Below are 70,092 nucleotides of genomic sequence, written 5' to 3'. Positions count from 1 at the left end.
CTCGGGATTCCTCTCCCATCGATACTTGGGCCAAAAACCTTGTGTGGAGTCAGGGCCGGAACCGAGGATTCCTCTCAGGGGCTGACATGGATCTTTGGGTACTTCTGGAGTCTCCCCAGGGGAGTCAGGCCTCGTCTCGAGTGGGGGCATGCACGTGCGCTTTCCGTCCAGGTTGTAGCAGCAATGCCACGCTTCCCGTCGCGTGGATCAAAGGATCTGTGGTTTTCCCTCGAGGCTTTCCCTCGAGGCTTTCCCACAGGGCTGTCCCACGTTCCACCGTGGTGTGAGTTGATCCTCGGCGTGAAAGACGAGCCAGTGCAGGGAAAAGAGGTTCCTCTGGAATGGACTGAGACATCTGGGGGACTCTTGGAATGGTGGTACGACCATGGAGTTCCTCTCGCCTTTCCTGTTGAGAGTGCCTCCTCTTGAGATGCGACGGGAACGCCGGGAATTCTTTCCCGTTGAAAGCAAGGAAAGGATCCCTCATCTCGAGCTACGAGGGGGAAACGGGGCTCCTCTGGATGTTGGCGGGACCATCGTGCTTCCTCTCGAGTGGAGACGGGTATGGCGGTGAACTTCTTGAGTTGCAGCAAGGGTGTGAAAGATCCTTTCGAAGTTCCAGAGGTTAGGTGTCATTAGTCTCCAGACGCCTCATCGGAAATAGGCCTCATCTCGCCTGGAAGGGAGAACTTCCTGGATTTTCTCGAGTTGCGGCAGGTGTTCTCGAGTTACGACGGGGACCTCAGGGACCCGCCCTGGTGGCCTCAGGAGAGGCCAGTCCCCATGCGAGTTCCTAGGGGGCCTCTCGGGATTCCTCTCCCGTCGATACCGGGGCCAAAAACCTTGTGTGGAGTCAGGGCCGGAACAGAGAATTCCTCTCAGGGGCTGACATGGATCTTTGGGTACTTCTGGAGTCTCCCCAGGGGAGTCAGGCCTCGTCTCGAGTGGGGGCATGCACGTGCGCTTTCCTTCCAGGCTGTAGCAGCAATGTCACGCTTCCCGGCGCGTGGATCAAAGGATCTGTGGTTATCCCTAGAGGCTTTCCCTCGAGGCTTTCCCACAGGGCTGTCCCACGTGCCACCGTGGTGTGAGTCGATCCTCGGCGTGAATGATGAGCCAGTGCAGGCAAAGAGGTTCCTCTGGAATGGACTGAGACATCTGGGGGACTCTTGGCATGGTGGTACGACCATGGAGTTCCTCTCGCCTTTCCTGTTGAGAGTGCCTCCTCTTGAGATGCGACGGGAACGCCGGGAATACTTTCCCGTTGAAAGCAGGGAAACGATCCCTCATCTCGAGCTACCAGGGGGAAACGGGGCTCCCCTGGATGTGGGCGGGACCATCGTGCTTCCTCTCGAGTGGAGACGGGTATGGCGGTGAACTTCTTGAGTTGCTGCAAGGGTGTGAAAGACCCTTTCGAAGTTCCAGAGGTTAGGTGTCATTAGTCTCCAGACGCCTCATCGGAAATAGGCCTCATCTCGCCTGGAAGGGAGAACTTCCTGGATTTTCTCGAGTTGCGGCAGGTGTTCTCGAGTTACGACGGGGACCTCAGGGACCCGCCCTGGTGGCCTCAGGAGAGGCCAGTCCCCATGCGAGTTGCTAGGGGGCCTCTCGGGATTCCTCTCCCGTCGATACCGGGGCCAAAAACCTTGTGTGGAGTCAGGGCCGGAACCGAGGATTCCTCTCAGGGGCTGACATGGATCTTTGGGTACTTCTGGAGTCTCCCCAGGGGAGTCAGGCCTCGTCTCGAGTGGGGGAATGCACGTGCGCTTTCCTTCCAGGCTGTAGCAGCAATGTTACGCTTCCCGTCACGTGGATCAAAGGATCTGTGGTTATCCCTCGAGGCTTTCCCTCGAGGCTTTCCCACAGGGCTGTCCCACGTGCCACCGTGGTGTGAGTTGATCCTCGATGTGAAAGATGAGCCAGTGCAGGGCAAAGAGGTTCCTCTGGAATGGACTGAGACATCTGGGGGACTCTTGGAATGGTGGTACGACCATAGAGGTCCTCTCGCCTTTCCTGTTGAGAGTGCCTCTTCTTGAGTTGCGACGGGAAAGCCGGGAATTCTTTCCCGTTGAAAGCAGGGAAAGGATCCCTCATCTCGAGCTAACAGGGGGAAACGGGGCTCCTCTGGATGTGGGCGGGACCATCGTGCTTCCTCTCGAGTGGAGACGGGTATGGCGGTGAACTTCTTGAGTTGCAGCAAGGGTGTGAAAGACCCTTTCGAAGTTCCAGAGGTTAGGTGTCATTAGTCTCCAGACGCCTCATCGGAAATAGGCCTCATCTCGCCTGGAAGGGAGAACTTCCTGGATTTTCTCGAGTTGCGGCAGGTGTTCTCGAGTTACGACGGGGACCTCAGGGACCCGCCCTGGTGGCCTCAGGAGAGGCCAGTCCCCAAGCGAGTTGCTAGGGGGCCTCTCGGGATTCCTCTCCCGTCGATACCGGGGCCAAAAACCTTGTGTGCAGTCAGGGCCGGAACCGAGGATTCCTCTCAAGTGCTGACATGGAACTTTGGGTACTTCTGGAGTCTCCCCAGGGGAGTCAGGCCTCCTCTCGAGTGGGGGCATGCACGTGCGCTTTCCTTCCAGGCTGTAGCAGCAATGTCACGCTACCCTTGGCGTTGATCAAAGGAACTGTGGTTTTCCCTTGAGGCTTTCCCTCGAGGCTTTCCCACAGGGCTGTCCCACGTGCCACCGTGGAGTGAGTCGATCCTCGGCGTGAATGATGAGCCAGTGCAGGCAAAGAGGTTCCTCTGGAATGGACTGAGACATCTGGGGGACTCTTGGCATGGTGGTACGACCATGGAGTTCCTCTCGCCTTTCCTGTTGAGAGTGCCTCCTCTTGAAATGCGACGGGAACGCCGGGAATACTTTCCCGTTGAAAGCAGGGAAACGATCCCTCATCTCGAGCTACCAGGGGGAAACGGGGCTCCCCTGGATGTGGGCGGGACCATCGTGCTTCCTCTCGAGTGGAGACGGGTATGGCGGTGAACTTCTTGAGTTGCTGCAAGGGTGTGAAAGACCCTTTCGAAGTTCCAGAGGTTAGGTGTCATTAGTCTCCAGACGCCTCATCGGAAATAGGCCTCATCTCGCCTGGAAGGGAGAACTTCCTGGATTTTCTCGAGTTGCGGCAGGTGTTCTCGAGTTACGACGGGGACCTCAGGGACCCGCCCTGGTGGCCTCAGGAGAGGCCAGTCCCCATGCGAGTTGCTAGGGGGCCTCTCGGGATTCCTCTCCCGACGATAACGGGGCCAAAAACCTTGTGTGGAGTCAGGGCCGGAACCGAGGATTCCTCTCAGGGGCTGACATGGATCTTTGGGTACTTCTGGAGTCTCCCCAGGGGAGTCAGGCCTCGTCTCGAGTGGGGGCATGCACGTGCGCTTTCCGTCCAGGTTGTAGCAGCAATGCCATGCTTCCCGTGGCGTGGATCAAAGGATCTGTGGTTTTCCCTCGAGGCTTTCCCTTGAGGCTTTCCCACAGGGCTGTCCCACGTGCCACCGTGGTGTGATTCGATCCTCGGCGTGAAAGATGAGCCAGTGCAGGGCAAAGAGGTTCCTCTGGAATGGAATGAGACATCTGGGGGACTCTTGGAATGGTGGTACGACCATGGAGTTCCTCTCGCCTTTCCTGTTGAGAGTGCCTCCTCTTGAGATGCGACGGGAACGCCGGGAATTCTTTCCCGTTGAAAGCAGGGAAAGGATCCCTCATCTCGAGCTCCAGGGGGGAAACGGGGCTCCTCTGGATGTGGGCGGGACCATCGTGCTTCCTCACGAGTGGAGACGGGTATGGCGGTGAACTTCTTGAGTTGCAGCAAGGGTGTGAAAGACCCTTTCGAAGTTCCAGAGGTTAGGTGTCATTAGTCTCCAGACGCCTCATCGGAAATAGGCCTCATCTCGCCTGGAAGGGAGAACTTCCTGGATTTTCTCGAGTTGCTGCAGGTGTTCTCGAGATACAACGGGGACCTCAGGGACCCGCCCTGGTGGCCTCAGGAGAGGCCAGTCCCCATGCGAGGTGCTAGGGGGCCTCTCGGGATTCCTCTCCCGTCGATACCGGGGCCAAAATCCTTGTGTGGAGTCAGGGCCGGAACCGAGGATTCCTCTCAGGGGCTGACATGGATCTTTGGGTACTTGTGGAGTCTCCCCAGGGGAGTCAGGCCTCGTCTCGAGTGGGGGCATGCACGTGCGCTTTCCTTCCAGGCTGTAGCAGCAATGTCACGCTTCCCGTCGCGTGGATCAAAGGATCTGTGGTTTTCCCTCGAGGCTTTCCCTCGAGGCTTTCCCACAGGGCTGTCCCACGTGCCACCGTGGTGTGAGTCGATCCTCGGCGCGAAAGATGAGCCAGTGCAGGGCAAAGAGGTTCCTCTGGAATGGACTGAGACATCTGGGGGACTCTTGGAATGGTGGTACGACCATGGAGTTCCTCTCGCCTTTCCTGTTGAGAGTGCCTCCTCTTGAGATGCGACGGGAACGCCGGGAATTCTTTCCCGTTGAAAGCAGGGAAAGGATCCCTCATCTCGAGCTCCGAGGGGGAAACGGGGCTCCTCTGGATGTGGGCGGGACCATCGTGCTTCCTCTCGAGTGGAGACGGGTATGGCGGTGAACTTCTTGAGTTGCAGCAAGGGTGTGAAAGACCCTTTCGAAGTTCCAGAGGTTAGGTGTCATTAGTCTCCAGACGCCTCATCGGAAATATGCCTCATCTCGCCTGGAAGGGAGAACTTCCTGGATTTTCTCGAGTTGTGGCAGGTGTTCTCGAGTTATGACGGGTCCTCAGGGACCCGCCCTGGTGGCCTCAGGAGAGACCAGTCCCCATGAGAGTTGCTAGGGGGCCTCTCGGGATTCCTCTCTCGTCGATACCGGGGCCAAAAACCTTGTGTGGAGTCAGGGCCGGAACCGAGGATTCCTCTCAGGGGCTGACATGGATCTTTGGGTACTTCTGGAGTCTCCCCTGGGGAGTCAGGCCTCGTCTCGAGTGGGGGCATGCACGTGCGCTTTCCTTCCAGGCTGTAGCAGCAATGTCACGCTTCCCGTGGCGTGGATCAAAGGATCTGTGGTTATCCCTCAAGGCTTTCCCTCGAGGCTTTCCCACAGGACTGTCCCACGTGCCACTGTGGTGTGAGTCGATCCTCGGCGTGAAAAATGAGCCAGTGCAGGGCAAAGAGGTTCCTCTGGAATGGACTGAGACATCTGGGGGACTCTTGGAATGGTGGTACGACCATGGAGTTCCTCTCGCCTTTCCTGTTGAGAGTGCCTCCTCTTGAGATGCGACGGGAACGCCGGGAATTCTTTCCCGTTGAAAGCAGGGAAAGGATCCCTCATCTCGAGTTCCGAGGGGGAAACGGGGCTCCTCTGGATGTTGGCGGGACCATCGTGCTTCCTCTCGAGTGGAGACGGGTATGGCGGTGAACTTCTTGAGTTGCAGCAAGGGTGTGAAAGATCCTTTCGAAGTTCCAGAGGTTAGGTGTCATTAGTCTCCAGACGCCTCATCGGAAATAGGCCTCATCTCGCCTGGAAGGGAGAACTTCCTGGATTTTCTCGAGTTGCAGCAGGTGTTCTCGAGTTACGACGGGGACCTCAGGGACCCGCCCTGGTGGCCTCAGGAGAGGCCAGTCCCCATGCGAGTTGCTAGGGGGCCTCTCGGGATTCCTCTCCCGTCGATACCGGGGCCAAAAACCTTGTGTGGAGTCAGGGCCGGAACCGAGAATTCCTCTCAGGGGCTGACATGGATCTTTGGGTACTTCTGGAGTCTCCCCAGGGGAGTCAGGCCTCGTCTCGAGTGGGGGCATGCACGTGCGCTTTCCTTCCAGGCTGTAGCAGCAATGTCACGCTTCCCGTCGCGTGGATCAAAGGATCTGTGGTTATCCCTCGAGGCTTTCCCTCGAGGCTTTCCCACAGGGCTGTCCCACGTGCCACCGTGGTGTGAGTCGATCCTCGGCGTGAATGATGAGCCAGTGCAGGCAAAGAGGTTCCTCTGGAATGGACTGAGAAATCTGGGGGACTCTTGGCATGGTGGTACGACCATGGAGTTCCTCTCGCCTTTCCTGTTGAGAGTGCCTCCTCTTGAGTTGCGACGGGAACGCCGGGAATACTTTCCCGTTGAAAGCAGGGAAACGATCCCTCATCTCGAGCTACCAGGGGGAAACGGGGCTCCTCTGGATGTGGGCGGGACCATCGTGCTTCCTCTCGAGTGGAGACGGGTATGGCGGTGAACTTCTTGAGTTGCAGCAAGGGTGTGAAAGACCCTTTCGAAGTTCCAGAGGTTAGGTGTCATTAGTCTCCAGACGCCTCATCGGAAATAGGCCTCATCTCGCCTGGAAGGGAGAACTTCCTGGATATTCTCGAGTTGCGGCAGGTGTTCTCGAGTTACGACGGGGACCTCAGGGACCCGCCCTGGTGGCCTCAGGAGAGGCCAGTCCCCATGCGAGTTGCTAGGGGGCCTATCGGGATTCCTCTCCCGTCGATACCGGGGCCAAAAACCTTGTGTGGAATCAGGGCCGGAACCGAGGATTCCTCTCAGGGGCTGACATGGATCTTTGGGTACTTCTGGAGTCTCCCCAGGGGAGTCAGGCCTCGTCTCGAGTGGGGGCATGCACGTGCGCTTTCCTTCCAGGCTGTAGCAGCATTGTCACGCTTCCCGTCGCGTGGATCAAAGGATCTGTGGTTATCCCTCGAGGCTTTCCCTCGAGGCTTTCCCACAGGGCTGTCCCACGTGCCACCGTGGTGTGAGTCGATCCTCGGCGTGAATGATGAGCCAGTGCAGGGCAAAGAGGTTCCTCTGGAATGGACTGAGACATCTGGGTGACTCTTGGAATGGTGGTACGACCATGGAGTTCCTCTCGCCTTTCCTGTTGAGAGTGCCTCCTCTTGAGATGCGACGGGAACGCCGGGAATTCTTTCCCGTTGAAAGCAGGGAAACGATCCCTCATCTTGAGCTACCAGGGGGAAACGGGGCTCCTCTGGATGTGGGCGGGACCATCGTGCTTCCTCTCGAGTGGAGACGGGTATGGCGGTGAACATCTTGAGTTGCAGAAAGGGTGTGAAAGACCCTTTCGAAGTTCCAGAGGTTAGGTGTCATTAGTCTCCAGACGCCTCATCGGAAATAGGCCTCATCTCGCCTGGAAGGGAGAACTTCCTGGATTTTCTCGAGTTGCAGCAGGTGTTCTCGAGTTACGACGGGGACCTCAGGGACCCGCCCTGGTGGCCTCAGGAGAGGCCAGTCCCCATGCGAGTTGCTAGGGGGCCTCTCGGGATTCCTCTCCCGTCGATACCGGGGCCAAAAACCTTGTGTGGAGTCAGGGCCGGAACCGAGGATTCCTCTCAGGGGCTGACATGGATCTTTGGGTACTTCTGGAGTCTCCCCAGGGGAGTCAGGCCTCGTCTCGAGTGGGGGAATGCACGTGCGCTTTCCTTCCAGGCTGTAGCAGCAATGTTACGCTTCCCGTCGCGTGGATCAAAGGATCTGTGGTTATCCCTCGAGGCTTTCCCTCGAGGCTTTCCCACAGGGCTGTCCCACGTGCCACCGTGGTGTGAGTTGATCCTCGATGTGAAAGATGAGCCAGTGCAGGGCAAAGAGGTTCCTCTGGAATGGACTGAGACATCTGGAGGACTCTTGGAATGGTGGTACGACCATAGAGGTCCTCTCGCCTTTCCTGTTGAGAGTGCCTCTTCTTGAGTTGCGACGGGAAAGCCGGAAATTCTTTCCCGTTGAAAGCAGGGAAAGGATCCCTCATCTCGAGCTAACAGGGGGAAACGGGGCTCCTCTGGATGTGGGCGGGACCATCGTGCTTCCTCTCGAGTGGAGACGGGTATGGCGGTGAACTTCTTGAGTTGCAGCAAGGGTGTGAAAGACCCTTTCGAAGTTCCAGAGGTTAGGTGTCATTAGTCTCCAGACGCCTCATCGGAAATAGGCCTCATCTCGCCTGGAAGGGAGAACTTCCTGGATTTTCTCGAGTTGCGGCAGGTGTTCTCGAGTTACTACGGGGACCTCAGGGACCCGCCCTGGTGGGCTCAGGAGAGGCCAGTCCCCATGCGTGTTGCTAGGGGCCTCTCGGGATTCCTCTCCCGTCGATACCGGGGCCAAAAACCTTGTGTGGAGTCAGGGCCGGAACCGAGGATTCCTCTCAGGGGCTGACATGGATCTTTGGGTACTTCTGGATTCTCCCCAGGGGAGTCAGGCCTCGTCTCGAGTGGGGGCATGCACGTGCGCTTTCCTTCCAGGCTGTAGCAGCAATGTCACGCTTCCCGTCGCGTGGATCAAAGGATCTGTGGTTTTCCCTCGAGGCTTTCCCTCGAGGCTTTCCCACAGGGCTGTCCCACGTGCCACCGTGGTGTGTGTCGATCCTCAGCGTGAAAGATGTGCCAGTGCAGGGCAAAGAGGTTCCTCTGGAATGGACTGAGACATCTGGGGACTCTTGGAATGGTGGTACGACCATGGAGTTCCTCTCGCCTTTCCTGTTGAGAGTGCCTCCTCTTGAGATGCGACGGGAACGCCGCGAATTCTTTCCCGTTGAAAGCAGGGAAAGGATCCCTCATCTCGAGCTCCGAGGGGGAAACGGGGCTCCTCTGGATATGGGCGGGTCCATCGTGCTTCCTCTCGAGTGGAGACGGGTATGGCGGTGAACTTCTTGAGTTGCAGCAAGTGTGTGAAAGACCCTTTCGAAGTTCCAGAGGTTAGGTGTCATTAGTCTCCAGACGCCTGATCGGAAATAGGCCTCATCTCGCCTGGAAGGGAGAACTTCCTGGATTTTCTCGAGTTGCGGCAGGTGTTCTCGAGTTACGACGGGGACCTCAGGGACCCGCCCTGGTGGCCTCAGGAGAGACCAGTCCCCATGCGAGTTGCTAGGGGGCCTCTCGGGATTCCTCTCCCGTCGATACCGGGGCCAAAAACCTTGTGTGGTGTCAGGGCCGGAACCGAGGATTCCTCTCAGGGGCTGACATGGATCTTTGGGTACTTCTGGAGTCTCCCCAGGGGAGTCAGGCCTCGTCTCGAGTGGGGGCATGCACGTGCACTTTCCTTCCACTCTGAGGCAGCAATGTCACGCTTCCCGTCGCGTGGATCAAAGGATCTGTGGTTTTCCCTCGAGGCTTTCCCTCGAGGCTTTCCCACAGGGCTGTCCCACGTGCCACCGTGGTGTGAGTCGATCCTCGGCCTGAAAGATGAGCCAGTGCAGGGCAAAGAGGTTCCTCTGGAATGGACTGAGACATCTGGGGGACTCTTGGCATGGTGGTACGACCATGGAGTCCCTCTCGCCTTTCCTGTTGAGAGTGCCTCCTCTTGAGATGAGAGGGGAACTCCGGGAATTCTTTCCCGTTGAAAGTAGGGAAAGGATCCCTCATCTCGAGCTCCCAGGGGGAAACGGGGCTCCTCTGGATGTGGGCGGGCCCATCTTGCTTCCTCTCGAGTGGAGACGGGTATGTCGGTGAACTTCTTGAGTTGCAGCAAAGGTGTGAAAGACCCTTTCGAAGTTCCAGAGGTTAGGTGTCATTAGTCTCCAGACGCCTCATCGGAAATAGGCCTCATCTCGCCTGGAAGGGAGAACTTCCTGGATTTTCTCGAGATGCGGCAGGTGTTCTCGAGTTACGACGGGGACCTCAGGGTCCCGTCCTGGTGGCCTCAGGAGAGGCCAGTCCCCATGCGAGTTGCTAGGGGGCCTGTCGCGATTCCTCTCCCGTCGATACCGGGGCCAAAAACCTTGTGTGGAGTCAGGGCCGGAACCGAGGATTCCTCTCAGGGGCTGACATGGATCTTTGGGTACTTGTGGAGTCTCCCCAGGGGAGTCAGGCCTCGTCTCGAGTGGGGGCATGCACGTGCGCTTTCCTTCCAGGCTGTAGCAGCAATGTCACCCTTCCCGTCGCGTGGATCAAAGGATCTGTGGTTTTCCCTCGAGGCTTTCCCTCGATGCTTTCCCACAGGGCTGTCCCACGTGCCACCGTGGTGTGAGTCGATCCTCGGCCTGAAAGATGAGCCAGTGCAGGGCAAAGAGGTTCCTCTGGAATGGACTGAGACATCTGGGGGACTCTTGGCATGGTGGTACGACCATGGAGTTCCTCTCGCCTTTCCTGTTGAGTGTGCCTCCACTTGAGATGCGACGGGAACGCCGGGAATTCTTTCCCGTTGAAAGCATGGAAAGGATCCCTCATCTGGAGCTACGAGGGGGAAACGGGGCTCCTCTGGATGTGGGCAGGACCATCGTGCTTCCTCTCGAGTGGAGACGGGTATGGCGGTGAACTTCTTGAGTTGCAGCAAAGGTGTGAAAGACCCTTTCGAAGTTCCAGAGGTTAGGTGTCATTAGTCTCCAGACGCCTCATCGGAAATAGGCCTCATCTCGCCTGGAAGGGAGAACTTCCTGGATTTTCTCGAGTTGCGGCAGGTGTTCTCGAGTTACGACGGGGATCTCAGGGACCCGCCCTGGTGGCCTCAGGAAAGGCAGTCCCCATGCGAGTTGCTAGGGGGCCTCTCGGGATTCCTCTCCCGTCGATACCGGGGCCAAAAACCTTGTGTGGAGTCAGGACCGGAACCGAGGATTCCTCTCAGGGGCTGACATGGATCTTTGGGTACTTCTGGAGTCTCCCCAGGGGAGTCAGGCCTCGTCTCGAGTGGGGGCATGCACGTGCGCTTTCCTTCCAGGCTGTAGCAGCAATGTCACGCTTCCCGTCGCGTGGATCAAAGGATCTGTGGTTTTCCCTCGAGGCTTTCCCTCGAGGCTTTCCCACAGGGCTGTCCCACGTGCCACCGTGGTGTGAGTCGATCCTCGGCGTGAATGATGAGCCAGTGCAGGCAAAGAGGTTCCTCTGGAATGGACTGAGACATCTGGGGGACTCTTGGAATGGTGGTACGACCATGGAGTTCCTCTCGCCTTTCCTGTTGAGAGTGCCTCCTCTTGAGATGCGACGGGAACGCCGGGAATTCTTTTCCGTTGAAAGCAGGGAAAGGATCCCTCATCTCGAGCTACCAGGGGGAAACGAGGCTCCTCTGGATGTGGGCGGGACCATCGTGCTTCCTCTCGAGTGGAGACGGGTATGGCGGTGAACTTCTTGAGTTGCAGCAAGGGTGTGAAAGACCCTTTCGAAGTTCCAGAGGTTAGGTGTTATTAGTCTCCAGACGCCTCATCGGAAATAGGCCTCATCTCGCCTGGAAGGGAGAACTTCCTGGATTTTCTCGAGTTGCGGCAGGTGTTCTCGAGTTACGACGGGGACCTCAGGGACCCGCCCTGGTGGCCTCAGGAGAGGCCAGTCCCCATGCGAGTTGCTAGGGGGCCTCTCGGGATTCCTCTCCCGTCGATACCGGGGCCAAAAACCTTGTGTGGAGTCAGGGCCGGAACCGAAGATTCCTCTCAGGGGCTGACATGGAACTTTGGGTACTTCTGGAGTCTCCCCAGGGGAGTCAGGCCTCGTCTCGAGTGGGGGTATGCACGTGCACTTTCCTTCCCGGCTGTAGCAGCAATGTCACGCTTCCCGTCGCGTGGATCAAAGGATCTGTGGTTTTCCCTCGAGGCTTTCCCTCTCGGCTTTCCCACAGGGCTATCCCACGTGCCACCGTGGTGTGAGTCGATCCTCGGCGTGAAAGATGAGCCAGTGCAGGGCAAAGGGTTAACTCTGGAATGGACTGAGACATCTGGGGGACTCTTGGAATGGTGGTACGAACATGGAGTTCCTCTGGCCTTTCCTGTTGAGAGTGCCTCCTCTTGAGATGCGACGGGAACGCCGGGAATTCTTTCCCGTTGAAAGCAGGAAAAGGATCCCTCATCTCGAGCTACGAGGGGGAAACGGGGCTCCTCTGGATGTGGGCTTCCTCTCGAATGGAGACTTGTATGGCGGTGAACTTCTTGAGTTGCAGCCAGGGTGTGAAAGACCCTTTCGAAGTTCCAGAGGTTAGGTGTCATTAGTCTCCAGACGCCTCATCGGAAATAGGCCTCATCTCGCCTGGAAGGGAGAACTTCCTGCATTTTCTCAAGTTGCGGCAGGTGTTCTCGAGTTACGACGGGGACCTCAGGGACCCGCCCTGGTGGCCTCAGGAGAGGCCAGTCCCCATGCGAGTTGCTAGGGGGCCTCTCGGGATTCCTCTCCCGTCGATACCGGGGCCAAAAACCTTGTGTGGAGTCAGGGCCGGAACCGAGGATTCCTCTCAGGGGCTGACATGGATCTTTGGGTACTTCTGCAGTCTCCCCAGGGGAGTCAGGCCTTGTCTCGAGTCGGGGCATGCACGTGCGCTATCCTTCCAGGCTGCAGCAGCAATGTCACCCTTCCCGTCGCGTGGATCAAAGGATCTGTGGTTTTCCCTCGAGGCTTTCCCTCGAGGCTTTCCCACAGGGCTGTCCCACGTGCCACCGTGGTGTGAGTCGATCCTCGGCGTGAAAGATGAGCCAGTGCAGGGCAAATAGGTTCCTCTGGAATGGACTGAGACATCTGGGGGACTCTTGGAATGGTGGTACGAACATGGAGTTCCTCTCGCCTTTCCTGTTGAGAGTGCCTCCTTTTGAGATGCGACGGGAACGCCGGGAATTCTTTCCCGTTGAAAGCAGGGAAAGGATCCCTCATCTCGAGCTCCGAGGGGGAAACGGGGCTCCTCTGGATGTTGGCGGGACCATCGTGCTTCCTCTCGAGTGGAGACGGGTATGGCGGTGAACTTCTTGAGTTGCAGCAAGGGTGTGAAAGACCCTTTCGAAGTTCCAGAGGTTAGGTGTCATTATTCTCCAGACGCCTCATCGGAAATAGGCCTCATCTCGCCTGGAAGGGAGAACTTCCTGGATTTTCTCGAGTTGCGGCAGGTGTTCTCGAGTTACGACGGGGACCTCAGGGACCCACCTTGGTGGGCTCAGGAGAGGCCAGTCCCCATGCGTGTTGCTAGGGGCCTCTCGGGATTCCTCTCCCGTCGATACCGGGGCCAAAAACCTTGTGTGGAGTCAGGGCCGGATCCGAGGATTCCTCTCAGGGGCTGACATGGATTTTTGGGTACTTCTGGATTCTCCCCAGGGGAGTCAGGCCTCGTCTCGAGTGGGGGCATGCACGTGCGCTTTCCTTCCAGGCTGTAGCAGCAATGTCACGCTTCCCGTCGCGTGGATCAAAGGATCTGTGGTTTTCCCTCGAGGCTTTCCCTCGAGGCTTTCCCACAGGGCTGTCCCACGTGCCACCGTGGTGTGTGTCGATCCTCAGCGTGAAAGATGTGCCAGTGCAGGGCAAAGAGGTTCCTCTGGAATGGACTGAGACATCTGGGGACTCTTGGAATGGTGGTACGACCATGGAGTTCCTCTCGCCTTTCCTGTTGAGAGTGCCTCCTCTTGAGATGCGACGGGAACGCCGCGAATTCTTTCCCGTTGAAAGCAGGGAAAGGATCCCTTATCTCGAGCTCCGAGGGGGAAACGGGGCTCCTCTGGATATGGGCGGGTCCATCGTGCTTCCTCTCGAGTGGAGACGGGAATGGCGGTGAACTTCTTGAGTTGCAGCAAGTGTGTGAAAGACCCTTTCGAAGTTCCAGAGGTTAGGTGTCATTAGTCTCCAGACGCCTGATCGGAAATAGGCCTCATCTCGCCTGGAAGGGAGAACTTCCTGGATTTTCTCGAGTTGCGGCAGGTGTTCTCGAGTTACGACGGGGACCTCAGGGACCCGCCCTGGTGGCCTCAGGAGAGACCAGTCCCCATGCGAGTTGCTAGGGGGCCTCTCGGGATTCCTCTCCCGTCGATACCGGGGCCAAAAACCTTGTGTGGTGTCAGGGCCGGAACCGAGGATTCCTCTCAGGGGCTGACATGGATCTTTGGGTACTTCTGGAGTCTCCCCAGGGGAGTCAGGCCTCGTCTCGAGTGGGGGCATGCACGTGCGCTTTCCTTCCACTCTGAGGCAGCAATGTCACGCTTCCCGTCGCGTGGATCAAAGGATCTGTGGTTTTCCCTCGAGGCTTTCCCTCGAGGCTTTCCCACAGGGCTGTCCCACGTGCCACCGTGGTGTGAGTCGATCCTCGGCCTGAAAGATGAGCCAGTGCAGGGCAAAGAGGTTCCTCTGGAATGGACTGAGACATCTGGGGGACTCTTGGCATGGTGGTACGACCATGGAGTCCCTCTCGCCTTTCCTGTTGAGAGTGCCTCCTCTTGAGATGAGAGGGGAACCCCGGGAATTCTTTCCCGTTGAAAGCAGGGAAAGGATCCCTCATCTCGAGCTCCCAGGGGGAAACGGGGCTCCTCTGGATGTGGGCGGGCCCATCGTGCTTCCTCTCGAGTGGAGACGGGTATGTCGGTGAACTTCTTGAGTTGCAGCAAAGGTGTGAAAGACCCTTTCGAAGTTCCAGAGGTTAGGTGTCATTAGTCTCCAGACGCCTCATCGGAAATAGGCCTCATCTCGCCTGGAAGGGAGAACTTCCTGGATTTTCTCGAGATGCGGCAGGTGTTCTCGAGTTACGACGGGGACCTCAGGGTCCCGTCCTGGTGGCCTCAGGAGAGGCCAGTCCCCATGCGAGTTGCTAGGGGGCCTGTCGCGATTCCTCTCCCGTCGATACCGGGGCCAAAAACCTTGTGTGGAGTCAGGGCCGGAACCGAGGATTCCTCTCAGGGGCTGACATGGATCTTTGGGTACTTGTGGAGTCTCCCCAGGGGAGTCAGGCTCGTCTCGAGTGGGGGCATGCACGTGCGCTTTCCTTCCAGGCTGTAGCAGCAATGTCACCCTTCCCGTCGCGTGGATCAAAGGATCTGTGGTTTTCCCTCGAGGCTTTCCCTCGATGCTTTCCCACAGGGCTGTCCCACGTGCCACCGTGGTGTGAGTCGATCCTCGGCCTGAAAGATGAGCCAGTGCAGGGCAAAGAGGTTCCTCTGGAATGGACTGAGACATCTGGGGGACTCTTGGCATGGTGGTACGACCATGGAGTTCCTCTCGCCTTTCCTGTTGAGTGTGCCTCCACTTGAGATGCGACGGGAACGCCGGGAATTCTTTCCCGTTGAAAGCATGGAAAGGTTCCCTCATCTGGAGCTACGAGGGGGAAACGGGGCTCCTCTGGATGTGGGCAGGACCATCGTGCTTCCTCTCGAGTGGAGACGGGTATGGCGGTGAACTTCTTGAGTTGCAGCAAAGGTGTGAAAGACCCTTTCGAAGTTCCAGAGGTTAGGTGTCATTAGTCTCCAGACGCCTCATCGGAAATAGGCCTCATCTCGCCTGGAAGGGAGAACTTCCTGGATTTTCTCGAGTTGCGGCAGGTGTTCTCGAGTTACGACGGGGACCTCAGGGACCCGCCCTGGTGGCCTCAGGAGAGGCCAGTCCCCATGCGAGTTGCTAGGGGGCCTCTCGGGATTCCTCTCCCGTCGATACCGGGGCCAAAAACCTTGTGTGGAGTCAGGGCCGGAACCGAGGATTCCTCTCAGGGGCTGACATGGATCTTTGGGTACTTCTGGAGTCTCCCCAGGGGAGTCAGGCCTCGTCTTGAGCGGGGGCATGCACGTGCGTTTTCCTTCGAGGCTGAGGCAGTAATGTCACGCTTCACGTCGCGTGGATCAAAGGATCTGTGGTTTTCCCTCGAGGCTTTCCCTCGAGGCTTTCCCACAGGGCTGTCCCACGTGCCACCGTGGTGTGAGTCGATCCTCGGCGTGAAAGATGAGCCAGTGCAGGGCAAAGAGGTTCCTCTGGAATGGACTGAGACATCTGGGGGACTCTTGGCATGGTGGTACGACCATGGAGTTCCTCTCGCCTTTCCTGTTGAGAGTGCCTCCTCTTGAGATGCGACGGGAACGCCGGGAATTCTTTCCCGTTGAAAGCAGGGAAAGGATCCCTCATCTCGAGCTACGAGGGGGAAACGGGGCTCCTCTGGATGTGGGCGGGACCATCGTGCTTCCTCTCGAGTGGAGACGGGTATGGCGGGGAACTTCTTCAGTTGAGGCGAGGGTGTGAAAGACCCTTTCGAAGTTCCAGAGGTTAGGTGTCATTAGTCTCCAGACGCCTCATCGGAAATAGGCCTCATCTCGCCTGGAAGGGAGAACTTCCTGGATTTTCTCGAGTTGCGGCAGGTGTTCTCGAGTTACGACGGGGACCTCAGGGACCCGCCCTGGTGGCCTCAGAAGAGGCCAGTCCCCATGCGAGTTGCTAGGGGGCCTCTCGGGATTCCTCTCCCGTCGATACCGGGGCCAAAAACCTTGTGTGGAGTCAGGGCCGGAACCGAGGATTCCTCTCAGGGGCTGACATGGATCTTTGGGTACTTCTGGAGTCTCCCCAGGGGAGTCAGGCCTCGTCTCGAGTGGGGGCATGCACGTGTGCTTTCCTTCCAGGCTGAGGCAGCAATGTGACGCTTCCTGTCACGTGGATCAAAGGATCTGTGGTTTTCCCTCGAGGCTTTCCCTCGAGGTTTTTCCACAGGGCTGTCCCATGTGCCACCGTGGTGTGAGTCGATCCTCGGCGTGAAAGATGAGCCAGTGCAGGGCAAAGAGGTTCCTCTGGAATGGACTGAGACATCTGGGGGACTCCTGGCATGGTGGTAGGACCATGGAGTTCCTCTCGCCTTTCCTTTTGAGAGTGCCTCCACTTGAGATGCGACGGGAACGCCGGGAATTCTTTCCCGTTGAAAGCAGGGAAAGGATCCCTCATCTCGATCTACGAGGGAGAAACGGGGCTCATCTGGATGTGGGCAGGACCATCGTGCTTCCTCTCGAGTGAGACGGGTATGACGGTGAACTTCTTGAGTTGCAGCAAGGGTGTGAAAAACCCTTTCGAAGTTCCAGAGGTTAGGTGTCATTAGTCTCCAGACGCCTCATGGGAAACAGGCCTCATCTCGCCTGGAAGGGAAAACTTCCTGGATTTTCTGCAGTTGCAGCAGGTGTTCTCGAGTTACGACAGGGACCTCAGGGACCCGCCCTGGTGGCCTCAGGAAAGGCCATTCCCCATGCGTGTTGCTAGGGGGCCTCTCAGGATTCCTCTCCCGTCGATACCGGGGCCAAAAACCTTGTGTGGAGTCAGGGCTGGAACCGAGGATTCCTCTCAGGGGCTGACATGGATCTTTGGGTACTTCTGGAGTCTCCCCAGGGGAGTCAGGCCTCGTCTCGAGTGGGGGCATGCACGTGTGCTTTCCTTCCAGGCTGTAGCAGCAATGTCACGCTTCCCGTCGCGTGGATCAAAGGATCTGTGTTTTTCCCTCGAGGCTTTCCCTCGAGTCTTTCTCACAGGGCTATCCCACGTGCCAACGTGGTGTGAGTCGATCCTAGGCGTGAAAGATGAGCCAGTGCAGGGCAAAGAGGTTCCTCTGGAATGGACTGAGACATCTGGGGGACTCTTGGAATGGTGGTTCGACCATGGAGTTCCTCTCGCCTTTCCTGTTGAGAGTGCCTCCTCTTGAGATGCGATGGGAATGCCGGGAATTCTTTTCCGTTGAAAGCAGGGAAAGGATCCCTCATCTCGAGCTCCGAGGGGGAAACGGGGCTCCTCTGGATGTGGGCGGGACCATCGTGCTTCCTCTCGAGTGGAGACGGGTATGGCGGCGAACTTCTTGAGTTGCAGCAAGGGTGTGAACGACCCTTTCGAAGTTCCAGAGATTAGGTGCCATTCGTCTCCAGATGCCTCATCGGAAATAGGCCTCATCTCGCCTGGAAGGGAGAACTTCCTGGATTCTCTCGAGTTGCAGCAGGTGTTCTCGACTTACGACGGGGACTTCAGGGACCCGCCCTGGTGGCCTCAGGAAAGGCCAGTCCCTATGCGACTTGCTAGGGGGCCTCTCGTGATTCCTCTCCCGTCGATAACGGGGCCAAAAACCTTGTGTGGTGTCAGGGCCGAAACCAAGGATTCCTCACAGGGGCTGACATGGACCCTTGGGTATTTCTGGAGTCTCCCCAGGGGAGTCAGGCCTCGTCTCGAGTGGGGGCATGCACTTGTGCTTTCCTTCCAGGCTGTTGCAGCAATGTCACGCTTCCCGTGACGTGGATCAAAGGATCTGTGGTTTTCCCTCGAGGCTTTCCCACAGGGCTGTCCCATGTGCCACCGTGGTGTGAGTCGATACTCGGCGTGAATGATGAGCCAGGGCAGGGCAAAGAGGTTCCTCTGGAATGGACTGAGATATCTGGGGGACTCTTGGAATGGTGGTAGGACCATGGTGTTCCTCTCGCCTTTCCTGTTGAGAGTGCCTCCTCTTGAGATGCGCCGGGAACGCCGGGAATTCTTTCCCTTGAAAGCAGGGAATGGATCCCTCATCTCGAGCTACGAGGGAGAAACGGGGCTCCTCTGGATGTGGGCGGGACCATCGTGCTTCCTCTCGAGTGGAGACGGTTATGGCGGTGAACTTCTTGAGTTGCTGCAAGGGTGTGAAAGACCCTTTTGAATTTCCAGAGGTTACGTGTCATTAGTCTCCAGATGCCTCATCGGAAATAGGCCTCATCTCGCCTGGAAGGAAGAACTTCCTGGATTTTCTCGAGTTGTGGCAGGTATTCTCGAGTTACGACGTGGACCACACGGACCCGCCTTGGTGGCCTCAGCAAAGGCCAGTCCCCATGCAAGTTGCTAGGGGGCCTCTCGTGATTCCTCTCCCGTCGATACCGGGGCCAAAAACCTTGTGTGGAGTCAGGGCCGGAACTGAGGATTCCTCTCAGGGGCTGACATGGATCTTTGGGTACTTCTGGAGTCTCCACAGGGGAGTTAGGCCTCGTTTCGAGTGGTGGCATGCACGTGCGCTTTCCTTCCAGGCTGTGGCAGCAATGTCACGCTTCTCGTTGCCTGGATCAAAGGATCTGTGGTTTTCCCTCGAGGCTTTCCCTCGAGGCTTTCCCACAGGGCTGTCCCACGTGCCACTGTGGTGTGAGTCAACTTCGCGGTGAAAGATGAGCCAGTGCAGGGCAAAGAGGTTCCTCTGGAATGGAATGAGACATCTGGGGGACTCTTGGAATGGTGGTACGGCCATGGAGTTCCTCTCGCCTTTCCTGTTGAGAGTGCCTCCTCTTGAGATGCGACGGGAACGCCGGGAATTCTTTCCCGTTGAAAGCAGGGAAAGGATCCCTCATTTCGAGCTACGAGGGGGAATCGGGGCTCCTCTGGATGTGGGCGGGACCATCGTGCTTCCTCTCGAGTGGAGACGGGTATGGCGGTGAACTTCTTGAGTTGCAGCAAGGGTGTGAAAGACCCTTTCGAAGTTCCAGAGGTTAGGTGTCATTCGTCTCCAGACACCTCATCGGAAAAAGGCCTCATCTCGCCTGGAAGGGAGAACTTCCTGGATTTTCTCGAGTTGTGGCAGGTGTTCTCGAGTTACGACGGGGACCTCAGGGACCCGCCCGGGTGGCCTCAGGAGAGGCCAGTCCCCATGCGAGTTGCTAGGGGGCCTCTCTGGATTCCTCTCCCGTCGATACCTTGGCCAAAAACCTTGTGTGGAGTCATGGCCGGAACCGAGGATTCCTCTCAGGGGCTGACATGTATCTTTGGGTACTTCTGGAGTCTCCCCAGGGGAGTCAGGCCTCGTCTCGAGTGGGGGCATGCACGTGCGCTTTCCTTCCAGGCTTTAGCAGCAATGTCACGCTTCTCCTCGCGTGGATCAAAGGATCTGTGGTTTTCCCTCGAGGCTTTCCCTCGAGGCTTTCCCACAGGGCTGTCCCACGTGCCACCGTGGTGTGAGTCGATCCTCGGCGTGAAAGATGAGCCAGTGCAGGGCAAAGAGGTTCCTCTGGAATGGACTGAGACATCTGGGGGACTCTTGGAATGGTGGTACGACCATGGAGTTCCTCTCGCCTTTCCTGTTGAGAGTGCCTCCTCTTGAGATGCGACGGGAACGCTAGGAATTCATTCCCGTTGAAAGCAGGGAACGAATCCCTCATCTCGAGCTACGAGGGGGAAACGGGGATCCTCTGGATGTGGGTGGGACCATCGTGCTTCCTCTCGAGTGGAGACGGGTATGGCGGCGAACTTCTTGAGTTGAAGCAAGGGTGTGAAAGACCCTTTCGAAGTTCCAGAGGTTAGGTGTCATTCGTCTCCAGACGCCTCATCGGAAATTGGCCTCATCTCGCCTAAAAGGGAGAACTTGCTGGATTTTCTCGAGTTGCGGCAGGTGTTCTCGAGTTACGACGGGGACCTCAGGGACCCGCCCTGGTGGCCTCAGGAGAGGCCAGTCCCCATGCGAGTTGCTAGGGGGCCTCTCGTGATTCCTCTCCCGTCGATACCGGGGCCAAAATCCTTGTGTGGAGTGAGGGCCGGAAACGAGGATTCCTCTCAGGGGCTGACATGGATCTTTGGGTACTTCAGGAGTCTCCCCAGGGGAGTCAGGCCTCGTCTCGAGTGGGGGCATGCACGTGCGCTTTCCGTCCAAGCTGTAGCAGCAATGTCACGCTTCCCGTCGCATGGATCAAAGGATCTGTGGTTTTCCCTCGAGGCTTTCCCTCGAGGCTTTCCCACAGGGCTGTCCCACGTGCCACCGTGGTGTGAGTCGATCCTCGGCGTGAAAGATGAGCCAGTGCAGGGCAAAGAGGTTCCTCTGGAATGGACAGAGACATCTGGGCGACTCTTGGAATGGTGGTACGACCATGGAGTTCCTCTCGCCTTTCCTGTTGAGAGTGCCTCCTCTTGAGATGCGACGGGATCGCCAGGAATTCTTTCCAGTTGAAAGCAGGGAAAGGATCCCTCATCTCGAGCTCCAAGGGGGAAACGGGGCTCCTCTGGATGTGGGCGGGACGATCGTGCTTCCTCTCGAGTGGAGACGGGTATGGCGGTGAACTTCTTGAGTTGCAGCAAGGGTGTGAAAGACCCTTTCGAAGTTCCAGAGTTTAGGTGTCATTAGTCTCCAGACGCCTCATCGGAAATAGGCCTCATCTCGCCTGGAAGGGAGAACTTCCTGGATTTTCTCGAGTTGCGGCAGGTGTTCTCGAGTTGCCACGGGGACCTCAGGGACCCGCCCTGGTGGCCTCAGGAGAGGCCAGTCCCCATGCGAGTTGCTAGGGGGCCTCTCGGGATTCCTCTCCCGTCGATACCGGGGCCAAAAACTTTGTGTGGAGTCAGGGCCGGAACAGAGAATTCCTCTCAGGGGCTGACATGGATCTTTGGGTACTTCTGGAGTCTCCCCAGGGGAGTCAGGCCTCGTCTCGAGTTGGGGCATGCACGTGCGCTTTCCTTCCAGGCTTTAGCAGCAATGTCTAGCTTCCCGTGGCGTGGATCAAAGGATCTGTGGTTTTCCCTCGAGGCTTTCCCACAGGGCTGTCCCACGTGCCACCGTGGTGTGAGTCGATCCTCGGCGTGAAAGATGAGCCAGTGCAGGGCAAAGAGGTTAATCTGGAATGGACTGAAACATCTGGGGGACTCTTGGAATGGTGGTACGACCATGGAGTTCCTCTCGCATTTCCTGTTGAGAGTGCCTCCTCTTGAGATGCGACGGGAACGCCGGGAATTCTTTCCCGTTGAAAGCAGTGAAAGGATCCCTCATCTCGAGCTACGAGGGGGAAACGGGGCTCCTCTGGATGTGGGCGGGACCATCGTGCTTCCTCTCGAGTGGAGACGGGTATGGCGGTGAACTTCTTGAGTTGCAGCAAGGGTGTGAAAGACCCTTTCGAAGTTCCAGAGGTTAGGTGTCATTAGTCTCCAGACACCTCATCGGAAATAGGCCTCATCTCGCCTGGAAGGGAGAACTTCCTGGATTTTCTCGAGTTGCGGCAGGTGTTCTCGAGTTACGACGGGGACCTCAGGGACCCGCCCTGGTGGCCTCAGGAGAGGCCAGTCCCCATGCGAGTTGCTAGGGGCCTCTCCGGATTACTCTCCCGTCGATACTGGGGCCAAAATCCTTGTGTGGAGTCAGGGCCGGAACCGAGGATTCCTCTCAGGGGCTGACATGGATCTTTGGGTACTTCTGGAGTCTCCCCAGGGGAGTCAGGCCTCGTCTCGAGTGGGGGCATGCACGTGCGCTTTCCTTCCAGGCTGTAGCAGCAATGTCACGCTTCCCGTGACGTGGATCAAAGGATCTGTGGTTTTCCCTCGAGGCTTTCCCACAGGGCTGTCCCATGTGCCACCGTGGTGTGAGTCGATACTCGGCGTGAATGATGAGCCAGGGCAGGGCAAAGAGGTTCCTCTGGAATGGACTGAGATATCTGGGGGACTCTTGGAATGGTGGTACGACCATGGACTTCCTCTCGCCTTTCCTGTTGAGAGTGCCTCCTCTTGAGATGCGACGGGAACGCTAGGAATTCATTCCCGTTGAAAGCAGGGAACGAATCCCTCATCTCGAGCTACGAGGGGGAAACGGGGATCCTCTGGATGTGGGTGGGACCATCGTGCTTCCTCTCGAGTGGAGACGGGTATGGCGGCGAACTTCTTGAGTTGAAGCAAGGGTGTGAAAGACCCTTTCGAAGTTCCAGAGGTTAGGTGTCATTCGTCTCCAGACGCCTCATCGGAAATTGGCCTCATCTCGCCTAAAAGGGAGAACTTGCTGGATTTTCTCGAGTTGCGGCAGGTGTTCTCGAGTTACGACGGGGACCTCAGGGAACCGCCCTGGTGGCCTCAGGAGAGGCCAGTCCCCATGCGAGTTGCTAGGGGGCCTCTCGTGATTCCTCTCCCGTCGATACCGGGGCCAAAATCCTTGTGTGGAGTGAGGGCCGGAAACGAGGATTCCTCTCAGGGGCTGACATGGATCTTTGGGTACTTCAGGAGTCTCCCCAGGGGAGTCAGGCCTCGTCTCGAGTGGGGGCATGCACGTGCGCTTTCCTTCCAGGCTGTAGCAGCAATGTCACGCTTCCCGTCGCATGGATCAAAGGATCTGTGGTTTTCCCTCGAGGCTTTCCCTCGAGGCTTTCCCACAGGGCTGTCCCACGTGCCACCGTGGTGAGAGTCGATCCTCGGCGTGAAAGATGAGCCAGGGCAAGGCAAAGAGGTTCCTCTGGAATGGACTGAGACATCTGGGGGACCCTTGGAATGGTGGTACGACCATGGAGTTCCTCTCGCCTTTCCTGTTGAGAGTGCCTCCTCTTGAGATGCGACCGGAACGCCGGGAATTCTTTCCCGTTGAAAGAAGGGAAAGGATCCCTTATCTCGAGCTACGAGGGGGAAACGGGGCTCCTCTGGATGTGGGCGGGACCATCGTGCTTCCTCTCGAGTGGAGACGGGTATGGCGGTGAACTTCTTGAGTTGCAGCAAGGGTGTGAAAGACCCTTTCGAAGTTCCAGAGGTTAGGTGTCATTAGTCTCCAGACGCCTCATCGGAAATTGGCCTCATCTCGCCAGGAAGGGAGAACTTCCTGGATTTTCTCGAGTTGCGGCAGGTGTTCTCGACTTATGACGGGGACCTCAGGGACCCGCCCTGGTGGCCTCAGGAGAGGCCAGTTCCCATCGAGTTGCTATGGGGCCTCTCGGGATTCCTCTCCCGTCGATACTGGGACCAAAAACCTTGTGTGGAGTCAGGGCCGGAACCGAGGATTTCTTTCAGGGGCTGACATGGATCTGTGGGTACTTCTGTTGTCTCCCCAGGGGAGTCAGGCCTCGTCTGGAGTGGGGGCATGCACGTGCGCTTTCCTTCCAGGCTGTAGCAGCAATGTCACGCTTCCCGTCGCATGGATCAAAGGATCTGTGGTTTTCCCTTGAGGCTTTCCCTCGAGGCTTTCCCACAGGGCTGTCCCACGTGCCACCGTGGTGTGAGTCGATCCTCGGCGTGAAAGATGAGCCAGTGCAGGGCAAAGAGGTTCCTCTGGAATGGACTGAGACATCTGGGGGACTCTTGGAATGGTGATACGACCATGGAGTTCCTCTCGCCTTTCCTGTTAAGAGTGCCTCCTCTTGAGATGCGGCGGGAACGCCGGTAATTCTTTCCCGTTGAAAGCAGGGAAAGGATCCCTCATCTCGAGCTACAAGGGGGAAACAGGGCTTCTCTGCATGTGGGCGGGACCATCGTGCTTCCTCTCGAGTGGAGACGGGTATGGCGGCGAACTTCTTGAGTTGAAGCAAGGGTGTGAAAGACCCTTTCGAAGTTCCAGAGGTTAGGTGTCATTCGTCTCCAGACGCCTCATCGGAAATTGGCCTCATCTCGCCTAAAAGGGAGAACTTGCTGGATTTTCTCGAGTTGCGGCAGGTGTTCTCGAGTTACGACGGGGACCTCAGGGACCCGCCCTGGTGGCCTCAGGAGAGGCCAGTCCCCATGCGAGTTGCTAGGGGGCCTCTCGTGATTCCTCTCCCGTCGATACCGGGGCCAAAATCCTTGTGTGGAGTGAGGGCCGGAAACGAGGATTCCTCTCAGGGGCTGACATGGATCTTTGGGTACTTCAGGAGTCTCCCCAGGGGAGTCAGGCCTCGTCTCGAGTGGGGGCATGCACGTGCGCTTTCCGTCCAAGCTGTAGCAGCAATGTCACGCTTTCCGTCGCATGGATCAAAGGATCTGTGGTTTTCCCTCGAGGCTTTCCCTCGAGGCTTTCCCACAGGGCTGTCCCACGTGCCACCGTGGTGTGAGTCGATCCTCGGCGTGAAAGATGAGCCAGTGCAGGGCAAAGAGGTTCCTCTGGAATGGACAGAGACATCTGGGGGACTCTTGGAATGGTGGTACGACCATGGAGTTCCTCTCGCCTTTCCTGTTGAGAGTGCCTCCTCTTGAGATGCGACGGGAACGCCGGGAATTCTTTCCAGTTGAAAGCAGGGAAAGGATCCCTCATCTCGAGCTCCAAGGGGGAAACGGGGCTCCTCTGGATGTGGGCGGGACCATCGTGCTTCCTCTCGAGTGGAGACGGGTATGGCGGTGAACTTCTTGAGTTGCAGCAAGGGTGTGAAAGACCCTTTCGAAGTTCCAGAGGTTAGGTGTCATTAGTCTCCAGACGCCTCATCGGAAATAGGCCTCATCTCGCCTGGAAGGGAGAACTTCCTGGATTTTCTCGAGTTGCGGCAGGTGTTCTCGAGTTGCCACGGGGACCTCAGGGACCCGCCCTGGTGGCCTCAGGAGAGGCCAGTCCCCATGCGAGTTGCTAGGGGGCCTCTCGGGATTCCTCTCCCGTCGATACCGGGGCCAAAAACTTTGTGTGGAGTCAGGGCCGGAACAGAGAATTCCTCTCAGGGGCTGACATGGATCTTTGGGTACTTCTGGAGTCTCCCCAGGGGAGTCAGGCCTCGTCTCGAGTTGGGGCATGCACGTGCGCTTTCCTTCCAGGCTTTAGCAGCAATGTCACGCTTCCCGTGGCGTGGATCAAAGGATCTGTGGTTTTCCCTCGAGGCTTTCCCACAGGGCTGTCCCACGTGCCACCGTGGTGTGAGTCGATCCTCGGCGTGAAAGATGAGCCAGTGCAGGGCAAAGAGGTTAATCTGGAATGGACTGAAACATCTGGGGGACTCTTGGAATGGTGGTACGACCATGGAGTTCCTCTCGCATTTCCTGTTGAGAGTGCCTCCTCTTGAGATGCGACGGGAACGCCGGGAATTCTTTCCCGTTGAAAGCAGTGAAAGGATCCCTCATCTCGAGCTACGAGGGGGAAACGGGGCTCCTCTGGATGTGGGCGGGACCATCGTGCTTCCTCTCGAGTGGAGACGGGTATGGCGGTGAACTTCTTGAGTTGCAGCAAGGGTGTGAAAGACCCTTTCGAAGTTCCAGAGGTTAGGTGTTATTAGTCTCCAGACACCTCATCGGAAATAGGCCTCATCTCGCCTGGAAGGGAGAACTTCCTGGATTTTCTCGAGTTGCGGCAAGTATTCTCGAGTTACGACGGGGACCTCAGGGACCCGCCCTGGTGGCCTCAGGAGAGGCCAGTCCCCATGCGAGTTGCTAGGGGCCTCTACGGATTCCTCTCCCGTCGATACTGGGGCCAAAACCCTTGTGTGGAGTCAGGGCCGGAACCGAGGATTCCTCTCAGGGGCTGACATGGATCTTTGGGTACTTCTGGAGTCTCCCCAGGGGAGTCAGGCCTCGTCTCGAGTGGGGGCATGCACGTGCGCTTTCCTTCCAGGCTGTAGCAGCAATGTCACGCTTCCCGTCGCGTGGATCAAAGGATCTGTGGTTTTCCATCGAGGCTTTTCCTCGAGAATTTCCCACAGGGCTGTCCCACGTGCCACCGTGGTGTGAGTCGATCCTCGGCGTGAAAGATGAGCCAGTGCAGGGCAAAGAGATTCCTCTGGAATGGACTGAGACATCTGGGGGACTCTTGGAATGGTGGTACGACCATGGAGTTCCTCGCGCCTTTCCTGTTGAGAGTGCCTCCTCTTGAGATGCGACGGGAATGCCGGGAATTCTTTCCCGTTGAAAGCAGGGAAAGGATCCCTCATCTCGAGCTCCGAGGGGGAAACGGGGCTCCTCTGGATGTGGGCGGGACCATCGTGCTTCCTCTCGAGTGGAGACGGGTATGGCGGTGAACTTCTTGAGTTGCAGCAAGGGTGTGAAAGACCCTTTCGAAGTTCCAGAGGATAGGTGTCATCAGTCTCCAGACGCCTCATCGGAAATAGGCCTCATCTTGCCTGGAAGGGAGAACTTCCTGGGTTTTCTCGAGTTGCGGCAGGTGTTCTCGAGTTACGACGGGGACCTCAGGGACCCGCCCTGGTGGCCTCAGGAGAGGCCAGTCCCCATGCGAGTTGCTAGGGGGCCTCTCGGGATTCCTCTCCCGTCGATACCGGGGCCAAAAACCTTTTGTGGAGTCAGGCCCGGAACCGAGGATTCCTCTCAGGGGCTGACATGGATCTTTGGGTACTTCTGGAGTCTCCCCAGGGGAGTCAGGCCTCGTCTCGAGTGGGGGCATGCACGTGCGCTTTCCTTCCAGGCTGTAGCAGCAATGTCACGCTTCCCGTGGCGTGGATCAAAGGATCTGTGGTTTTCCCTCGAGGCTTTCCCTCGAGGCTTTCCCACAGGGCTGTCCCACGTGCCACCGTGGTGTGAGTCGATCCTCGGCGTGAAAGATGAGCCAGTGCAGGGCAAAGAGGTTCCTCTGGAATGGACTGAGACATCTGGGGGACTCTTGGAATGATGGTACGGCCATGGAGTTCCTCTCGCCTTTCCTGTTGAGAGTGCCTCCTCTTGAGATGCGACGGGAACGCCGGGAATTCTTTCCCGTTGAAAGCAGGGAAAGGATCCCTCATCTCGAGCTCCGAGGGGGAAACGGGGCTCCTCTGGATGTGGGCGGGACCATCGTGCTTCCTCTCGAGTGGAGACGGGTATGGCGGTGAACTTCTTGAGTTGCAGCAAGGGTGTGAAAGACCCTTTCGAAGTTCCAGAGGTTAGGTGTCATTAGTCTCCAGACGCCTCATCGGAAATAGGCCTCATCTCGCCTGGAAGGGAGAACTTCCTGGATTTTATCGAGTTGCGGCAGGTGTTCTCGAGTTACGACGGGGACCTCAGGGACCCGCCCTGGTGGCCTCAGGAGAGGCCAGTCCCCATGCGAGTTGCTAGGGGGCTTCTCGCGATTCCTCTCCCGTCGATACCGGGGCGAAAAACCTTGTGTGGAGTCAGGGCCGGAACCGAGGATTCCTCTCAGGGGCTGACATGGATCTTTGGGTACTTCTGGAGTCTCCCCAGGGGAGTCAGGCCTCGTCTCGAGTGGGAGCATGCACGTGCGCTTTCCTTCCAGGCTGTAGCAGCAATGTCACGCTTCCCGTGGCGTGGATCAAAGGATCTGTGGTTTTCCCTCGAGGCTTTCCCTCGAGGCTTTCCCACAGGGCTGTCCCACGTGCCACCGTGGTGTGAGTCGATTCTCGGCGTGAAAGATGAGCCATTGCAGGGCAAAGAGGTTCCTCTAGAATGGACTGAGACATCTGGGGGACTCTTGGAATGGTGGTACGACCATGGAGTTCCTCTCGCCTTTCCTGTTGAGAGTGCCTCCTCTTGAGATGCGACGGGAACGCCGGGAATTCTTTCCCGTTGAAAGCAGGGAAAGGATCCCACATCTCGAGCTACGAGGGGGAAACGCGGCTCCTCTGGATGTGGGCGGGACCATCGTGCTTCCTCTCGAGTAGAGACGGGTATGGCGGTGAACTTCTTGAGTTGCAGCGAGGGTGCGAAAGACCCTTTCGAAGTTCCAGAGGTTAGGTGTCATTAGTCTCCAGACGCCTCATCGGAAATAGACCTCATCTCGCCTTGAAGGGAGAACTTCCTGGATTTTCTAGAGTTGCGGCAGGTGTTCTCGAGTTACGACGGGGACCTAAGGGACCCGCCCTGGTGGCCTCAGGAGAGGCCACTCCCCATGCGAGTTGCTAGGGGGCCTCTCGGGATTCCTCTCCCATCGATACCGGGGCCAAAACCCTTGTGTGGAGTCAGGGCCCGAACCGAGGATTCCTCTCAGAGGCTGACATGGATCTGTGGGTACTTCTGGAGTCTCCCCAGGGGAGTCAGGCCTCGTCTCGAGTGGGAGCATGCACGTGCGCTTTCCTTCCAGGCTGTAGCAGCAATGTCACGCTTCCCGTGGCGTGGATCAAAGGATCTGCGGTTTTCCCTCGAGGCTTTCCCTCGAGGCTTTCCCACAGGGCTGTCCCACGTGCCACCGTGGTGTGAGTCGATTCTCGGCGTGAAAGATGAGCCATTGCAGGGCAAAGAGGTTCCTCTGGAATGGACTGAGACATCTGGGGGACTCTTGGAATGGTGGTACGACCATGGAGTTCCTCTCGCCTTTCCTGTTGAGAGTGCCTCCTCTTGATATGCGACGGGAACGCCGGGAATTCTTTCCCGTTGAAAGCAGGGAAAGGATCCCACATCTCGAGCTACGAGGGGGAAACGCGGCTCCTCTGGATGTGGGCGGGACCATCGTGCTTCCTCTCGAGTGGAGACGGGTATGGCGGTGAACTTCTTGAGTTGCAGCGAGGGTGTGAAAGACCCTTTCGAAGTTCCAGAGGTTAGGTGTCATTAGTCTCCAGACGCCTCATCGGAAATAGGCCTCATCTCGCCTTGAAGGGAGAACTTCCTGGATTTTCTAGAGTTGCGGCAGGTGTTCTCGAGTTACGACGGGGACCTAAGGGACCCGCCCTGGTGGCCTCAGGAGAAGCCACTCCCCATGCGAGTTGCTAGGGGGCCTCTCGGGATTCCTCTCCCGTCGATACCGGGGCCAAAATCTTGTGTGGAGTCAGGCCCGGAACCGAGGATACCTCTCAGGGGCTGACATGGATCTTTGGGTACTTCTGGAGTCTCCCCAGGGGAGTCAGGCCTCGTCTCGAGTTGGGGCATGCACGTGCGCTTTCCTTCCAGGCTGTAGCAGCAATGTCACGCTTCCCGTGGCGTGGATCAAAGGATCTGTGGTTTTCCCTCGAGGCTTTCCCTCGAGGCTTTCCCACAGGGCTGTCCCACTTGCCACCGTGGTGTGAGTCAATCCTCGGCGTGAAAGATGAGCCAGTGCAGGGCAAAGAGCTTCCTCTGGAATGGACTGAGACATCTGGGGGACTCTTGGAATGGTGGTACGATCATGCAGTTCCTCTCGCCTTTCCTGTTGAGAGTGCCTCCTCTTGAGATGCGACGGGAACGCCGGAAATTCTTTCCCGTTGAAAGCAGGGAAAGGATCCCTCATCTCGAGCTCCGAGGGGAAACGGGGCTCCTCTGGATGTGGGCGGGACCATCGTGCTTCCTCTGGAGTGGAGACGGTTATGGCGGTGAACTTCTTGAGTTGCAGCAAGGGTGTGAAAGACCCTTTCGAAGTTCCAGAGGTTAGGTGTCATTAGTCTCCAGACGCCTCATCGGAAATAGGCCTCATCTCGCCTGGAAGGGAGAACTTCCTGGATTTTCTCGAGTTGCGGCAGGTGTTCTCGAGTTACGACGGGGACCTCAGGGACCCGCCCTCGTGGCCTCAGGAGAGTCCAGTTCGCATCGACTTGCTATGGGGCCTCTCGGGATTCCTCTCCCGTCGATACCGGGGCCAAAAACCTTGTGTGGAGTCGGGGCCGGAACCGAGGATTCCTCTCAGGGGCTGACATGGATCTGTGGGTACTTCTGTTGTCTCCCCAGGGGAGTCAGGCCTCGTCTCGAGTGGGGGCATGCACGTGCGCTTTCCTTCCAGGCTGTAGCAGCAATGTCACGCTTCCCGTCGCGTGGATCAAAGGATCTGTGGTTTTCCATCGAGGCTTTCCCTCGAGGCTTTCCCACAGGGCTGTCCCACGTGCCACCGTGGTGTGAGTCGATCCTCGGCGTGAAAGATGAGCCAGTGCAGGGCAAAGAGGTTCCTCTGGAATGGACTGAGACATCTGGGGGACTCTTGGAATGGTAATACGACCATGGAGTTCCTCTCGCCTTTCCTGTTGAGAGTGCCTCCTCTTGAGATGCGACGGGAACGCCGGGAATTCTTTCCCGTTGAAAGCAGGGAAAGGATCCCACATCTCGAGCTCCGAGGGGGAAACGGGGCTCCCCTGGATGTGGGCGGGACCATCGTGCTTCCTCACGAGTGGAGACGGGTATGGCGGTGAACTTCTTGAGTTGCAGCAAGGGTGTGAAAGACCCTTTCGAAGTTCCAGAGGTTAGGTGTCATTAGTCTCCATACACCTCATTGGAAATAGGCCTCATCTCGCCTGGAAGGGAGAACTTCCTGGATTTTCTCGAGTTGCGGCAGGTGTTCTCGAGTTACGACGGGGACCTCAGGGACCCGCCCTGGTGGCCTCCGGAGAGGCCAGTCCCCATGCGAGTTGCTAGGGGGCCTCTCGGGATTCCTCTCCCGTCCATACCAGGGCCAAAAACCTTGTGTAGAGTCAGGGCCGGAACCGAGGATTCCTCTCAGGGGCTGACATGGATCTTTGGGTACTTCTGGAGTCTCCCCAGGGGAGTCAGGCCTCGTCTCGAGTGGGGGCATGCACGTGCGTTTTCCTTCCAGGCTGTAGCAGCAATGTCACGCTTCCCGTCGCATGGATCAAAGGATCTGTGGTTTTCCCTTGAGGCTTTCCCTCGAGGCTTTCCCACAGGGCTGTCCCACGTGCCACCGTGGTGAGAGTCGATCCTCGGCGTGAAAGATGAGCCAGGGCAAGGCAAAGAGGTTCCTCTGGAATGGACTGAGACATCTGGGGGACCCTTGGAATGGTGGTACGACCATGGAGTTCCTCTCGCCTTTCCTGTTGAGAGTGCCTCCTCTTGAGATGCGACCGGAACGCCGGGAATTCTTTCCCGTTGAAAGAAGGGAAAGGATCCCTTATCTCGAGCTACGAGGGGGAAACGGGGCTCCTCTGGATGTGGGCGGGACCATCGTGCTTCCTCTCGAGTGGAGACGGGTATGGCGGTGAACTTCTTGAGTTGCAGCAAGGGTGTGAAAGACCCTTTCGAAGTTCCAGAGGTTAGGTGTCATTAGTCTCCAGACGCCTCATCGGAAATTGGCCTCATCTCGCCAGGAAGGGAGAACTTCCTGGATTTTCTCGAGTTGCGGCAGGTGTTCTCGACTTATGACGGGGACCTCAGGGACCCGCCCTGGTGGCCTCAGGAGAGGCCAGTTCCCATCGAGTTGCTATGGGGCCTCTCGGGATTCCTCTCCCGTCGATACTGGGACCAAAAACCTTGTGTGGAGTCAGGGCCGGAACCGAGGATTCCTTTCAGGGGCTGACATGGATCTGTGGGTACTTCTGTTGTCTCCCCAGGGGAGTCAGGCCTCGTCTGGAGTGGGGGCATGCACGTGCGCTTTCCTTCCAGGCTGTAGCAGCAATGTCACGCTTCCCATGGCGTGGATCAAAGGATCTGTGGTTTTCCCTCGAGGCTTTCCCTCGAGGCTTTCCCACAGAGCTGTCCCACGTGCCACCGTGGTGTGAGTCGATCCTCGGCGTGAAAGATGAGCCAGTGCAGGGCAAAGAGGTTCCTCTGGAATGGACTGAGACATCTGGGGGACTCTTGGAATGGTGATACGACCATGGAGTTCCTCTCGCCTTTCCTGTTAAGAGTGCCTCCTCTTGAGATTCGGCGGGAACGCCGTAAATTCTTTCCCGTTGAAAGCAGGGAAAGGATCCCTCATCTCGAGCTACAAGGGGGAAACAGGGCTTCTCTGCATGTGGGCGGGACCATCGTGCTTCCTCTCGAGTGGAGACGGGTATGGCGGTGAACTTCTTGAGTTGCAGCAAGGGTGTGAAAGACCCTTTCGAAGTTCCAGAGGTTAGATGTCATTAGTCTCCAGACGCCTCATCGGAAATAGGCCTCATCTCGCCTGGAAGGGAGAACTTCCTGGATTTTCTCGAGTTGCGGCAGGTGTTCTCGAGTTACGACGGGGACCTCAGGGACCCGCCCTGGTGGCCTCAGGAGAGGCCAGTCCCCATGCGAGTTGCTAGGGGGCCTCTCGGGATTCCTCTCCCGTCGATACCAGGGCCAAAAACCTTGTGTGGAGTCAGGGCCGGAACCGAGGATTCCTCTCAGGGGCTGACATGGATCTTTGGGTACTTCTGGAGTCTCCCCAGGGGAGTCAGGCCTCGTCTCGAGTGGGGGCATGCACGTGTGCTTTCCTTCCAGGCTGTAGCAGCAATGTCACGCTTCCCGTCGCATGGATCAAAGGATCTGTGGTTTTCCCTCGAGGCTTTCCCTCGAGGCTTTCCACAGGGCTGTCCCACGTGCCACCGTGGTGAGAGTCGATCCTCGGCGTGAAAGATGAGCCAGTGCAAGGCAAAGAGGTTCCTCTGGAATGGACTGAGACATCTGGGGGACCCTTGGAATGGTGGTACGACCTTGGAGTTCCTCTCGCCTTTCCTGTTGAGAGTGCCTCCTCTTGAGATGCGACAGGAACGCCGGGAATTCTTTCCCGTTGAAAGCAGGGAAAGGATCCCTTATCTCGAGCTACGAGGGGGAAACGGGGCTCCTCTGGATGTGGGCGGAACCATCGTGCTTCCGCTCGAGTGGAGACGGGTATGGCGGTGAACTTCTTGAGTTGCAGCAAGGGTGTGAAAAACCCTTTCGAAGTTCCAGAGGTTAGGTTTCATTAGTCTCCAGACGCCTCATCGGAAATTGGCCTCATCTCGCCAGGAAGGGAAAACTTCCTGGATTTTCTAGAGTTGCGGCACGTGTTCTCGAGTTACGACGGGGACCTCAGGGACCCGCCCTGGTGGCCTCAGGAGAGGCCAGTTCGCATCGAGTTGCTATGGGGCCTCTCGGGATTCCTCTCCCGTCGATACCGGGGCCAAAAACCTTGTGTGGAGTCAGGGCCGGAACCGAGGATTCCTTTCAGGGGCTGACATGGATCTGTGGGTACTTCTGGAGTCTCCCCAGGGAAGTCAGGCCTCGTCTCGAGTGGGGGCATGCACGTGCGTTTTCCTTCCAGGCTGTCGCAGCAATTTCACGCTTCCCGTCGCGTGGATCAAAGGATCTGTGGTTTTCCCTCGAGGCTTTCCCTCGAGGCTTTCCCACAGGGCTGTCCCATGTGCCACCGTCGTGTGAGTCAATCCTCGGCGTGAAAGATGAGCCAGTGCAGGGCAAAGAGCTTCCTCTGGAATGGACTGAGACATCTGGGGGACTCTTGGAATGGTGGTACGACCATGGAGTTCCTCTCGCCTTTCCTGTTGAGAGTGCCTCCTCTTGAGATGCGACGGGAACGCCGGGAATTCTTTCCCGTTGAAAGCAGGGAAAGGATCCCTCATCTCGAGCTCCGAGGGGGAAACGGGGCTCCTCTGGATGTGGGCGGGACCATCGTGCTTCCTCTCGAGTGGAGACGGGTATGGCGGTGAACTTCTTGAGTTGCAGCAAGGGTGTGAAAGACCCTTTCGAAGTTCCAGAGGTTAGGTGTCATTAGTCTCCAGAAGCCTCATCGGAAATAGGCCTCATCTCGCCTGGAAGGGAGAACTTCCTGGATTTTCTCGAGTTGCGGCAGGTGTTCTCGAGTTACGACAGGGACCTCAGGGACCCGCCCTGGTGGCCTAAGGAGAGGCCAGTCCCCATGCGAGTTGCTAGGGGGCCTCTCGGGATTCCTCTCCCGTCGATACCGGGGCCAAAAACCTTGTGTGGAGTCGGGGCCGGAACCGAGGATTCCTCTCAGGGGCTGACATGGATCTGTGGGTACTTCTGGAGTCTCCCCAGGGGAGTCAGGCCTCGTCTCGAGTCGGGGAATGCACGTGCGCTTTCCTTCCAGGCTGTAGCAGCAATGTCACGCTTCCCGTCCCGTGGATCAAAGAATCTGTGGTTTTCCCTCGAGGCTTTCCCTCGAGGCTTTCCCACAGGGCTGTCCCACGTGTCACTGTGGTGTGAGTCGATCCTCGGCGTGAAAGATGAGCCAGTGCAGGGCAAAGAGGTTCCTCTGGAATGGACTGAGACATCTGGGGGACTCTTGGAATGGTGGTACGACCATGGAGTTCCTCTCGCCTTTCCTGTTGAGTGTGCCTCCTCTTGAAATTCGGCGGGAACGCCGGGAATTCTTTCCCGTTGAAAGCAGGGAAAGGATCCCTCATCTCGAGCTACGAGGGGGAAACAGGGCTCCTCTGGATGTGGGCGGGCCCATCGTGCTTCCTCTCGAGTGGAGACGGGTATGGCGGTGAACTTCTTGAGTTGCAGCAAGGGTGTGAAAGACCCTTTCGAAGTTCCAGAGGTTAGGTGTCATTAGTCTCCAGACGCCTCATCGGAAATAGGCCTCATCTCGCCTGGAAGGGAGAACTTCCTGGATTTTCTCGAGTTGCGGCAGGTGTTCTCGAGTTATGACGGGGACCTCAGGGACCCGCCCTGGTGGCCTCAGGAGAGGCCAGTCCCCATGCGAGTTGCTAGGGGGCTTCTCGGGATTCCTCTCCCGTCGATACCGGGTCCAAAAACCTTGTGTGCAGTCGGGGCCAGAACCGAGGATTCCTCTCAGGGGCTGACATGGATCTGTGGGTACTTCTGTTGTCTCCACAGGGGAGTCAGGCCTCGTCTCGAGTGGGGGCATGCACGTGCGCTTTCCTTCCAGGCTGTAGCAGCAATGTCACGCTTCCCGTGGCGTGGATCAAAGGATCTGTGGTTTTCCCTCGAGGCTTTCCCTCGAGGCTTTCCCACAGTGCTGTCCCACGTGCCACCGTGGTGTGAGTCGATCCTCGGCGTGAAAGATGAGCCAGTGCAGGGCAAAGAGGTTCCTCTGGAATGGACTGAGACATCTGGGGGACTCTTGGAATGGTGATACGACCATGGAGTTCCTCTCGCCTTTCCTGTTGAGAGTGCCTCCTCTTGAGATGCGGCGGGAACGCCGGGAATTCTTTCCTGTTGAAAGCAGGGAAAGGATCCCTCATCTCGAGCTACGAGGGGGAAACAGGGCTCCTCTGGATGTGGGCGGGACCATCGTGCTTCCTCTCGAGTGGAGACGGGTATGGCGGTGAACTTCTTGAGTTGCAGCAAGGGTGTGAAAGACCCTTTCGAAGTTCCAGAGGTTAGGTGTCATTAGTCTCCAGACGCCTCATCGGAAATAGGCCTCATCTCGCCTGGAAGGGAGAACTTCCTGGATTTTCTCGAGTTGCGGCAGGTGTTCTCGAGTTACCACGGGGACCTCAGGGACACGCCCTGGTGGCCTCCGGAGAGGCCAGTCCCCATGCGAGTTGCTAGGTGGCCTCTCGGGATTTCTCTCCCGTCGATACCAGGGCCAAAAACCTTGTGTAGAGTCAGGGCCGGAACCGAGGATTCCTCTCAGGGGCTGACATGGATCTTTGGGTACTTCTGGAGTCTCCCCAGGGGAGTCAGGCCTCGTCTCGAGTGGGGGCATGCCCGTGCGTTTTCCTTCCAGGCTGTAGCAGCAATGTCACGTTTCCCGTCGCATGGATCAAAGGATCTGTGGTTTTCCCTCGAGGCTTTCCCTCGAGGCTTTCCCACAGGGCTGTCCCACGTGCCACCGTGGTGAGAGTCGATCCTCCGCGTGAAAGATAAGCCAGTGCAAGGCAAAGAGGTTCCTCTGGAATGGACTGAGACATCTGGGGGACCCTTGGAATGGTGGTACGACCATGGAGTTCCTCTCGCCTTTCCTGTTGAGAGTGCCTCCTCTTGAGATGCGACAGGAACGCCGGGAATTCTTTCCCGTTGAAAGCAGGGAAAGGATCCCTTATCTCGAGCTACGAGGGGGAAACGGGGCTCCTCTGGATGTGGGCGGGACCATCGTGCTTCCTCTCGAGTGGAGACGGGTATGGCGGTGAACTTCTTGAGTTGCAGCAAGGGTGTGAAAGACCCTTTCGAAGTTCCAGAGGTTAGGTGTCATTAGTCTCCAGACGCCTCATCGGAAATTGGCCTCATCTCGCCAGGAAGGGAGAACTTCCTGGATTTTCTCGAGTTGCGGCAGGTGTTCTCAAGTTACGACGGGGACCTCAGGGACCCGCCCTGGTGGCCACAGGAGAGGCCAGTTCGCATCGAGTTGCTATGGGGCCTCTCGGGATTCCTCTCCCGTCGATACCGGGGCCAAAAACCTTGTGTGGAGTCAGGGCCGGAACCGAGGATTCCTTTTAGGGGCTGACATGGATCTGTGGGTACTTCTGTTGTCTCCCCAGGGGAGTCAGGCCTCGTCTCGAGTGGGGGCATGCACGTGCGCTTTCCTTCCAGGCTGTAGCAGCAATGTCACGCTACCCGTGGCGTGGATCAAAGGATCTGTGTTTTTCCCTCGAGGCTTTCCCTCGAGGCTTCCCACAGGGCTGTCCCACGTGCCACCGTGGTGTGAGTCGATCCTCGGCGTGAAAGATGAGCCAGTGCAGGGCAAAGAGGTTCCTCTGGAATGGACTGAGACATCTGGGGGACTCTTGGAATGGTGGTATGACCATGGAGTTCCTCTCGCCTTTCCTGTTGAGAGTGCCTCCTCTTGAGATGCGACGGGAACGCCGGGAATTCTTTCCCGTTGAAAGCAGGGAAAGGATCCCACATCTCGAGCTCCGAGGGGGAAACGGGGCTCCCCTGGATGTGGGCGGGACCATCGTGCTTCCTCACGAGTGGAGACGGGTATGGCGGTGAACTTCTTGAGTTGCAGCAAGGGTGTGAAAGACCCTTTCGAAGTTCCAGAGGTTAGGTGTCATTAGTCTCCATACACCTCATTGGAAATAGGCCTCATCTCGCCTGGAAGGGAGAACTTCCTGGATTTTCTCGAGTTGCGGCAGGTGTTCTCGAGTTACGACGGGGACCTCAGGGACCCGCCCTGGTGGCCTCCGGAGAGGCCAGTCCCCATGCGAGTTGCTAGGGGGCCTCTCGGGATTCCTCTCCCGTCCATACCAGGGCCAAAAACTTTGTGTAGAGTCAGGGCCGGAACCGAGGATTCCTTTCAGGGGCTGACATGGATCTTTGGGTACTTCTGGAGTCTCCCCAGGGGAGTCAGGCCTCGTCTCGAGTGGGGGCATGCACGTGCGTTTTCCTTCCAGGCTGTAGCAGCAATGTGACGCTTCCCGTCGCATGGATCAAATGATCTGTGGTTTTCCCTTGAGGCTTTCCCTCGAGGCTTTCCCACAGGGCTGTCCCACGTGCCACCGTGGTGAGAGTCGATCCTCGGCGTGAAAGATGAGCCAGGGCAAGGCAAAGAGGTTCCTCTGGAATGGACTGAGACATCTGGGGGACCCTTGGAATGGTGGTACGACCATGGAGTTCCTCTCGCCTTTCCTGTTGAGAGTGCCTCCTCTTGAGATGCGACCGGAACGCCGGGAATTCTTTCCCGTTGAAAGAAGGGAAAGGATCCCTTATCTCGAGCTACGAGGGGGAAACGGGGCTCCTCCGGATGTGGGCGGGACCATCGTGCTTCCTCTCGAGTGGAGACGGGTATGGCGGTGAACTTCTTGAGTTGCAGCAAGGGTGTGAAAGACCCTTTCGAAGTTCCAGAGGTTAGGTGTCATTAGTCTCCAGACGCCTCATCGGAAATTGGCCTCATCTCGCCAGGAAGGGAGAACTTCCTGGATTTTCTCGAGTTGCGGCAGGTGTTCTCGACTTATGACGGGGACCTCAGGGACCCGCCCTGGTGGCCTCAGGAGAGGCCAGTTCCCATCGAGTTGCTATGGGGCCTCTCGGGATTCCTCTCCCGTCGATACTGGGACCAAAAACCTTGTGTGGAGTCAGGGCCGGAACCGAGGATTCCTTTCAGGGGCTGACATGGATCTGTGGGTACTTCTGTTGTCTCCCCAGGGGAGTCAGGCCTCGTCTGGAGTGGGGGCATGCACGTGCGCTTTCCTTCCAGGCTGTAGCAGCAATGTCACGCTTCCCGTGGCGTGGATCAAAGGATCTGTGGTTTTCCCTCGAGGCTTTCCCTCGAGGCTTTCCCACAGGGCTGTCCCACGTGCCACCGTGGTGTGAGTCGATCCTCGGCGTGAAAGATGAGCCAGTGCAGGGCAAAGAGGTTCCTCTGGAATGGACTGAGACATCTGGGGGACTCTTGGAATGGTGATACGACCATGGAGTTCCTCTCGCCTTTCCTGTTAAGAGTGCCTCCTCTTGAGATTCGGCGGGAACGCCGTAAATTCTTTCCCGTTGAAAGCAGGGAAAGGATCCCTCATCTCGAGCTACAAGGGGGAAACAGGGCTTCTCTGCATGTGGGCGGGACCATCGTGCTTCCTCTCGAGTGGAGACGGGTATGGCGGTGAACTTCTTGAGTTGCAGCAAGGGTGTGAAAGACCCTTTCGAAGTTCCAGAGGTTAGATGTCATTAGTCTCCAGACGCCTCATCGGAAATAGGCCTCATCTCGCCTGGAAGGGAGAACTTCCTGGATTTTCTCGAGTTGCGGCAGGTGTTCTCGAGTTACGACGGGGACCTCAGGGACCCGCCCTGGTGGCCTCAGGAGAGGCCAGTCCCCATGCGAGTTGCTAGGGGGCCTCTCGGGATTCCTCTCCCGTCGATACCAGGGCCAAAAACCTTGTGTGGAGTCAGGGCCGGAACCGAGGATTCCTCTCAGGGGCTGACATGGATCTTTGGGTACTTCTGGAGTCTCCCCAGGGGAGTCAGGCCTCGTCTCGAGTGGGGGCATGCACGTGTGCTTTCCTTCCAGGCTGTAGCAGCAATGTCACGCTTCCCGACGCATGGATCAAAGGATCTGTGGTTTTCCCTCGAGGCTTTCCCTCGAGGCTTTCCACAGGGCTGTCCCACGTGCCACCGTGGTGAGAGTCGATCCTCGGCGTGAAAGATGAGCCAGTGCAAGGCAAAGAGGTTCCTCTGGAATGGACTGAGACATCTGGGGGACCCTTGGAATGGTGGTACGACCTTGGAGTTCCTCTCGCCTTTCCTGTTGAGAGTGCCTCCTCTTGAGATGCGACAGGAACGCCGGGAATTCTTTCCCGTTGAAAGCAGGGAAAGGATCCCTTATCTCGAGCTACGAGGGGGAAACGGGGCTCCTCTGGATGTGGGCGGAACCATCGTGCTTCCGCTCGAGTGGAGACGGGTATGGCGGTGAACTTCTTGAGTTGCAGCAAGGGTGTGAAAAACCCTTTCGAAGTTCCAGAGGTTAGGTTTCATTAGTCTCCAGACGCCTCATCGGAAATTGGCCTCATCTCGCCAGGAAGGGAAAACTTCCTGGATTTTCTAGAGTTGCGGCACGTGTTCTCGAGTTACGACGGGGACCTCAGGGACCCGCCCTGGTGGCCTCAGGAGAGGCCAGTTCGCATCGAGTTGCTATGGGGCCTCTCGGGATTCCTCTCCCGTCGATACCGGGGCCAAAAACCTTGTGTGGAGTCAGGGCCAGAACCGAGGATTCCTTTCAGGGGCTGACATGGATCTGTGGGTACTTCTGGAGTCTCCCCAGGGAAGTCAGGCCTCGTCTCGAGTGGGGGCATGCACGTGCGTTTTCCTTCCAGGCTGTCGCAGCAATTTCACGCTTCCCGTCGCGTGGATCAAAGGATCTGTGGTTTTCCCTCGAGGCTTTCCCTCGAGGCTTTCCCACAGGGCTGTCCCATGTGCCACCGTCGTGTGAGTCAATCCTCGGCGTGAAAGATGAGCCAGTGCAGGGCAAAGAGCTTCCTCTGGAATGGACTGAGACATCTGGGGGACTCTTGGAATGGTGGTACGACCATGGAGTTCCTCTCGCCTTTCCTGTTGAGAGTGCCTCCTCTTGAGATGCGACGGGAACGCCGGGAATTCTTTCCCGTTGAAAGCAGGGAAAGGATCCCTCATCTCGAGCTCCGAGGGGGAAACGGGGCTCCTCTGGATGTGGGCGGGACCATCGTGCTTCCTCTCGAGTGGAGACGGGTATGGCGGTGAACTTCTTGAGTTGCAGCAAGGGTGTGAAAGACCCTTTCGAAGTTCCAGAGGTTAGGTGTCATTAGTCTCCAGAAGCCTCATCGGAAATAGGCCTCATCTCGCCTGGAAGGGAGAACTTCCTGGATTTTCTCGAGTTGCGGCAGGTGTTCTCGAGTTACGACAGGGACCTCAGGGACCCGCCCTGGTGGCCTAAGGAGAGGCCAGTCCCCATGCGAGTTGCTAGGGGGCCTCTCGGGATTCCTCTCCCGTCGATACCGGGGCCAAAAACCTTGTGTGGAGTCGGGGCCGGAACCGAGGATTCCTCTCAGGGGCTGACATGGATCTGTGGGTACTTCTGGAGTCTCCCCAGGGGAGTCAGGCCTCGTCTCGAGTCGGGGAATGCACGTGCGCTTTCCTTCCAGGCTGTAGCAGCAATGTCACGCTTCCCGTCCCGTGGATCAAAGGATCTGTGGTTTTCCCTCGAGGCTTTCCCTCGAGGCTTTCCCACAGGGCTGTCCCACGTGTCACTGTGGTGTGAGTCGATCCTCGGCGTGAAAGATGAGCCAGTGCAGGGCAAAGAGGTTCCTCTGGAATGGACTGAGACATCTGGGGGACTCTTGGAATGGTGGTACGACCATGGAGTTCCTCTCGCCTTTCCTGTTGAGTGTGCCTCCTCTTGAAATTCGGCGGGAACGCCGGGAATTCTTTCCCGTTGAAAGCAGGGAAAGGATCCCTCATCTCGAGCTACGAGGGGGAAACAGGGCTCCTCTGGATGTGGGCGGGCCCATCGTGCTTCCTCTCGAGTGGAGACGGGTATGGCGGTGAACTTCTTGAGTTGCAGCAAGGGTGTGAAAGACCCTTTCGAAGTTCCAGAGGTTAGGTGTCATTAGTCTCCAGACGCCTCATCGGAAATAGGCCTCATCTCGCCTGGAAGGGAGAACTTCCTGGATTTTCTCGAGTTGCGGCAGGTGTTCTCGAGTTATGACGGGGACCTCAGGGACCCGCCCTGGTGGCCTCAGGAGAGGCCAGTCCCCATGCGAGTTGCTAGGGGGCTTCTCGGGATTCCTCTCCCGTCGATACCGGGTCCAAAAACCTTGTGTGCAGTCGGGGCCAGAACCGAGGATTCCTCTCAGGGGCTGACATGGATCTGTGGGTACTTCTGTTGTCTCCACAGGGGAGTCAGGCCTCGTCTCGAGTGGGGGCATGCACGTGCGCTTTCCTTCCAGGCTGTAGCAGCAATGTCACGCTTCCCGTGGCGTGGATCAAAGGATCTGTGGTTTTCCCTCGAGGCTTTCCCTCGAGGCTTTCCCACAGTGCTGTCCCACGTGCCACCGTGGTGTGAGTCGATCCTCGGCGTGAAAGATGAGCCAGTGCAGGGCAAAGAGGTTCCTCTGGAATGGACTGAGACATCTGGGGGACTCTTGGAATGGTGATACGACCATGGAGTTCCTCTCGCCTTTCCTGTTGAGAGTGCCTCCTCTTGAGATGCGGCGGGAACGCCGGGAATTCTTTCCCGTTGAAAGCAGGGAAAGGATCCCTCATCTCGAGCTACGAGGGGGAAACAGGGCTCCTCTGGATGTGGGCGGGACCATCGTGCTTCCTCTCGAGTGGAGACGGGTATGGCGGTGAACTTCTTGAGTTGCAGCAAGGGTGTGAAAGACCCTTTCGAAGTTCCAGAGGTTAGGTGTCATTAGTCTCCAGACGCCTCATCGGAAATAGGCCTCATCTCGCCTGGAAGGGAGAACTTCCTGGATTTTCTCGAGTTGCGGCAGGTGTTCTCGAGTTACCACGGGGACCTCAGGGACACGCCCTGGTGGCCTCCGGAGAGGCCAGTCCCCATGCGAGTTGCTAGGTGGCCTCTCGGGATTTCTCTCCCGTCGATACCAGGGCCAAAAACCTTGTGTAGAGTCAGGGCCGGAACCGAGGATTCCTCTCAGGGGCTGACATGGATCTTTGGGTACTTCTGGAGTCTCCCCAGGGGAGTCAGGCCTCGTCTCGAGTGGGGGCATGCACGTGCGTTTTCCTTCCAGGCTGTAGCAGCAATGTCACGTTTCCCGTCGCATGGATCAAAGGATCTGTGGTTTTCCCTCGAGGCTTTCCCTCGAGGCTTTCCCACAGGGCTGTCCCACGTGCCACCGTGGTGAGAGTCGATCCTCCGCGTGAAAGATAAGCCAGTGCAAGGCAAAGAGGTTCCTCTGGAATGGACTGAGACATCTGGGGGACCCTTGGAATGGTGGTACGACCATGGAGTTCCTCTCGCCTTTCCTGTTGAGAGTGCCTCCTCTTGAGATGCGACAGGAACGCCGGGAATTCTTTCCCGTTGAAAGCAGGGAAAGGATCCCTTATCTCGAGCTACGAGGGGGAAACGGGGCTCCTCTGGATGTGGGCGGGACCATCGTGCTTCCTCTCGAGTGGAGACGGGTATGGCGGTGAACTTCTTGAGTTGCAGCAAGGGTGTGAAAGACCCTTTCGAAGTTCCAGAGGTTAGGTGTCATTAGTCTCCAGACGCCTCATCGGAAATTGGCCTCATCTCGCCAGGAAGGGAGAACTTCCTGGATTTTCTCGAGTTGCGGCAGGTGTTCTCAAGTTACGACGGGGACCTCAGGGACCCGCCCTGGTGGCCACAGGAGAGGCCAGTTCGCATCGAGTTGCTATGGGGCCTCTCGGGATTCCTCTCCCGTCGATACCGGGGCCAAAAACCTTGTGTGGAGTCAGGGCCGGAACCGAGGATTCCTTTTAGGGGCTGACATGGATCTGTGGGTACTTCTGTTGTCTCCCCAGGGGAGTCAGGCCTCGTCTCGAGTGGGGGCATGCACGTGCGCTTTCCTTCCAGGCTGTAGCAGCAATGTCACGCTACCCGTGGCGTGGATCAAAGGATCTGTGTTTTTCCCTCGAGGCTTTCCCTCGAGGCTTCCCACAGGGCTGTCCCACGTGCCACCGTGGTGTGAGTCGATCCTCGGCGTGAAAGATGAGCCAGTGCAGGGCAAAGAGGTTCCTCTGGAATGGACTGAGACATCTGGGGGACTCTTGGAATGGTGGTATGACCATGGAGTTCCTCTCGCCTTTCCTGTTGAGAGTGCCTCCTCTTGAGATGCGACGGGAACGCCGGGAATTCTTTCCCGTTGAAAGCAGGGAAAGGATCCCTCATCTCGAGCTACGAGGGGGAAACGGGGCTCCTCTGGATGTGGGCGGGACCATCGTGCTTCCTCACGAGTGGAGACGGGTATGGCGGTGAACTTCTTGAGTTGCAGCAAGGATGTGAAAGACCCTTTCGAAGTTCCAGAGGTTAGATGTCATTAGTCTCCAGACGCCTCATCGGAAATAGGCCTCATCTCGCCAGGAAGGGAGAACTTCCTGGATTTTCTCGAGTTGCGGCAGGTGTTCTCGAGTTACGACGGGGACCTCAGGGACCCGCCCTGGTGGCCTCAGGAGAGACCAGTTCGCATCGAGTTGCTATGGGGCCTCTCGGGATTCCTCTCCCGTCGATACCGGGGCCAAAAACCTTGTGTGGAGTCAGGGCCGGAACCGAGGATTCCTTTCAGGGGCTGACATGGATCTGTGGGTACTTCTGGCGTCTCCACAGGGGAGTCAGCCTCGTCTCGAGTGGGGGCATGCACGTGCGTTTTCCTTGCAGGCTGTAGCAGCAATTTCACGCTTCCCGTCGCGTGGATCAAAGGATCTGTGGTTTTCCCTCGAGGCTTTCCCTCGAGGCTTTCCCACAGGGCTGTCCCATGTGCCACCGTCGTGTGAGTCAATGCTCGGCGTGAAAGATGAGCCAGTGCAGGGCAAAGAGCTTCCTCTGGAATGGACTGATACATCTGGGGGACTCTTGGAATGGTGGTACGACCATGGAGTTCCTCTCGCCTTTCCTGTTGAGAGTGCCTCCTCTTGAGATGCGACGGGAACGCCGGGAATTCTTTCCCGTTGAAAGCAGGGAAAGGATCCCTCATCTCGAGCTCCGAGGGGGAAACGGGGCTCCTCTGGATGTGGGCGGGACCATCGTGCTTCCTCTCCAGTGGAGACGGGTATGGCGGTGAACTTCTTGAGTTGCAGCAAGGGTGTGAAAGACCCTTTCGAAGTTCCAGAGGTTAGGTGTCATTAGTCTCCAGACGCCTCATCGGAAATAGGCCTCATCTCGCCTGGAAGGGAGAACTTCCTGGATTTTCTCGAGTTGCGGCAGGAGTTCTCGAGTTACGACGGGGACCTCAGGGACCCGCCCTGGTGGCCTAAGGAGAGGCCAGTCCCCATGCAAGTTGCTAGGGAGCCTCTCGGGATTCCTCTCCCGTCGATACCGGGGCCAAAAACCTTGTGTGGAGTCGGGGCCGGAACCGAGGATTCCGCTCAGGGGCTGACATGTATCTGTGGGTACTGCTGGAGTCTCCCCAGGGGAGTCAGGCCTCGTCTCGAGTCGGGGCATGCACGTGCGCTTTCCTTCCAGGCTGTAGCAGCAATGTCACGCTTCCCGTCGCGTGGATCAAAGGATCTGTGGTTTTCCCTCGAGGCTTTCCCTCGAGGCTTTCCCACAGGGCTGTCCCACGTGTCACTGTGGTGTGAGTCGATCCTCGACGTGAAAGATGAGCCAGTGCAGGGCAAAGAGGTTCCTCTGGAATGGACTGAGACATCTGGGGGACTCTTGGAATGGTGGTACGACCATGGAGTTCCTCTCGCCTTTCCTGTTGAGAGTGCCTCCTCTTGAGATTCGGCGGGAACACCGGGAATTCTTTCCCGTTGAAAGCAGGGAAAGGATCCCTCATCTCGAGCTACGAGGGGGAAACAGGGCTACTCTGGATGTGGGCGGGACCATCGTGCTTCCTCTCGAGTGGAGACGGGTATGGCGGTGAACTTCTTGAGTTGCAGCAAGGGTGTGAAAGACCCTTTCGAAGTTCCAGAGGTTAGGTGTCATTAGTCTCCAGACGCCTCATCGGAAATAGGTCTCATCTCGCCTGGAAGGGAGAACTTCCTGGATTTTATCGAGTTGCGGCAGGTGTTCTCGAGTTACGACGGGGACCTCAGGGACCCGCCCTGGTGGCCTCAGGAGAGGCCAGTCCCCATGCGAGTTTCTAGGGGGCCTCTCGGGATTCCTCTCCCGCCGATACCGGGGCCAAAAACCTTGTGTGGAATCAGGGCCGGAACCGAGGATTCCTCTCAGGGGCTGACATGGATCTTTGGGTACTTCTGGAGTCTCCCCAGGGGAGTCAGGCCTCGTCTCGAGTGGGGGCATGCACGTGCGCTTTCCTTCCAGGCTGTAGCAGCAATGTCACACTTCCCATGGCGTGGATCAAAGGATCTCTGTTTTTCCCTCGAGGCTTTCCCTCGAGGCTTCCCACAGGGCTGTCCCACGTGCCACCGTGGTGTGAGTCGATCCTCGGCGTGAAAGATGAGCCAGTGCAGGGCAAAGAGGTTCCTCTGGAATGGACTGAGACATCTGGGGGACTCTTGGTATGGTGGTACGACCATGGAGTTCCTCTCGCCTTTCCTGTTGAGAGTGCCTCCTCTTGAGATGCGACGGGAACGCCCGGAATTCTTTCCCGTTGAAAGCAGGGAAAGGATCCCTCATCTCGAGCTCCGAGGGGGAAACGGGGCTCCTCTGGATGTGGGCGGGACCATCGTGCTTCCTCTCGAGTGTAGACGGGTATGGCGGTGAACTTCTTGAGTTGCAGCAAGGATGTGAAAGACCCTTTCGAAGTTCCAGAGTTTATTTGTCATTAGTCTCCAGACGCCTCATCGGAAATAGGCCTCATCTCGCCTGGAAGGGAGAACTTCCTGGATTTTCTCGAGTTGCGGCAGGTGTTCTCGAGTTACGACGGGTACCTCAGGGACCCGCCCTGGTGGCCTCAGGAGAGGCCAGTCCCCATGCGAGTTGCTAGGGGGCCTCTCGGGATTCCTCTTCCGTCGATACCGGGGCCAAAAACCTTGTGTGGAGTCAGGGCCGGAACCGAGGATTCCTCTCAGGGGATGACATGGATATTTGGGTACTTGTGGAGTCTCCCCAGGGGAGTCAGGCCTCGTCTCGAGTGGGGGCATGCACGTGCGCTTTCCTTCCAGGCTGTAGAAGCAATGTCACGCTTCCCGTGGCGTGGATCAAAGGATCTGTGGTTTTCCCTCGAGGCTTTCCCTCGAGGCTTTCCCACAGGGCTGTCCCACGTGCCACCGTGGTGTGAGTCAATCCTCGGCGTGAAAGATGAGCCAGTGCAGGGCAAAGAGGTTCCTCTGGAATGGACTGAGACATCTGGGGGACTCTTGGAATGGTGGTACGACCATGGAGTTCTTCTCAACTTTCCTGTTGAGAGTGCCTCCTCTTGAGATGCGACGGGAACGCCGCGAATTCTTTCCCGTTGAAAGCAGGGAAAGGATCCCTCATCTCGAGCTACGAGGAGGAAACGGGGCTCCTCTGGATGTGGGCGGGACCATCGTTCTTCCTCTCGAGTGGAGACGGTTATGGCGGTGAACTTCTTGAGTTGCAGCAAGGGTGTGAAAGACCCTTTCGAAGTTCCAGAGGTTAGGTATCATTAGTCTCCAGACGCCTCATCGGAAATAGGCCTTATCTCGCCTGGAAGGGAGAACTTCCTGGATTTTCTCGAGTTGCGGCAGGTGTTCTCGAGTTACGACAGGGACCTCAGGGACCCGCCCTGGTGGCCTCAGGAGAGGCCATTCCCCATGCGAGGTGCTAGGGGGCCTCTCTGGATTCCTCTCCCTACGATACCGTGGCCAAATACCTTGTGTGGAGTCAGGGCCGGAACCGAAGATTCCTCTCAGGGGCTGACATGGGTCTTTGGGTACTTCTGGAGTATCCCCCGGGGAGTCAGGCCTGGTCTCGAGTGGGGGCATGCACGTGCGCTTTCCTTCCAGGCTGTAGCAGCAATGTCACGCATCCCGTGGCGTAGATCAAAGGATCTGTGGTTTTCCCTCGAGGCTTTCCCTCGAGGCTTTCCCACAGGGCTGTCCCACGTGCCACCGTGGTGTGAGTCGATCCTCGGCGTGAAAGATGAGCCAGTGCAGGGCAAATAGGTTCCTCTGGAATGGACTGAGACATCTGGAGGACTCTTGGAATGGTGGTACGACCATGGAGTTCCTCTCGCCTTTCCTGTTGAGAGTGCCTCCTCTTGAGATGCGACGGGAACGCCGGGAATTCTTTCCCGTTGAAAGCAGGGAAAGGATCCATCATCTCCAGCTACGAGGGGGAAATGGGGCTCCTCTGGATGTGGGCGGGACCATCGTGCTTCCTCTCGAGTGGAGACGGGTATGGCGGTGAACTTCTTGAGTTGCAGCAAGGGTGTTAAAGACCCTTTCGAAGTTCCAGAGGTTAGGTGACATTAGTCTCCAGACGCCTCATCGGAAATAGGCCTCATCTCGCCTGGAAGGGAGAACTTCCTGGATTTTCTCGAGTTGCGGCAGGTGTTCTCGAGTTACGACGGGGACCACAGTGACCCGCACTGGTGGCCTCATGAGAAGCCAGTCCCCATTGCTAGTTGCTAGGGGGCCTCTCGGGATTCCTCTCCCGTCGATACCAGGGACAAAAACCTTGTGTGGAGTCAGGGCCGGAACCGAGGATTCCTCTCAGGGGTGACATGGATCTTTGGGTACTTCTGGAGTCTCCCCAGGGGAGTCAGGCCTCGTCTCGAGTGGGGGCATGCACGTGTGCTTTCCTTCCAGGCTGTAGCAGCAATGTCACGCTTCCCGTCGCGTGGATCAAAGGATCTGTGGTTTTCCCTTGAGGCTTTCCCTCGAGGCTTTCCCACAGGGCTGTCCCACGTGCCACCGTGGTGTGAGTCGATCCTCGGCGTGAAAGATGAGCCAGTGCAGGGCAAAGAGGTTCCTCTGGAATGGACTGAGACATCTGGGGGACTCTTGGAATGGTGGTACGACCATGGAGTTCCTCTCGCCTTTCCTGTTGAGAGTGCCTCCTCTTGAGATGTGTCGGGAACGCCGGGAATTCTTTCCCGTTGTAAGCAGGGAATGGATCCCTCATCTCGAGCTACAAGGGGGAAACGGGGCTCCTCTGGATGTGGGCGGGACCATCGTGCTTCCTCTCGAGTGGAGACGGGTATGGCGGTGAACTTCTTGAGTTGCAGCAAGGGTGTGAAAGATCCTTTCGAAGTTCCAGAGGTTAGGTGTCATTAGTCTCCAGACGCCTCATCGGAAATAGGCGTCATCTCGCCTGGAAGGGAGAACTTATTGGATTTTCTCGAGTTGCGGCAGGTGTTCTCGAGTTACGACGGGGACCTCAGGGACCCGCCCTGGTGGCCTCAGGAGAGGACAGTCCCCATGCGAGTTGCTAGGGGGTCTCTCGGGATTCCTCTCCCGTCGATACTGGGGCCAAAAACCTTGTGTGGAGTCAGGGCCGGAACCGAGGATTCCTCTCAGGGGCTGACATGGATCTTTGGGTACTTCTGGAGTCTCCACAGGGGAGTCAGGCCTCGTCTCGAGTGGGGGCATGCACGTAGCTTTCCTTCCAGGCTGTAGCAGCAATGTCACGCTTCCCGTGGCGTGGATCAAAGGATCTGTGGTTTTCCCTCGAGGCTTTCCCTCGAGGCTTTCCCACAGGGCTGTCCCACGTGCCACCGTGGTGTGAGTCGATCCTCGGCGTGAAAGATGAGCCAGTGCAGGGCAAAGAGGTTCCTCTGGAATGGACTGAGAAATCTGGGGGACTCTTGGAATGGTGGTACGACCATGGAGTTCCTCTCGCCTTTCCTGTTGAGAGTGCCTCCTCTTGAGATGCGACGGGAACGCCGGGAATTCTTTCCCGTTGAAAGCAGGGAAAGGATCCCTCATCTCGAGCTCCGAGGGGGAAACGGGGCTCCTCTGGATGTGGGCGGGACCATCGTGCTTCCTCTCGAGTGGAGACGGGTATGGCGGTGAACTTCTTGAGTTGCAGCAAGGGTGTGAAAGACCCTTTCGAAGTTCCAGAGGTTAGGTGTCATTAGTCTCCAGACGCCTCATCGGAAATAGGCCTCATCTCGCCTGGAAGGGAGAACTTCCGGGATTTCCTCGAGTTGCGGCAGGTGTTCTCGAGTTACGACGGGGACTTCAGGGACCCGCCCTGGTGGCCTCAGCAGAGGCCAGTCCCCATGCGAGTTGCTAGGGGGCCTCTCGGGATTCCTCTCCCGTCGATACCGGGGCCAAAAACCTTGTGTGGAGTCAGGGCCGGAACCGAGGATTCCTCTCAGGGGCTGACATGGATCTTTGGGTACTTCTGGAGTCTCCCCAGGGGAGTCAGGCCTCGTCTCGCGTAGGGGCATGCACGTGCGCTTTCCTTCCAGGCTGTAGCAGCAATGTCACGCTTCCCGTGGCGTGGATCAAAGGATCTGGGGTTTTCCCTCGAGGCTTTCCCTCGAGGCTTTCCCACAGGGCTGTCCCACGTGCCACCGTGGTGTGAGTCGATCCTCGGCGTGAAAGATGAGCCAGTGCAGGGCAAAGAGGTTCCTCTGGAATGGACTGAGACATCTGGGGGACTCTTGGAATGGTGGTACGACCATGGAGTTCCTCTCGCCTTTCCTGTTGAGAGTGCCTCCTCCTGAGATGCGACGGGAACGCCAGGAATTCTTTCCCGTTGAAAGCAGGGAAAGTATCCGGCATCTCGAGCTACGAGGGGGAAACGGGGCTCCTCTGGATGTGGGCGGGACCATCGTGCTTCCTCTCGAGTGGAGACGGGTATGGCGGTGAACTTCTTGAGTTGCAGCAAGGGTGTGAAAGACCCTTTCGAAGTTCCAGAGGTTAGGTGACATTAGTCTCCAGACGCCTCATCGGAAATAGGCCTCATCTCGCCTGGAAGGGAGAACTTCCTGGATTTTCTCGAGTTGCGGCAGGTGTTCTCGAGTTACGACGGGGACCTCAGGGACCCGCACTGGTGGCCTCATGAGAAGCCAGTCCCCATTGCTAGTTGCTATGGGGCCTCTCGGGATTCCTCTCCCGTCGATACCAGGGACAAAAACCTTGTGTGGAGTCAGGGCCAGAACCGAGGATTCCTCTCAGGGGTGACATGGATCTTTGGGTACTTCTGGAGTCTCCCCAGGGGAGTCAGGCCTCGTCTCGAGTGGGGGCATGCACGTGCGCTTTCCTTCCAGGCTGTAGCAGCAATGTCACGCTTCCCGTCGCGTGGATCAAAGGATCTGTGGTTTTCCCTTGAGGCTTTCCCTCGAGGCTTTCCCACAGGGCTGTCCCACGTGCCACCGTGGTGTGAGTCGATCCTCGGCGTGAAAGATGAGCCAGTGCAGGGCAAAGAGGTTCCTCTGGAATTGACTGAGACATCTGGAGGACTCTTGGAATGGTGGTACGACCATGGAGTTCCTCTCGCCTTTCCTGTTGAGAGTGCCTCCTCTTGAGATGCGTCGGGAACACCGGGAATTCTTTCCCGTTGAAAGCAGGGAAAGGATCCCTCATCTCGAGCTACGAGGGGGAAACGGGGCTCCTCTGGATGTGGGCGGGACCATCGTGCTTCCTCTCGAGTGGAGACGGGTATGGCGGTGAACTTCTTGAGTTGCAGCAAGGGTGTGAAAGACCCTTTCGAAGTTCCAGAGGTTAGGTGTCATTAGTCTCCAGACGCCTCATCGGAAATAGGCCTCATCTCGCCTGGAAGGGAGAACTTCCGGGATTTCCTCGAGTTGCGGCAGGTGTTCTCGAGTTACGACGGGGACTTCAGGGACCCGCCCTGGTGGCCTCAGCAGAGGCCAGTCCCCATGCGAGTTGCTAGGGGGCCTCTCGGGATTCCTCTCCCGTCGATACCGGGGCCAAAAACCTTGTGTGGAGTCAGGGCCGGAACCGAGGATTCCTCTCAGGGGCTGACATGGATCTTTGGGTACTTCTGGAGTCTCCCCAGGGGAGTCAGGCCTCATCTCGAGTGGGGGCATGCACGTGCGCTTTCCTTCCAGGCTGTAGCAGCAATGTCACGCTTCCCGTCGCGTGGATCAAAGGATCTGTGCTTTTCCCTCGAGGCTTTCCCTCGAGGTTTTCCAACCGGGCTGTCCCATGTGCCACCGTGGTGTTAGTCGATCCTCGGCGTGAAAGATGAGCCAGTGCAGGGCAAAGAGGTTCCTCTGGAATGGACTGAGACATCTGGGGGACTCTTGGAATGGTGGTACGACCATGGAGTTCCTCTCGCCTTTCCTGTTGAGAGTGCCTCCTCTTGAGATGCGACGGGAACGCCGGGAATACTTTCCCGTTGAAAGCAGGGAAAGGATCCCTCATCTCGAGCTCCGAGGGGGAAACGGGGCTCCTCTGGATGTGGGCGGGACCATCGTGATTCCTCTCGAGTGGAAACGGGTATGGCGGTGAACTTCTTGAGTTGCAGCAAGGGTGTGAAAGACCCTTTCGAAGTTCCAGAGGTTAGGTGTCATTAGTCTCCAGACGCCTCATCGGAAATAGGCCTCATCTCGCCTGGAAGGGAGAACTTCCTGGATTTTCTCGAGTTAAGGCAGGTGTTCTCGAGTTACGACGGGGACCTCAGGGACCCGCACTGGTGGCCTCATGAGAAGCCAGTCCCCATGCGAGTTGCTAGGGGGCCTCTCGGGATTCCTCTCCCGTCAATACCGGGGAAAAAAACCTTGTGTGGTGTCAGGGCCGGAACCGAGGATTCCTCTCAGGGGAGACATGGATCTTTGGGTACTTCTGGAGTCTCCCCAGGGGAGTCAGGCCTCGTCTCGAGTGGGGGCATGCACGTGCGCTTTCCTTCCAGGCTGTAGCAGCAATGTCACGCTTCCCGGCGCGTGGATCAAAGGATCTGTGGTTTTCCCTCGAGGCTTTCCCTCCAGGTTTTCCCACAGGGCTGTCCCACGTGCCACCGTGGTATGAGTCGATCCTCGGCCTGAAAGATGAGCCAGTGCAGGGTAAAGAGGTTCCTCTGGAATGGACTGAGACATCTGGGGGACTCTTGGAATGGTGGTACGACCATGGAGTTCCTCTCGCCTTTCCTGTTGAGAGTGCCTCCTCTTGAGATGCGACAGGAACGCCGGGAATTCTTTCTCGTTGAAAGCAGGGAAAGGATCCCTCATCTCGATCTACGAGGGGGAAACAGGGCACCTCCTGATGTGGGCGGGACCATCGTGCTTCCTCTCGAGTGGAGACGGGTATGGCGGTGAACTTCTTGAGTTGCAGCAAGGGGGTGAAAGACCCTTTCGAAGTTCCAGAGGTTAGGTGTCATTAGTCTCTAGACGCCTCATCGGAAATAGGCCTCATCTCGCCTGGAAGGGAGAACTTCCTGGATTTTCTCGAGTTGCGGCAGGTGTTCTCGAGTTACGACGGGGACCTCAGGGACCCGACCGCGAGGCCTCAGGAGAGGCCAGTGCCCATGCGAGTTGCTAGGGGGCCTCTCGGGATTCCTCTCCCGTCGATACCGGGGCCAAAAACCTTGTGTGGAGTCAGGGCCGGAACCGAGGATTCCTCTCAGGGGCTGACATGGATCTTTGGGTACTTCTGGAGTCTCCCCAGGGGAGTCGGTTCCGGCCCTGACTCCACACAAAGTTTTTGGCCCCGGTATCGACGGGAGAGGAATCCCGAGAGGCCCCCTAGCAACTCGCATGGGGACTGGCCTCTCCTGCCGCCACCAGGGCGGGTCCCTGAGGTCCCCGTCGTAACTCGAGAACACCTGCCGCAACTCGAGAAAATCCAGGAAGTTCTCCCTTCCAGGCGAGATGAGGCCTATTTCCGATGAGGCGTCTGGAGACTAATGACACCTAACCTCTGGAACTTCGAAAGGGTCTTTCACACCCTTACTGCAACTCAAGAAGTTCACCGCCATACCCGTCTCCACTCGAGAGGAAGCACGATGGTCCCGCCCACATCCAGAGGAGCCCCGTTTCCCCCTCGTAGCTCGAGATGAGGGATCCTTTCCCTGCTTTCAACGGGAAAGAATTCCCGGCGTTCCCGTCGCATCTCAAGAGGAGGCACTCTCAACTGGAAAGGCGAGAGGAACTCCATGGTCGTACCACCATTCCAAGAGTCCCCCAGATGTCTCAGTCCATTCCAGAGGAACCTCTTTGCCCTGCACTGGCTCATCTTTCACGCCGAGGATCGACTCACACCACGGTGGCACGCGGGACAGCCCTGTGGGAAAGCCTCGAGGGAAAGCCTCGAGGGAAAACCACAGATCCTTGGATCTACGCGACGGGAAGCGTGACATTGCTGCTACAGCCTGGAAGGAAAGCGCACGTGCATGCCCCCACTCGAGACGAGGCCTGACTCCCCTGGGGAGACTCCACAAGTACCCAAACATCCATGTGAGCCCCTGAGAGGAATCCTCGGTTCCGGCCCTGACTCCACACAAGGCTTTTGGCCCCGGTATCGACGGGAGAGAAATCCCGAGAGGCCCCCTAGCAACTTGCATGGGGACTGACCGTTCCTGAGCCCATCACGGTGGGTCCCTGAGGTCCCCGTAGTAACTCGAGAACACCTGCCGCAACTCGAGAAAATCCAGGAAGTTCTCCCTTCCAGGCGAGATGAGGCCTATTTCCGATGAGGCGTCTGGAGACTAATGACACCTAACCTGTGGAACTTCGAAAGGGTCTTTCACACCTTTGCTGCAACTCAAGAAGTTCACCGCCATACCCGTCTCCACTCGAGAGAAAGCACGATGGTCCCGCCCACATCCAGAGGAGCCCCGTTTCCCCCTCGGAGCTCGAGATGAGGGATCCTTTCCCTGCTTTCAACGGGAAAGAATTCCCAGCGTTCCCGTCGCATCTCAAGAGGAGGCACTCTCAACAGGAAAGGCGAGAGGAACTCCATGGTCGTACCACCATTCCAAGAGTCCCCCAGATGTCTCAGTCCATTCCAGAGGAACCTCTTTGCCCTGCACTGGCTCATCTTTCACGCCGAGGATCGACTCACACCACGGTGGCACGTGGGACAGCATTGTGGGAAAGCCTCGAGGGAAAGCCTGGAGGGAAAACCACAGATCCTTTGATCCACGCCTCGGAAAGCGTGACATTGCTTCTACAGCCTGGAAGGAAAGCACACGTGCATGCCCCCACTCGAGACGAGGCCTGACTCCCCTGGGGAGACTCAAGAAGTACCCAAAGATCCATGTCAGCCCCTGAGAGGAATGCTCGGTTCCAGCCCTGACTCCACACAAGGCTTTTGGCCCCGGTATCGACGGGAGAGGAATCCCGAGAGGCCCCCTAGCAACTCGCATGGTGACTGGCCTCTCCTGAGGCCACCAGGGCGGGTCCCTGAGGTCCCCGTCGTAACTCGAGAACACCTGCCGCAACCCGAGAAAATCCAGGAAGTTCTCCCTTCCAGGCGAGATGAGGCCTATTTCCGATGAGGCGTCTGGAGACAAATGACACCTAACCTCTGGAACTTCGAAAGGGTCTTTCACACCCTTGCTGCAACTCAAGAAGTTCACCGCCATACCCGTCTCCACTCGAGAGGAAGCACGATGGTCCCGCCCACATCCAGAGGAGCCCCATTTCCCCCTCGTAGCTCGAGATGAGGGATCCTTTCCCTGCTTTCAACGGGAAAGAATTCCCGGCGTTCCCGTCGCATCTCAAGAGGAGGCACTCTCAACAGGAAAGGCGAGAGGAACTCCAAGGTCGTACCACCATTCCAAGAGTCCCCCAGATGTCTCAGTCCATTCCAGAGGAACCTCTTTGCCCTGCACTGGATCATCTTTCACGCCGAGGATCGACTCACACCACGGTGGCACGTGGGACAGCCCTGTGGGAAAGCCTCGAGGGAAAGCCTCGAGGGAAAGCCTCGAGGGAAAATCACAGATCCTTTGATCCAAGCCACGGGAAGCGTGACATTGCTGCTACAGCCTGGAAGGAAAGCGCACGTGCATGCCCCCACTCGAGACGAGGCCTGACTCCCCTGGGGAGACTCCAGAAGTACCCAAAGATCCATGTCAGCCCCTGAGAGGAATCCTCGGTTCCGGCCCTGACTCCACACAAGATTTTTGGCCCCGGTATCGACGGGAGAGGAATACCGAGAGGCACCCTAGCACCTCGCATGGGGACTGGTCTCTCCTGAGGCCACCAGGGCGGGTCCCTGAGGTCCCCGTCGTAACTCGAGAACACCTGCCGCAACTCGAGAAAATCCTGGAAGTTCTCCCTTCCAGGCGAGATGAGGTCTATTTCCGATGAGGCGTCTGGAGACTAATGACACCTAACCTCTGGAACTTCGAAAGGGTCTTTCACACCCTTGCTGCAACTCAAGAAGTTCACCGCCATACCCGTCTCCACTCGAGAGGAAGCACGATGGTCCCGCCCACATCCAGAGGAGCCCCGTTTCCCCCTCGGAGCTCGAGATGAGGGATCCTTTCCCTGCTTTCAACGGGAAAGAATTCCCGGCGTTCCCGTCGCATCTCAAGAGGAGGCACTCTCAACAGGAAAGGCGAGAGGAACTCCATGGTCTTACCACCATTCCAAGAGTCCCCCAGATGTCTCAGTCCATTCCAGAGGAACCTCTTTGCCCTGCACTGGCTCATCTTTCACGCCGAGGATCGACTCACACCACGGTGACACGTGGGACAGCCCTGTGGGTAAGCCTCGAGGGAAAGCCTCGAGGGAAAACCACAGATCCTTGGATCTACGCGATGGGAAGCGTGACATTGCTGCTACAGCCTGGAAGGAAAGCGCACGTGCATGCCCCCACTCGAGACGAGGCCTGACTCCCCTGGGGAGACTCCAGAAGTACCCAAACATCCATGTAAGCCCCTGAGAGGAATCCTCGGTTCCGGCCCTGACTCCACCCAAGGATTTTGGCCCCGGTATCGACGGGAGAGAAATCCCGAGAGGCCCCCTAGCAACTCGCATGGGGACTGACCGTTCCTGAGCCCATCAGGGTGGGTCCCTGAGGTCCCCGTAGTAACTCGAGAACACCTGCCGCAACTCGAGAAAATCCAGGAAGTTCTCCCTTCCAGGCGAGATGAGGCCTATTTCCGATGAGGCGTCTGGAGACTAATGACACCTAACCTCTGGAACTTCGAAAGGGTCTTTCACACCCTTGCTGCAACTCAAGAATTTCACCGCCATACCCGTCTCCACTCGAGAGGAAGCACGATGGTCCCGCCCACATCCAGAGGAGCCCCGTTTCCCCCTCGTAGCTCGAGATGAGGGATCCTTTCCCTGCTTTCAACGGGAAAGAATTCACGGCGTTCCCGTCGCATCTCAAGAGGAGGCACTCTCAACAGGAAAGGCGAGAGGAACTCCATGGTCGTACCACCATTCCAAGAGTCCCCCAGATGTCTCAGTCCATTCCAGAGGAACCTCTTTGCCCTGCACTGGCTCATCTTTCACGCCGAGGATCGACTCACACCACGGTGGCACGTGGGACAGCATTGTGGGAAAGCCTCGAGGGAAAGCCTGGAGGGAAAACCACAGATCCTTTGATCCACGCCTCGGAAAGCGTGACATTGCTTCTACAGCCTGGAAGGAAAGCGCACGTGCATGCCCCCACTCGAGACGAGGCCTGACTCCCCTGGGGAGACTCAAGAAGTACCCAAAGATCCATGTCAGCCCCTGAGAGGAATGCTCGGTTCCGGCCCTGACTCCACACAAGGCTTTTGGCCCCGGTATCGACGGGAGAGGAATCCCGAGAGGCCCCCTAGCAACTCGCATGGTGACTGGCCTCTCCTGAGGCCACCAGGGCGGGTCCCTGAGGTCCCCGTCGTAACTCGAGAACACCTGCCGCAACCCGAGAAAATCCAGGAAGTTCTCCCTTCCAGGCGAGATGAGGCCTATTTCCGATGAGGCGTCTGGAGACTAATGACACCTAACCTCTGGAACTTCGAAAGGGTCTTTCACACCCTTGCTGCAACTCAAGAAGTTCACCGCCATACCCGTCTCCACTCGAGAGGAAGCACGATGGTCCCGCCCACATCCAGAGGAGCCCCGTTTCCCCCTCGGAGCTCGAGATGAGGGATCCTTTCCCTGCTTTCAACGGGAAAGAATTCCCAGCATTCCCATCGCATCTCAAGAGGAGGCACTCTAAACAGGAAAGGCGAGAGGAACTCCATGGTCGTACCACCATTCCAAGAGTCCCCCAGATGTCTCAGTCCACTCCAGAGGAAGCTCTTTGCCCTGCACTGGCTCATCTTTCACGCCGAGGATCGACTCACACCACGGTGGCACGTGGGACAGCCATGTGGGAAAGCCTCGAGGGAAAGCCTCGAGGGAAAACCACAGATCCTTTGATCCACGCCGCAGGAAGCGTGACATTGCTGCTACAGCCTGGAAGGAAAGCGCACGTGCATGCCCCCACTCGAGACGAGGCCTGACTCCTCTGGGGAGACTCCAGAAGTACCCAAAGATCCATGTCAGACCCTGAGAGGATTCCTCATTTCCGGCCCTGACTCCACACAAAGTTTTTGGCCCCGGTATCGACGGGAGAGGAATCCCGAGAGGCCCCCAAGCAACTCGCATGGGGACTGGCCTCTCCTGAGGCCACCAGGGCGGGTCCCTGAGGTCCCCGTCGTAACTCGAGAACACCTGCCGCAACTCGAGAAATTCCAGGAAGTTCTCCCTTCCAGGCGAGATGAGGCCTATTTCCGATGAGGCGTCTGGAGACTAATGACACCTAACCTCTGGAACTTCGAAAGGGTCTTTCACACCCTTGAGGCAACTCAAGAAGTTCACTGCCATACCCGTCTACACTTGAGAGGAAGCACGATGGTCCCGCCCACATCCAGAGGAGCCACGTTTCTCCATGGGAGCTCGAGATGAGGGATCCTTTCCCTGCTTTCAACGGGAAAGAATTCCCGGCGTTCCCGTCGCATCTCAAGAGGAGGCACTCTCAACAGGAAAGGCGAGAGGAACTCCATGTTCGTACCACCATTCCAAGAGTCCCCCAGATGTCTCAGTCCATTCCAGAGGAACCTCTTTGCCCTGCACTGGCTCATCTTTCACGCCGAGGATCGACTCACACCACGGTGGCACGTGGAAAAGCCCTGTGGGAAAGCCTCGAGGGAAAGCCTCGAGGGAAAACCACAGATCCTTTGATCCACGCGACGGGAAGCATGACATTGCTGCTACAGCCTGGAAGGAAAGCGCAAGTGCATGCCCCCACTTGAGACGAGGCCTGACTCCCCTGGTGAGATTCCAGAAGTACCCAAACATCCATGTCAGCCCCTGAGAGGAATCCTCGGTTCCGGCCCTGACTCCACACAAGGTTTTTGGCCCCGGTATCGACGGGTGAGGAATCCCGAGAGGCCCCCTAGCAACTCGCATGGGGACTGGCCGTTCCTGAGGCCATCAGGGTGGGTCCCTGAGGTCCCCGTAGTAACTCGAGAACACCTGCCGCAACTCGAGAAAATCCAGGAAGTTCTCCCTTCCAGGCGAGATGAGGCCTATTTCCGAAGAGGCGTCTGGAGACTAATGACACTTAACCTCTGGAACTTCGAAAGGGTCTTTCACACCCTTGCTGCAACTCAAGAAGTTCACTGCCATACCCGTCTCCACTCGAGAGGAAGCACGATGGTCCCGCCCACATCCAGAGGAGCCCCGTTTCCCCCTCGTAGCTCGAGATGAGGGATCCTTTCCCTGCTTTCAACGGGAAAGAATTCCCGGCGTTCCCGTCGTATCTCAAGAGGAGGCACTCTCAACAGGAAAGGCGAGAGGAACTCCATGGTCGTACCACCATTCCAAGAGTCCCCCAGATGTCTCAGTCCATTCCACAGGAATTTCTTTGCCCTGCACTGGCTCATCTTTCACGCCGAGGATCGACTCACACCACGGTGGCACGTGGGACAGCCCTGTGGGAAAGCCTCGAGGGAAAGCCTCGAGGGAAAACCACAGATCCTTTGATCCACGCGACGGGAAGCGTGACATTGCTGCTACAGCCTGGAAGGAAAGCGCACGTGCATGCCCCCACTCGAGACGAGGCCTGACTCCCCTGGGGAGACTCCAGAAGTACCCAAACATCCATGTCAGCCCCTGAGAGGAATGCTCGGTTCCGGCCCTGACTCCACACAAGGTTTTTGGCCCCGGTATCGACGGGAGAGGAATCCCGAGAGGCCCCCTAGCAACTCGCATGGGGACTGGCCGTTCCTGAGGCCATCAGGGCGGGTCCCTGAGGTCCCCGTCGTAACTCGAGAACACCTGCCGCAACTCGAGAAAATCCGGAAGTTCTCCCTTCCAGGCGAGATGAGGCCTATTTCCGATTAGGCGTCTGGAGACTAATGACACCTAACCTCTGGAACTTCGAAAGGGTCTTTCACACCCTTGCTGCAACTCAAGAAGTTCACTGCCATACCCGTATACACTCGAGAGGAAGCACGATGGTCCCGCCCACATCCAGAGGAGCCCCGTTTCCCCCTCGGAGCTCGAGATGAGGGATCCTTTCCCTGCTTTCAACGGGAAAGAATTCCCGGCGTTCCCGTCGCATCTCAAGAGGAGGCACTCTCAACAGGAAAGGCGAGAGGAACTCCATGGTCTTACCACCATTCCAAGAGTCCCCCAGATGTCTCAGTCCATTCCAGAGGAACCTCTTTGCCCTGCACTGGCTCATCTTTCACGCCGAGGATCGACTCACACCACGTTGACACGTGGGACAGCCCTGTGGGAAAGCCTCGAGGGAAAGCCTTGAGGGAAAACCACAGATCCTTGGATCTACGCGACGGGAAGCGTGACATTGCTGCTACAGCCTGGAAGGAAAGCGCACGTCCATGCCCCCACTCGAGACGAGGCCTGACTCCCCTGAGGAGACTCCACAAGTACCCAAACATCCATGTCAGCCCCTGAGAGGAATCCTCGGTTCCGGCCCTGACTCCACACAAGGCTTTTGGCCCCGGTATCGACGGGAGAGAAATCCCGAGAGGCCCCCTAGCAACTCGCATGGGGACTGACCGTTCCTGAGCCCATCAGGGTGGGTCCCTGAGGTCCCCGTAGTAACTCGAGAACACCTGCCGCAACCCGAGAAAATCCAGGAAGTTCTCCCTTCCAGGCGAGATGAGGCCTATTTCCGATGAGGCGTCTGGAGACTAATGACACCTAACCTCTGGAACTTCGAAAGGGTCTTTCACACCCTTGCTGCAACTCAAGAAGTTCACCGCCATACCCGTCTCCACTCGAGAGGAAGCACGATGGTCCCGCCCACATCCAGAGGAGCCCCATTTCCCCCTCGTAGCTCGAGATGAGGGATCCTTTCCCTGCTTTCAACGGGAAAGAATTCCCGGCGTTCCCGTCGCATCTCAAGAGGAGGCACTCTCAACAGGAAAGGCGAGAGGAACTCCAAGGTCGTACCACCATTCCAAGAGTCCCCCAGATGTCTCAGTCCATTCCAGAGGAACCTCTTTGCCCTGCACTGGCTCATCTTTCACGCCGAGGATCGACTCACACCACGGTGGCACGTGGGACAGCCCTGTGGGAAAGCCTCGAGGGAAAGCCTCGAGGGAAAATCACAGATCCTTTGATCCAAGCCACGGGAAGCGTGACATTCCTGCTACAGCCTGGAAGGAAAGCGCACGTGCATGCCCCCACTCGAGACGAGGCCTGACTCCCCTGGGGAGACTCCAGAAGTACCCAAAGATCCATGTCAGCCCCTGAGAGGAATCCTCGGTTCCGGCCCTGACTCCACACAAGATTTTTGGCCCCGGTATCGACGGGAGAGGAATACCGAGAGGCCCCCTAGCACCTCGCATGGGGACTGGCCTCTCCTGAGGCCACCAGGGCGGGTCCCTGAGGTCCCCGTCGTAACTCGAGAACACCTGCCGCAACTCGAGAAAATCCTGGAAGTTCTCCCTTCCAGGCGAGATGAGGTCTATTTCCGATGAGGCGTCTGGAGACTAATGACACCTAACCTCTGGAACTTCGAAAGGGTCTTTCACACCCTTGCTGCAACTCAAGAAGTTCACCGCCATACCCGTCTCCACTCGAGAGGAAGCACGATGGTCCCGCCCACATCCAGAGGAGCCCCGTTTCCCCCTCGGAGCTCGAGATGAGGGATCCTTTCCCTGCTTTCAACGGGAAAGAATTCCCAGCATTCCCATCGCATCTCAAGAGGAGGCACTCTAAACAGGAAAGGCGAGAGGAACTCCATGGTCGTACCACCATTCCAAGAGTCCCCCAGATGTCTCAGTCCACTCCAGAGGAAGCTCTTTGCCCTGCACTGGCTCATCTTTCACGCCGAGGATCGACTCACACCACGGTGGCACGTGGGACAGCCATGTGGGAAAGCCTCGAGGGAAAGCCTCGAGGGAAAACCACAGATCCTTTGATCCACGCCGCAGGAAGCGTGACATTGCTGCTACAGCCTGGAAGGAAAGCGCACGTGCATGCCCCCACTCGAGACGAGGCCTGACTCCTCTGGGGAGACTCCAGAAGTACCCAAAGATCCATGTCAGACCCTGAGAGGAATCCTCAGTTCCGGCCCTGACTCCACACAAAGTTTTTGGCCCCGGAATCGACGGGAGAGGAATCCCGAGAGGCCCCCAAGCAACTCGCATGGGGACTGGCCTCTCCTGAGGCCACCAGGGCGGGTCCCTGAGGTCCCCGTCGTAACTCGAGAACACCTGCCGCAACTCGAGAAATTCCAGGAAGTTCTCCCTTCCAGGCGAGATGAGGCCTATTTCCGATGAGGCGTCTGGAGACTAATGACACCTAACCTCTGGAACTTCGAAAGGGTCTTTCACACCCTTGAGGCAACTCAAGAAGTTCACTGCCATACCCGTCTACACTCGAGAGGAAGCACGATGGTCCCGCCCACATCCAGAGGAGCCACGTTTCTCCCTGGGAGCTCGAGATGAGGGATCCTTTCCCTGCTTTCAACGGGAAAGAATTCCCGGCGTTCCCGTCGCATCTCAAGAGGAGGCACTCTCAACAGGAAAGGCGAGAGGAACTCCATGGTCGTACCACCATTCCAAGAGTCCCCCAGATGTCTCAGTCCATTCCAGAGGAACCTCTTTGCCCTGCACTGGCTCATCTTTCACGCCGAGGGTCGACTCACACCACGGTGGCACGTGGAAAAGCCCTGTGGGAAAGCCTCGAGGGAAAGCCTCGAGGGAAAACCACAGATCCTTTGATCCACGCGACGGGAAGCGTGACATTGCTGCTACAGCCTGGATGGAAAGCGCAAGTGCATGCCCCCACTTGAGACGAGGCCTGACTCCCCTGGTGAGATTCCAGAAGTACCCAAACATCCATGTCAGCCCCTGAGAGGAATCCTCGGTTCCGGCCCTGACTCCACACAAGGTTTTTGGCCCCGGTATCGACGGGAGAGGAATCCCGAGAGGCCCCCTAGCAACTCGCATGGGGAATGGCCGTTCCTGAGGCCATCAGGGCGGGTCCCTGAGGTCCCCGTCGTAACTCGAGAACACCTGCCGCAACTCGAGAAAATCCAGGAAGTTCTCCCTTCCAGGCGAGATGAGGCCTATTTCCGATGAGGCGTCTGGAGACTAATGACACCTAACCTCTGGAACTTCGAAAGGGTCTTTCACACCCTTGCTGCAACTCAAGAAGTTCACCGCCATACCCGTCTCCACTCGAGAGGAAGCACGATCGTCCCGCCCACATCCAGTGGAGCCCCGTTTCCCCCTCGTAGCTCGAGATGAGGGATCCTTTCCCTGCTTTCAACGGGAAAGAATTCCCGGCGTTCCCGTCGCATCTCAAGAGGAGGCACTCTCAACAGGAAAGGCGAGAGGAACTCCATGGTCGTACCACCATTCCAAGAGCCCCCAGATGTCTCAGTCCATTCCAGAGGAACCTCTTTGCCCGGCACTGGCTCTTCTTTCACGCCGAGGATCGACTCACACCACGGTGGCACGTGGGACAGCCCTGTGGGAAAGCCTGGAGGGAAAACAACAGATCCTTTGATCTACGAGACGGGAAGCGTGACATTGCTGCTACAGCCTGGAAGGAAAGCGCACGTCCATGCCCCCACTCGAGACGAGGCCTGACTCCCCTGGGGAGACTCCAGAAGTACCCAAACATCCATGTCAGCCCCTGAGAGGAATCCTCGGTTCCGGCCCTGACTCCACACAAGGTTTTTGGCCCCTGTATAGATGGGAGAGGAATCCCGAGAGGCCCCCTAGCAACTCGCATGGGGACTGACCGTTCCTGAGCCCATCAGGGTGGGTCCCTGAGGTCCCCGTAGTAATTCGAGAACACCTGCCGCAACTCGAGAAAATCCAGGAAGTTCTCCCTTCCAGGCGAGAAGAGGCCTATTTCCGAAGAGGCGTCTGGAGAGTAATGACACCTAACCTCTGGAACTTCGAAAGGGTCTTTCACACCCTTGCTGCAACTCAAGAAGTTCACTGCCATACCCGTCTCCACTCGAGAGGAAGCACGATGGTCCCGCCCACATCCAGAGGAGCCCCGTTTCCCCCTGGGAGCTCGAGATGAGGGATCCTTTCCATGCTTTCAACGGGAAAGAATTCCCGGCGTTCCCGTCGCATCTCAAGAGGAGGCACTCTCAACAGGAAAGGCGAGAGGAACTCCATGGTCGTACCACCATTCCAAGAGTCCCCCAGATGTCTCAGTCCATTCCAGAGGAACCTCTTTGCCATGCACTGGCTCATTTTTCACGCCGAGGATCGACTCACACCACGGTGGCACGTGGAAAACACCTGTGGGAAAGCCTCGAGGGAAAGCCTCGAGGGAAAACCACAGATCCTTTGATCCACGCCACGGGAAGCGTGACATTGCTGCTACAGCCTGGAAGGAAAGCGCAAGGGCATGCCCCCACTCGAGACGAGGCCTGACTCCCCTGGGGAGACTCCAGAAGTACTCAAACATCCATGTCAGCCCCTGAGAGGAATCCTCGGTTCCGGCCCTGACTCCACACAAGGTTTTTGGCCCCGGTATCGACGGGAGAGGAATCCCGAGAGGCCCCCTAGCAACTCGCATGGGGACTGGCCGTTCCTGAGGCCATCAGGGTGGGTCCCTGAGGTCCCCGTAGTAACTCGAGAACACCTGTCGCAACTCGAGAAAATCCAGGAAGTTCTCCCTTCCAGGCGAGATGAGGCCTATTTCCGAAGAGGCGTCTGGAGACTAATGACACTTAACCTCTGGAACTTCGAAAGGGTCTTTCACACCCTTGCTGCAACTCAAGAAGTTCACTGCCATACCCGTCTCCACTCGAGAGGAAGCACGATGGTCCCGCCCACATCCAGAGGAGCCCCGTTTCCCCCTCGTAGCTCGAGATGAGGGATCCTTTCCCTGCTTTCAACGGGAAAGAATTCCCGGCGTTCCCGTCGTATCTCAAGAGGAGGCACTCTCAACAGGAAAGGCGAGAGGAACTCCATGGACGTACCACCATTCCAAGAGTCCCCCAGATATCTCAGTCCATTCCACAGGAATTTCTTTGCCCTGCACTGGCTCATCTTTCACGCCGAGGATCGACTCACACCACGGTGGCACGTGGGACAGCCCTGTGGGAAAGCCTCGAGGGAAAGCCTCGAGGGAAAACCACAGATCCTTTGATCCACGCGACGGGAAGCGTGACATTGCTGCTACAGCCTGGAAGGAAAGCGCACGTGCATGCCCCCACTCGAGACGAGGCCTGACTCCCCTGGGGAGACTCCAGAAGTACCCAAACATCCATGTCAGCCCCTGAGAGGAATGCTCGGTTCCGGCCCTGACTCCACACAAGGTTTTTGGCCCCGGTATCGACGGGAGAGGAATCCCGAGAGGCCCCCTGGCAACTCGCATGGGGACTGGCCTCTCCTGAGGCCATCAGGGCGCGTCCCTGAGGTCCCCGTCGTAACGTGACAACACCTGCCGCAACCCGAGAAAATCCAGGAAGTTCTCCCTTCCAGGCGAGATGAGGCCTATTTCCGATCAGGCGTCTGGAGACTAATGACACCTAACCTCTGGAACTTCGAAAGGGTCTTTCACACCCTTGCTGCAACTCAAGAAGTTCACCGCCATATCCGTCTCCACTCGAGAGGAAGCACGATGGTCCCGCCCACATCCAGAGGAGCCCCGTTTCCCCCTCGGAGCTCGAGATGAGGGATCCTTTCCCTGCTTTCAACGGGAAAGAATTCCCGGCGTTCCCATCGCATCTCAAGAGGAGGCACTCTCAACAGGAAAGGCGAGAGGAACTCCATGGTCGTACCACCATTCCAAGAGTCCCCCAGATGTCTCAGTCCATTCCAGAGGAACCTCTTTACCCTGCACTGGCTCATCTTTCACGCCGAGGATCGACTCACACCACGGTGGCACGTGGGACAGCCCTGTGGGAAAGCCTCGAGGGAAAGCCTCGAGGGAAAACCACAGATCCTTGGATCTACGAGACGGGAAGCGTGACATTGCTGCTACAGCCTGGAAGGAAAGCGCACGTGCATGCCCCCACTCGAGACGAGGCCTGACTCCCCTGGGGAGACTCCAGAATTACCTAAACATCCATGTCAGCCCCTGAGAGGAATCCTCGGTTCCGGCCCTGACACCACACAAGGTTTTTGGCCCCGGTATCGACGGGAGAGGAATCCCGAGAGGCCCCCTAGCAACTCGCATGGGGACTGGCCGTTCCTGAGGCCATCAGGGCGGGTCCCTGAGGTCCCCGTCGTAACTCAAGAACACCTGCCGCAACTCGAGAAAATCCGGAAGTTATCCCTTAAAGGCGAGATGAGGCCTATTTCCGATTAGGCGTCTGGAGACTAATGACACCTAACCTCTGGAACTTCGAAAGGGTCTTTCACACCCTTGCTGCAACTCAAGAAGTTCACTGCCATACCCGTCTACACTCGAGAGGAAGCACGATGGTCCCGCCCACATCCAGAGGAGCCCCGTTTCCCCCTCGGAGCTCGAGATGAGGGATCCTTTCCCTGCTTTCAACGGGAAAGAATTCCCGGCGTTCCCGTCGCATCTCAAGAGGAGGCACTCTCAACAGGAAAGGCGAGAGGAACTCCATGGTCTTACCACCATTCCAAGAGTCCCCCAGATGTCTCAGTCCATTCCAGAGGAACCTCTTTGCCCTGCACTGGCTCATCTTTCACGCCGAGGATCGACTCACACCACGGTGACACGTGGGACAGCCCTGTGGGAAAGCCTCGAGGGAAAGCCTTGAGGGAAAACCACAGATCCTTGGATCTACGCGACGGGAAGCGTGACATTGCTGCTACAGCCTGGAAGGAAAGCGCACGTGCATGCCCCCACTCGAGACGAGGCCTGACTCCCCTGGGGAGACTCCACAAGTACCCAAACATCCATGTCAGCCCCTGAGAGGAATCCTCGGTTCCGGCCCTGACTCCACACAAGGCTTTTGGCCCCGGTATCGACGGGAGAGAAATCCCGAGAGGCCCCCTAGCAACTCGCATGGGGACTGACCGTTCCTGAGCCCATCAGGGTGGGTCCCTGAGGTCCCCGTAGTAACTCGAGAACACCTGCCGCAACTCGAGAAAATCCAGGAAGTTCTCCCTTCCAGGCGAGATGAGGCCTATTTCCGATGAGGCGTCTGGAGACTAATGACACCTAACCTGTGGAACTTCGAAAGGGTCTTTCACACCCTTGCTGCAACTCAAGAAGTTCACCGCCATACCCGTCTCCACTCGAGAGGAAGCACGATGGTCCCGCCCACATCCAGAGGAGCCCCGTTTCCCCCTCGTAGCTCGAGATGAGGGATCCTTTCCCTGCTTTCAACGGGAAAGAATTCCCGGCGTTCCCGTCGCATCTCAAGAGGAGGCACTCTCAACAGGAAAGGCGAGAGGAACTCCATGGTCGTACCACCATTCCAAGAGTCCCCCAGATGTCTCAGTCCATTCCAGAGGAACCTCTTTGCCCTGCACTGGCTCATCTTTCACGCCGAGGATCGACTCACACCACGGTGGCACGTGGGACAGCATTGTGGGAAAGCCTCGAGGGAAAGCCTGGAGGGAAAACCACAGATCCTTTGATCCACGCCTCGGAAAGCGTGACATTGCTGCTACAGCCTGGAAGGAAAGCGCACGTGCATGCCCCCACTCGAGACGAGGCCTGACTCCCCTGGGGAGACTCCAGAAGTACCCAAACATCCATGTAAGCCCCTGAGAGGAATCCTCGGTTCCGGCCCTGACTCCACCCAAGGCTTTTGGCCCCGGTATCGACGGGAGAGAAATCCCGAGAGGCCCCCTAGCAACTCGCATGGGGACTGACCGTTCCTGAGCCCATCAGGGTGGGTCCCTGAGGTCCCCGTAGTAACTCGAGAACACCTGCCGCAACTCGAGAAAATCCAGGAAGTTCTCCCTTCCAGGCGAGATGAGGCCTATTTCCGATGAGGCGTCTGGAGACTAATGACACCTAACCTCTGGAACTTCGAAAGGGTCTTTCACACCCTTGCTGCAACTCAAGAAGTTCACCGCCATACCCGTCTCCACTCGAGAGGAAGCACGATGGTCCCGCCCACATCCAGAGGAGCCCCGTTTCCCCCTCGTAGCTCGAGATGAGGGATCCTTTCCCTGCTTTCAACGGGAAAGAATTCCCGGCGTTCCCGTCGCATCTCAAGAGGAGGCACTCTCAACAGGAAAGGCGAGAGGAACTCCATGGTCGTACCACCATTCCAAGAGTCCCCCAGATGTCTCAGTCCATTCCAGAGGAACCTCTTTGCCCTGCACTGGCTCATCTTTCACGCCGAGGATCGACTCACACCACGGTGGCACGTGGGACAGCCCTGTGGGAAAGCCTCGAGGGAAAGCCTGGAGGGAAAACCACAGATCCTTTGATCCACGCCTCGGAAAGCGTGACATTGCTTCTACAGCCTGGAAGGAAAGCGCACGTGCATGCCCCCACTCGAGACGAGGCCTGACTTCCCTGGGGAGACTCAAGAAGTACCCAAAGATCCATGTCAGCCCCTGAGAGGAATGCTCGGTTCCGGCCCTGACTCCACACAAGGATTTTGGCCCCGGTATCGACGGGAGAGGAATCCCGAGAGGCCCCCTAGCAACTCGCATGGTGACTGGCCTCTCCTGAGGCCACCAGGGCGGGTCCCTGAGGTCCCCGTCGTAACTCGAGAACACCTGCCGCAACCCGAGAAAATCCAGGAAGTTCTCCCTTCCAGGCGAGATGAGGCCTATTTCCGATGAGGCGTCTGGAGACTAATGACACCTAACCTCTGGAACTTCGAAAGGGTCTTTCACACCCTTGCTGCAACTCAAGAAGTTCACCGCCATACCCGTCTCCACTCGAGAGAAAGCACGATGGTCCCGCCCACATCCAGAGGAGCCCCATTTCCCCCTCGTAGCTCGAGATGAGGGATCCTTTCCCTGCTTTCAACGGGAAAGAATTCCCGGCGTTCCCGTCGCATCTCAAGAGGAGGCACTCTCAACAGGAAAGGCGAGAGGAACTCCAAGGTCGTACCACCATTCCAAGAGTCCGCCAGATGTCTCAGTCCATTCCAGAGGAACCTCTTTGCCCTGCACTGGCTCATCTTTCACGCCGAGGATCGACTCACACCACGGTGGCACGTGGGACAGCCCTGTGGGAAAGCCTCGATGGAAATCCTCGAGGGAAAATCACAGATCCTTTGATCCAAGCCACGGGAAGCGTGACATTGCTGCTACAGCCTGGAAGGAAAGCGCACGTGCATGCCCCCACTCGAGATGAGGCCTGACTCCCCTGGGGAGACTCCAGAAGTACCCAAAGATCCATGTCAGCCCCTGAGAGGAATCCTCGGTTCCGGCCCTGACTCCACACAAGATTTTTGGCCCCGGTATCGACGGGAGAGGAATACCGAGAGGCCCCCTAGCAACTCGCATCGGGACTGGCCTCTCCTGAGGCCACCAGGGCGGGTCCCTGAGGTCCCCGTCATAACTCGAGAACACCTGCCGCAACTCGAGAAAATCCAGGAAGTTCTCCCTTCCAGGCGAGATGAGGCCTATTTCCGATGAGGCGTCTGGAGACTAATGACACCTAACCTCTGGAACTTCGAAAGGGTCTTTCACACCCTTGCTGCAAATCAAGAAGTTCACCGCCATACCCGTCTCCACTCGAGAGGAAGCACGATGGTCCCGCCCACATCCAGAGGAGCCCCGTTTCCCCCTCGGAGCTCGAGATGAGGGATCCTTTCCCTGCTTTCAACGGGAAAGAATTCCCGGCGTTCCCGTCGCATCTCAAGAGGAGGCACTCTCAACAGGAAAGGCGAGAGGAACTCCATGGTCGTACCACCATTCCAAGAGTCCCCCAGATGTCTCAGTCCATTCCAGAGGAATCTCTTTGCCCTGCACTGGCTCATCTTTCACGCCGAGGATCGACTCACACCACGGTGGCACGTGGGACAGCCCTGTGGGAAAGCCTCGAGGGAAAGCCTCGAGGGAAAACCACAGATCCTTTGATCCAGGCGACGGGAAGCGTGACATTGCTGCTACAGCCTGGAAGGAAAGCACAAGTGCATGCCCCCACTCGAGACGAGGCCTGACACCCCTGGGGAGACTCCAGAAGTACCCAAAGATCCATGTCAGCCCCTGAGAGGAATCCTGGGTTCCGGCCCTGACTCCACACAAGGTTTTTGGCCCCGGTATCGACGGGAGAGGAATCCCGAGAGGCCCCCTAGCAACTCGCATGGGGACTGGCCTCTCCTGAGGCCATCAGGGCGCGTCCCTGAGGTCGCCGTCGTAACTTGAGAACACCTGCCGCAACCCGAGAAAATCCAGGAGGTTCTCCCTTCCAGGCGAGATGAGGCCTATTTCCGATCAGGCGTCTGGAGACTAATGACACCTAACCTCTGGAACTTCGAAAGGGTCTTTCACACCCTTGCTGCAACTCAAGAAGTTCACCGCCATACCCATCTCCACTCGAGAGGAAGCACGATGGTCCCGCCCACATCCAGAGGAGCCCCGTTTCCCCCTCGGAGCTCGAGATGAGGGATCCTTTCCCTGCTTTCAACGGGAAAGAATTCCCGGCGTTCCCGTCGCATCTCAAGAGGAGGCACTCTCAACAGGAAAGGCGAGAGGAACTCCATGGTCGTACCACCATTCCAAGAGTCCCCCAGATGTCTCAGTCCATTCCAGAGGAACCTCTTTGCCCTGCACTGGCTCATCTTTCACGCCGAGGATCGACTCACACCACGGTGGCACGTGGGACAGCCCTGTGGGAAAGCCTCGAGGGAAAGCATCGAGGGAAAACCACAGATCCTTTGATCCACGCGACGGGAAGCGTGACATTGCTGCTACAGCCTGGAAGGAAAGCGCACGTGCATGCCCCCACTCGAGACGAGGCCTGACTCCCCTGGGGAGACTCCAGAAGTACCCTAAGATCCATGTCAGCCCCTGAGAGGAATCCTCGTTTCCGGCCCTGACTCCACACAAGGTTTTTGGCCCCGGTATCGACTGGAGAGGAATCCCGAGAGGCCCCCTAGCAACTCGCATGGGGACTGGCCTCTCCTGAGGCCACCAGGGCGGGTCC

Source organism: Capricornis sumatraensis, chromosome 11 (genome assembly GCF_032405125.1).
Source record: "Capricornis sumatraensis isolate serow.1 chromosome 11, serow.2, whole genome shotgun sequence".
Lineage (NCBI taxonomy): Eukaryota > Metazoa > Chordata > Mammalia > Artiodactyla > Bovidae > Capricornis > Capricornis sumatraensis.
This window is presented reverse-complemented; position numbering follows the sequence as displayed.